The following is a 64,798-nucleotide window of genomic DNA, read 5'->3' on the forward strand; positions in this document are numbered from 1 at the left end:
CAGGCTAAGTGAAGATCTTCTAAATTAGTGAGACGCCATTTCCTCTCCAACTTACGGGTTATCTGCTTTAAGCTACGAGTTTGTGAGTTATACCACGGAGTCAGGCACTTCTGATTTAAAGCTCTCTTTTTAGAGGAGCTACAGCATCCAAAGTTGTCTTCAATGAGGATGTAAAACTATTGACGAGATACTCTATCTCACTTACAGAGTTTAGGTAGCTACTCTGCACTGTGTTGGTATATGGCATTAGAGAACATAAAGAAGGAATCATATCCTTAAACCTAGTTACAGCGCTTTCTGAAAGACTTCTAGTGTAATGAAACTTATTCCCCACTGCTGGGTAGTCCATCAGAGTAAATGTAAATGTTATTAAGAAATGATCAGACAGAAGGGAGTTTTCAGGGAATACTGTTAAGTCTTCTATTTCCATACCATAAGTCAGAACAAGATCTAAGATATGATTAAAGTGGTGGGTGGACTCATTTACTTTTTGAGCAAAGCCAATAGAGTCTAATAATAGATTAAATGCAGTGTTGAGGCTGTCATTCTCAGCATCTGTGTGGATGTTAAAATCGCCCACTATAATTATCTTATCTGAGCTAAGCACTAAGTCAGACAAAAGGTCTGAAAATTCACAGAGAAACTCACAGTAACGACCAGGTGGACGATAGATAATAACAAATAAAACTGGTTTTTGGGACTTCCAATTTGGATGGACAAGACTAAGAGTCAAGCTTTCAAATGAATTAAAGCTCTGTCTGGGTTTTTGATTAATTAATAAGCTGGAATGGAAGATTGCTGCTAATCCTCCGCCTCGGCCCGTGCTATGAGCATTCTGACAGTTAGTGTGACTCGGGGGTGTTGACTCATTTAAACTAACATATTCATCCTGCTGTAACCAGGTTTCTGTAAGGCAGAATAAATCAATATGTTGATCAATTATTATATCATTTACCAACAGGGACTTAGAAGAGAGAGACCTAATGTTTAATAGACCACATTTAACTGTTTTAGTCTGTGGTGCAGTTGAAGGTGCTATATTATTTTTTCTTTTTGAATTTTTATGCTTAAATAGATTTTTGCTGGTTATTGGTAGTCTGGGAGCAGGCACCGTCTCTACGGGGATGGAGTAATGAGGGGATGGCAGGGGGAGAGAAGCTGCAGAGAGGTGTGTAAGACTACAACTCTGCTTCCTGGTCCCAACCCTGGATAGTCACGGTTTGGAGGATTTAAGAAAATTGGCCAGATTTCTAGAAATGAGAGCTGCTCCATCCAAAGTGGGATGGATGCCGTCTCTGCATGAACATATACTCAACAAAAATATAAACGCAACACTTTTGGTTTTGCTCCCATTTTGTATGAGATGAACTCAAAGATCTAAAACTTTTTCCACATACACAATATCACCATTTCCCTCAAATATTGTTCACAAACCAGTCGAAATCTGTGATAGTGGGCACTTCTCCTTTGCTGAGATAATCCATCCCACCTCACAGGTGTGCCATACCAAGATGCTGATTACACACCATGATTAGTGCACAGGTGTGCCTTAGACTGCCCACAATAAAAGGCCACTCTGAAAGGTGCAGTTTTGTTTTACTGGGGGGGGGGGGGGGGGATACCAGTCAGTATCTGGTGTGACCACTATTTGCCTCATGCAGTGCAACACATCTCCTTCGCATCATCCGTGAAGAGAACACCTCTCCAACGTGCCAAACGCCAGTGAATGTGAGCATTTGCCCACTCAAGTCGGTTACGACGACGAACTGGAGTCAGGTCGAGACCCCGATGAGGACGACGAGCATGCAGATGAGCTTCCCTGAGACGGTTTCTGACAGTTTGTGCAGAAATTCTTTGGTTATGCAAACCGATTGTTTCAGCAGCTGTCCGAGTGGCTGGTCTCAGACGATCTTGGAGGTGAACATGCTGGATGTGGAGGTCCTGGGCTGGTGTGGTTACACGTGGTCTGCGGTTGTGAGGCTGGTTGGATGTACTGCCAAATTCTCTGAAACGCCTTTGGAGACGGCTTATGGTAGAGAAATGAACATTCAATACACGAGCAACAGCTCTGGTTGACATTCCTGCTGTCAGCACGCCAATTGCACGCTCCCTTAAATCTTGCGACATCTGTGGCATTGTGCTGTGTGATAAAACTGCACCTTTCAGAGTGGCCTTTTATTGTGGGCAGTCTAAGGCACACCTGTGCACTAATCATGGTGTCTAATCAGCATCTTGATATGGCACACTTGTGAGGTTGGATGGATTATCTCAGCAAAGGAGAAGTGCTCACTATCACAGATTTAGACTGGTTTGTGAACAATATTTGAGAGAAATGGTGATATTGTGTATGTGGAAAAAGTTTTAGATCTTTGAGTTCATCTCATACCAAATGGGAGCAAAACCAAAAGTGTTGCGTTTATATTTTTGTTGAGTGTAGATTACAAAGAATCATTATTGATGATGTTATGAGATATTCTTTTGACAAAAAAACAACACCCCCCCAAAAAACAGTAATTTGCTGTTTTTTTTTTGTAACAACAGAGGATGAAAGCCACAATGCACAACCAAAAAACACCACATTGAGCTTAAACAGTGGATAAATGTGAGAGTTTGCATACATGGAACAGACCTAAAGGTGCTGCAGTGACAGCAGATTCTGTGTAGAATGGACGTTTTATCCTGTGTCAAAGCCAAGTGAGTGATGTGTGGCATTAGCCATTGACTAAACCGGTTTTGTGACGCGCAGAAGCACTTAGCATCTGCAGCTGTGCACATACTGTTATTTACAGAGCTCTGAAATGAGTCTTTTGACATGATTTTCCGGCGGCACATTATATGTCCTTCGCCCTCCTGCATTTCCTGGACTTTGTTAGCTGTATAGGCTCATTGCGGCTGCAGGAAGTTGGAATAAAAACATCACAATGATGGAACCTTCTTTTCAGATATTTTTTCAAATTTGCATATGCGTGTGTGTGTGTGTGTGTGTGTGTGTGTGTGTGTGTGTGCGTGCATGTGTTTTAGCACTTCAGACTGAGCGCTCCAGCTAAAAGCCCATCTTCAGCCTGCTGTGTGGTTGTGGTGGAGCTCTGCAGGCCTTGTTTAGCTCCCTAGTGCAGAACTAATGTGCTTCAGATCAATAGTAGCTCAGAGGCAGGGCTGAGATGGAGCGTGCACGATAGCAGGAGGGAGTGCAGTCGCTGAAGTCTCGCCGTGCCGACAACTCCTCTTTCTCATCAACATAGACTACTGCTTTAAATTCTCCCTGTGAATCAGTTTTAAAAGGTTTTGTATAGGTGTGGTTTAAGTATGTAGAAGCGACGCTGGCAGCGTTCAGTGTGGCATTCTGTCATCCACATCGATTGACTTCTCTCTTCTTTTCTTGTTGCCATATCTGCAAGGCGACTCAGGACTAAACAGTCTTATCTGAACCCGCCTCGTGTTCGGCCTGTCAGAGATGATTGTTTTCCGAGGACATCACAAACAGATGGACAGATTCCGCCGCACGCGGACTCCTTGTCAATTCGAACAGCGGCAGCATGTGCGTTCCCTCTGTGTTATCAGGCGGGAGATTGATTTCTCTGTCCATCTTGTTTGCCCTTCCCTTTGTGTTTCAAAGCGCAATTTAGAGGGGCCTATGACGTATTGACATGCACGCCATGAATTACCCCGCTATAAAAGACATCTTTGACAAAAGAGTCACTTCTGTCCTCCCGTTTGTGACGGCGGGCTGTTGCCGTTCAGGACACGTTCTCATTGTAACGCGGCGTGTTGGTGTGTCGCAGGGACGAGGCCGTTGCTCGGCAGCGAAGCGTCTGACTGCAGCAGGTCACACTAGCAGAGGATGTCAGTGGTGAATAATATGAGGAGAGTCTTTGCCTCGTGGTGAAGCTTTTTGCATTTCAAACACATTTGTCACTGAGGAGCGCAATAAGTGCACAAACACCATCACCCCCCACCGCGCCCGCACACACACACACAGTCTCTCTCTCTCTCTCCTGCCATAAAACGGAGTTACTTCATTACCTCACCAGGGTCTTTGTCGGCCTGAATGCAGCACATCTAATTAAGAAACTCACCTAATTAAAAAAGAGGCAATAATGCTGCAATGGTGATGAAAAATAAGGAGCGTGTCAGTGAGGGACCCATTAATGACCAAATGAAACAATCGTGCAGTGAGAGGAAATAGGTTGATGGTTTTGCCATTTAAAAAAAAAAAAAGAAGAAAATGGAAATTCGCTTATTCTATCCAGTCACTACTGAGGGTTCACACTTACACCGTCCTGATGCAAAATCAACAAGGCTGGGTGCAATATATAATATATACTGCATCCCAGGGACCTGAATTCAGAACATTCAAAAATAAATTTTTTAAATAACCTTGTCTTTGTTTTGTTTGTTTCTCCTCATTGCTGTGAGTCCCTGCTTCTGCACGTCAGGGTCCTGTTTTCTGCAGGATGACGCACAGTCAACATGCTCTGTGTGTGGACATGGATGTGTTAGGGGCACTTAAAGTGGACAGCATGCATGCATCATTCTATCCAGACAGTTTGGATGAATAAGTGGTACTAGTATGTTGCCCGTGGGGATCCATGGGCTCCAGATTGGGTAGTGTTTATAAAATAGGTAGCTGACATTTTTCCAAGGGTGGTAATAAATTATATAAAGTTTCTATTATAAGTTGGAATGGTGTGGGTCCAGAATGTTTTTAGAACCTTAGAACCTCAACTTTTTTTAGAAGTGGAACTCAACCCTTTTATTTCCCGTTAATTACATTTTTTTTTTTTATCAGTTTCATCAGTTACTTTTTCCATGTTTCTCCACAAGTGGTCCTTGACTCTTGGACAACACTTCTGATAATTCTTTTCAATTCCCTATCTATAATGAGTTGGAATGGTGTGAGTCCAGAATGTTTTTAGAACCTTAGACCTTAGACCTCAACAGCTTTTAGAAGAAGGCAACACTTTTATTTCCTATTAATTACATATTTTTTTAACAGCAATTTACTGTCTTAATGTATTTAGAAATGTTTAGGTTCTTGTTATCATATACACATTATTGTTGTTGTTATTGTTATTATCATTATTGTTGTTGTCATTATTATTATTTTATAATTACTTCTATTTTGTTATTTGTTTTTTAAATGGTCCACAATGGAAATTGTACACAGACACCACTTGGCTTTTAATATATAGATGATTTACCGCCCCCTGCTAGAACAGTGTGTGAGTCCAAGATGTAATTATCAACATCCATTGTTCACTGTTGTTAGCTAATATTTATAGTTTCTCCAAAAATATTATCCCTATCAACATTCATGCTTGACCCAAAATACATAAACATAGCAAACAGCAAATGTCAGCTCTCCCCAGTTTGTCCGTGATTGAAGTTATACACGCATGCACACATACATGTATCAGACACCACTTGGCTTTTAATACGTAGATGATTTACCGCCCCCTGCTGGAATGGCATGTCAGCCCAGAATTTAATCATCAATGTCCATTGTTCACTGTTGTTAGCTACTATCCCTAATTTCTCTAAAAATATTAGTCCTATCAACTTTCTGTTTTGGCAGCATTCATCCATGACCCAAAATACTAATTATTATTATTAACTGAGCAAGCGAGGGTAATCATTTGTTTATTATATGGCTGTTGGGAGCTGTGGTTTCATCTTGTTGGTCTTCATTTTGTATGTCCACTTCAAGCTCATTTTTTGTTAATTCCTCCAATTCAAACTGGTCAGTGTAATAAAATTTGCTCAGAGGATGGTCCTCTTCATTGCTCATAATTTCTTTGTTTGCTTTTTGTGTTGTCAGACCAGAAATCAGCCAATCAGAACGCGTGTACTGTCGTAGCCACATAATAAATAAGCAAATGTCAGCTCGCCCCAGTTTTTCCGTGATCAAAGCCATATGCATGCACACACACACGCACACATACACATACACAGGCGACTTGATTTTTAATATATAGATTGAAGCCCCTGTCACACATAGCACGAATGTGCAGGAACCATGTCTGACACAGCAAATATTGCCATAATCCAACACATTTGAGAGGAAAAGAGGCGTGGTCAGCAGTGTCAGTGCATCCAGATTACCTCGTCCACACCTGCATGATGGCATCCAAAGCACATGTAGACAACAGATAGATGACACAGACTGCTGTCAGACGGCCATAAAAGGCGCTGCAGACTGTTCGATGACAAAACTTCTGGATGGCAAACATGGGCCTGGAGACGTGCACGCTGTGTACTCGCTGCTCACGTGCACGCAAGTGTGCAGCGCACGTGTGAGCGTGGCACACATGCACGCCGCGCACACACGTGGGGCTGCAATTATCCCTCAGCCATGTGTCTGTGTGTATGTATAATGCTGCATGAGCCACTAAGCGTGTGTACGGGGCACACGCTTGCATGCGTGATACTGGACAGCTTTGCTGAAAGTGTTGGCAGTGTGCCATGCAGTCCCATGCGTCAGACGGAGCCTTTCTAGTTTCTAGTTTTTGTGTTTTCGCTCACTTCAGGAGCACAATGAAAAATAAAAAAATTTACACTCTGTTTCATGGTGTTAAAGTGCCTGATACAGCTCTCTGCTGCTCAAAGAGTAAATCTACTCTACAAGGGTAGGCTGAAGAGTAATGCATTAACTGCATTATAGTGAGCCTTAGAACTTTTCAGCCTACCCTCGTATGTAGGTTTAGCAATTACTATATCCATCCAATATATATATATATATATATATATATATATATATATATATATTATTTTTTTTTTTTTTTTTTTTTTTTTTTACATTTTAAGCATTATTCATTACCTTTGTATAACATCAAATGTCATGAAATATAATACAAAATAATGACATCTGAAATTTGTATCATATTTAACTTTAAATTAAATTTGCTCAAGTTGTGGCTCTTACTATAGATAAAAAATATATTGCAAATCTTGAAGTTTCAATTTCAATTTTTCAATTTATTTTTATTTATATAGCGCCAAATCACAACAGAGTTGCCTCAAAGCACTTCACACAGGTAAGGTCTAACCTTACCAATCCCCAGAGCAACAGTGGTAAGGAAAAACTCCCTCTGAGGAAGAAACCTCAAGCAGACCAGTCTCAAAGGGGTAACCCTCTGCTTGGGCCATGCTACAAACATAAATTACAGAACAATTCACAGAACAATTCACGGACGAATATACAAGAAATGCAATTGGCGCACAGGACAGGAGGATTGCCAACACAAACACAACAGAATCAGGCATCAGAAAGACAAGAAATACTGTATAATTTGTCAGCATTAAACAAGAAAAACAGAGAAATACTAAGGTGATTGGCCACTAGCCCTAAACTTCACTAAAAGACCCAGAATTTAGGTCAAGTTAAAGCCGCAGCCCGCTCCAATTACTACTAGTAATTGTTACACTTTGAGGAGACGTTGTTTTTTCTTATGATTTGGTGCCATATAAATGAACAGAATTAGTTTGTAAAATTTACCCTTTAGTCAACAGCATGCATGTGCAGGTGGGTTTCTGAATTTCCCAAGTGAGATCAAATTTAAAAAGGTCAATTATTATAATAAAACTGCTGTGAAATCATATCCTTAAAAATGTGACCACATTATTATTAATGCTCTGTAATTACCCTACCTATCTCCCACAGGCCCAAAGCTTCTCCAACCCCATGGTACTATCGCTGAGTAGTAATAATAATGATAAACAGCATGGTTTGTCTGCTGCCACCTGCCACATGTGGCCACTTTACCTTTGTAAACCCGCTGTATTTGTGAAAATCCTATTCCAGCTGCTGGTGTTGTGTGATCAGGAAGCCAAAGGAGGTAGTCAGTGCCTCTAATAGATGCAGCTGGTCATCAGCAGCAGAGCAGCATATCATCAGTGAAGGCCTTGAGGAAAAGTGGCACAGCAGCTTACAAAGGAGCAGCCAGATGAATGCCAACAGGCCACAGTCATTTATCCCCACAATGTATCAGAATGAAAATTATGCTTATTCATTTATTTTACAAAAGTTGAGAGGTCACCGGTGTCAAATACTGCTTATTTTGTTAATTGTTCATTTTTTTTATGTTAATTGTCAAATGTTACAGCTTGCTCCCAGTGTGCTGAATACAAATTGAAGGTCACATAAGATCCTAGTTCAGAAGCACAAATGAAATCCAGAAATGGAGCTGCAATTTCACAAACACTCAAAGAAAACAGCTATTTGTTGCTTATCTCATTTATTCAAAATGGGCAGGTGGTAGCCTGGATATTAGAAAAGCCAGGTGGTGACCAGAGGATATTTGGGATGATTCCCTATCAGACAGACAATTCACAAAGGCATCACTGAGCAAGGTACTTAAAAGTGATAGACCGATTATCGCCTGAGTATCGGTTGGGCCGATAATCGGTCTATCCCATCGGCAGGACCAATTATTGGCCTATAATTGGAAAGTCAGGAATGGCAAGCCAAATATCTGGCAAAATTCATATGCAAACATTCGGTATTTCACCACCGAACCCATATGCACAACCAAGCTAACCCACTGTGCTACATACAACCATTCAACTGAACTTGCACTCACATGGGTCCGAGATTCCGTACTATGTGCAAAATGGTTTGTATTAGTTTTACACGGATTTTAGAACAGTTATGTCACATTTACGTCATTCCACAGGACTTCACTTCAGCGAGCAATGTGTGATCATGTTCCTTCCTTGTGTACAGCGGTGATGGATTAAACAAATATGCTGAGTATCGATCATCAGTTTCATCAGTTACTTTTTGTTTCTTCATAAGTGGTCCTTGGCTTTTGGACAACTCTTCTGATAATTCTTTTCAATCCCCTGTCTATAATGAACTGGAATGGTGTGTGAGTCCAGAATGTTTTTAAAACCTTAGACCTTTTAGAAGAAGAACTCAAACCTTTTATTTCCTGTTAATTACACAATTTTTTAACAACAATTTACTGTCTTAATGTATTTATAAATTATTTAGGTTCTTGTTATTATATAGTTACTATTATTATTATTATTATTATTACTATCAACATTATTTTTATTTTATTATTACTTCTATTTTGTCATTTGATTTTTAAATGGACCACAATGGAAATAAGTGTTTTTACTTGTGTCATCTGTACATTTTTAACATATTTACAATTATATTATGTACTTATGTACATAATATGTATATATGTATGTATAATATGTATGTATATTATGTACTTTGGCTTGCCTCTACTGGTGGTTGGCTCTCACTGCGGTATTGTATCACTTCCTGTTCCGGAGCACAGCGGTGTTTTGCTGTATCTGTTAGCTGTTTAATCTGCGCAGTTAGATTGATCTAGTTACCTAGATTACGATTTGTTTCCCAGTGCAATCTTTACGTGCCTTAACTAAAGCACTCCTTCTGCTGAATCACCTCTAAATTATTTACACATTATTCACTTTGCGTGTTTTTAGGAATCCGCTAGCTTAGCGTAGCTACTAGCTCTTAGCCGATTTAGCATGGCGGCTTCTCCTGTCTCTCCCGCACTTTTCTGCTCTGGGTGTGAAATGTTTAGTTATTCCTCGGCCTCCTTTAGCAGTAACGGTACTTGTAATAAGTGTAGCTTATTCGTAGCTTTGGAGGCCAGGCTGGGCGAATTGGAGACTCGGCTCCGCACCGTGGAAAATTCTACAGCTAGCCAGGCCCCTGTAGTCGGTGCGGACCAAGGTAGCTTAGCAGCCGTTAGTTACCCCCTGGCAGATCCCGAGCAGCCGGGAAAGCAGGCTGACTGGGTGACTGTGAGGAGGAAGCATAGTTCTAAACAGAAGCCCCGTGTACACCACCAACCCGTTCACATCTCTAACCGTTTTTCCCCACTCGACGACACACCCGCCGAGGATCAAACTCTGGTTATTGGCGACTCTGTTTTGCGAAATGTGAAGTTAGCGACACCAGCAACCATAGTCAATTGTCTTCCGGGGGCCAGAGCAGGCGACATTGAAGGAAATTTGAAACTGCTGGCTAAGGCTAAGCGTAAATTTGGTAAGATTGTAATTCACGTCGGCAGTAATGACACCCGGTTACGCCAATCGGAGGTCACTAAAATTAACATTAAATCAGTGTCGGACTCTGTAGTTTTCTCTGGGCCCCTCCCCAATCAGACCGGGAGTGACATGTTTAGCCGCATGTTCTCCTTGAATTGCTGGCTGTCTGAGTGGTGTCCAAAAAATGAGGTGGGCTTCATAGATAATTGGCAAAGCTTCTGGGGAAAACCTGGTCTTGTTAGGAGAGACGGCATCCATCCCACTTTGGATGGAGCAGCTCTCATTTCTAGAAATCTGGCTAATTTTCTTAAATCCTCCAAACCGTGACTATCCAGGGTTGGGACCAGGAAGCAGAGTTGTAGTCTTACACACCTCTCTGCAGCTTCTCTCCCCCTGCCATCCCCTCATTACCCCATCCCCGTAGAGACGGTGCCTGCTCCCAGACTACCAATAACCAGCAAAAATCTATTTAAGCATAAAAATTCAAAAAGAAAAAATAATATAGCACCTTCAACTGCACCACAGACTAAAACAGTTAAATGTGGTCTATTAAACATTAGGTCTCTCTCTTCTAAGTCCCTGTTGGTAAATGATATAATAATTGATCAACATATTGATTTATTCTGCCTTACAGAAACCTGGTTACAGCAGGATGAATATGTTAGTTTAAATGAGTCAACACCCCCGAGTCACACTAACTGTCAGAATGCTCGTAGCACGGGCCGGGGCGGAGGATTAGCAGCAATCTTCCATTCCAGCTTATTAATTAATCAAAAACCCAGACAGAGCTTTAATTCATTTGAAAGCTTGACTATTAGTCTTGTCCATCCAAATCGGAAGTCCCAAAAACCAGTTCTATTTGTTATTATCTATTGTCCACCTGGTCGTTACTGTGAGTTTCTCTGTGAATTTTCAGACCTTTTGTCTGACTTAGTGCTTAGCTCAGATAAGATAATTATAGTGGGCGATTTTAACATCCACACAGATGCTGAGAATGACAGCCTCAACACTGCATTTAATCTATTATTAGACTCTATTGGCTTTGCTCAAAAAGTAAATGAGTCCACCCACCACTTTAATCATATCTTAGATCTTGTTCTGACTTACGGTATGGAAATAGAAGACTTAACAGTATTCCCTGAAAACTCCCTTCTGTCTGATCATTTCTTAATAACATTTACATTTACTCTGATGGACTACCCAGCAGTGGGGAATAAGTTTCATTACACTAGAAGTCTTTCAGAAAGCGCTGTAACTAGGTTTAAGGATATGATTCCTTCTTTATGTTCTCTAATGCCATATACCAACACAGTGCAGAGTAGCTACCTAAACTCTGTAAGTGAGATAGAGTATCTCGTCAATAGTTTACATCCTCATTGAAGACAACTTTGGATGCTGTAGCTCCTCTAAAAAAGAGAGCTTTAAATCAGAAGTGCCTGACTCCGTGGTATAACTCACAAACTCGTAGCTTAAAGCAGATAACCCATAAGTTGGAGAGGAAATGGCGTCTCACTAACTTAGAAGATCTTCACTTAGCCTGGAAAAAGAGTCTGTTGCTCTATAAAAAGCCCTCCGTAAAGCTAGGACATCTTTCTACTCATCACTAATTGAAGAAAATAAGAACAACCCCAGGTTTCTTTTCAGCACTGTAGCCAGGCTGACAAAGAGTCAGAGCTCTATTGAGCTGAGTATTCCATTAACTTTAACTAGTAATGACTTCATGACTTTCTTTGCTAACAAAATTTTAACTATTAGAGAAAAAATTACTCATAACCATCCCAAAGACGTATCGTTATCTTTGGTTGCTTTCAGTGATGCCGGTATTTGGTTAGACTCTTTCTCTCCGATTGTTCTGTCTGAGTTATTTTCATTAGTTACTTCATCCAAACCATCAACATGTCTATTAGACCCCATTCCTACCAGGCTGCTCAAGGAAGCCCTACCATTATTTAATGCTTCGATCTTAAATATGATCAATCTATCTTTGTTAGTTGGCTATGTACCACAGGCTTTTAAGGTGGCAGTAATTAAACCATTACTTAAAAAGCCATCACTTGACCCAGCTATCTTAGCTAATTATAGGCCAATCTCCAACCTTCCTTTTCTCTCAAAAATTCTTGAAAGGGTAGTTGTAAAACAGCTAACTGATCATCTGCAGAGGAATGGTCTATTTGAAGAGTTTCAGTCAGGGTTTAGAATTCATCATAGTACAGAAACAGCATTAGTGAAGGTTACAAATGATGTTCTTATGGCCTCGGACAGTGGACTCATCTCTGTGCTTGTTCTGTTAGACCTCAATGCTGCTTTTGATACTGTTGACCATAAAATTTTATTACAGAGATTAGAGCATGCCATAGGTATTAAAGGCACTGCGCTGCGGTGGTTTGAATCATATTTGTCTAACAGATTACAATTTGTTCATGTAAATGGGGAATCTTCTTCACAGACTAAAGTTAATTATGGAGTTCCACAAGGTTCTGTGCTAGGACCAATTTTATTCACTTTATACATGCTTCCCTTAGGCAGTATTATTAGACGGTATTGCTTAAATTTTCATTGTTACGCAGATGATACCCAGCTTTATCTATCCATGAAGCCAGAGGACACACACCAATTAGCTAAACTGCAGGATTGTCTTACAGACATAAAGACATGGATGACCTCTAATTTCCTGCTTTTAAACTCAGATAAAACTGAAGTTATTGTACTTGGCCCCACAAATCTTAGAAACATGGTGTCTAACCAGATCCTTACTGTGGATGGCATTACCCTGACCTCTAGTAATACTGTGAGAAATCTTGGAGTCATTTTTGATCAGGATATGTCATTCAAAGCGCATATTAAACAAATATGTAGGACTGCTTTTTTGCATTTACGCAATATCTCTAAAATCAGAAAGGTCTTGTCTCAGAGTGATGCTGAAAAACTAATTCATGCATTTATTTCCTCTAGGCTGGACTATTGTAATTCATTATTATCAGGTTGTCCTAAAAGTTCCCTAAAAAGCCTTCAGTTAATTCAAAATGCTGCAGCTAGAGTACTGACGGGGACTAGAAGGAGAGAGCATATCTCACCCATATTGGCCTCTCTTCATTGGCTTCCTGTTAATTCTAGAATAGAATTTAAAATTATTCTTCTTACTTATAAGGTTTTGAATAATCCGGTCCCATCTTATCTTAGGGACCTCGTAGTACCATATCACCCCAATAGAGCGCTTCGCTCTCAGACTGCAGGCTTACTTGTAGTTCCTAGGCTTTGTAAGAGTAGAATGGGAGGCAGAGCCTTCAGCTTTCAGGCTCCTCTCCTGTGGAACCAGCTCCCAATTCAGATCAGGGAGACAGACACCCTCTCTACTTTTAAGATTAGGCTTAAAACTTTCCTTTTTGCTAAAGCTTATAGTTAGGGCTGGATCAGGTGACCCTGAACCATCCCTTAGTTATGCTGCTATAGACGTAGACTGCTGGGGGGTTCCCATGATGCACTGTTTCTTTCTCTTTTTGCTCTGTATGCACCACTCTGCATTTAATCATTAGTGATCGATCTCTGCTCCCCTCCACAGCATGTCTTTTTCCTGGTTTTCTCCCTCAGCCCCAACCAGTCCCAGCAGAAGACTGCCCCTCCCTGAGCCTGGTTCTGCTGGAGGTTTCTTCCTGTTAAAAGGGAGTTTTTCCTTCCCACTGTAGCCAAGTGCTTGCACACAGGGGGTCGTTTTGACCATTGGGGTTTTACATAATTATTGTATGGCCTTGCCTTACAATATAAAGCGCCTTGGGGCAACTGTTTGTTGTGATTTGGCGCTATATAAAAAAATTGATTGATTGATTGATTATATTGAACTTACTAAATAAAATCATGCACGTATGCACTTTTAATATATAGATGATTTACCACTCCCTGCTGGAATGATGTGTGAGTCCAAAATGTAATTACCAACGTCCATTGTTCAGTGTTGTCAGGTACTATCCGTAGCTTCAACAAAAATATTAGTCCCGTCAATGTTCCGTTCTGGCACCGTTCATTCTTGATCCAAAATTCATAAGCAGAATAAAGGGCAAACAGCAGCTCTCCCCAGTTTGTCCGTGATCGAAGTTATATGCACGCACACAAGCAGAGCTTTTTGTCTTTTCTGCTTTCTGCTGCAATCAGGTGCTTTTATTTTTAACACACCCACAAACAGACATGGTGGCCTAAAACATCAAGTGCACTACACTTGTCACTCATGGTAACGACAACATGACACTTAACTAAACTGACTAAACCAATTGAACTATAAAAACACAATAAATGAATATCACTAACAACACTGTTAAACTAGCATGAACCACAATAACATTTAAAACCCCAAAACCCCAAACTCCCATTGTGCATCGCAGCATGGACCATTGTTCACTGTTGTTAGCTAATATATTATTGCTAATTTCACCAAAAATATTAGTCCTATCAACTTTCAGTTTTCGCAGGATTCATCTTTAACCCAAAATAGATAAGCATACCAAATGGCAAATGTGAGCTCTCTCCAGCTTCTCCGTGATTGAGCCATACATGCACACACGCACACACACACATACATATATATATATATATGTATATATATCAGAGTGAGCGTTCACAAATGGTTTATCCCCAGTAGCGGTTTATCCCCAGCGGTTTCAACATTTTTAGTGGGGGATAAAAGGCACTCTTGTGACATGTTTCTATGACAACACACATCTAATGAGGACTAGTTTATGATGTACAGCGATTAAACATACTCATCCACAGCCAGAACCACTGAGTGACAAATCATCAAAATAATCCTCTCATCTCGTTTGCTGAAAAAGTGCTTCAGTGACGCCTCTCTGTAAAGTGGAGACTTTTTAACTTAAAAGCACTCTGAGCGGGTGGTCAGTAAAAGCAGTCCCCTCGAAAATAAAAATAAAATTTAAAGAAGACGCTGGATGTGGAGTTTTTTCTTCTTCTTCTGGAGCGGAAATGCACTTTATTCTCATTTAGGGCAGTTGAAAAAACATGTTTGTGCTCAGAAAGAAAAAGGGCTATATGAACACAGCGCCTAAAATGTTACTGTGCAAAAACAAACAAACAAATACAAACAAATAAGCCTCATATTAACATTCTTCTGACACAGTGTTTACTTTTTTGAACTCAGAGGCATCATACTGTCAAAACATGTATCACGGTCAGAAGGAATCAGTATTCCAGACCTTTTTTTTGGAAAAAGTAGACGTTGTGTGCTCTGAACCAAAAAAAATCAAAAGCACCATCCAGGCTGTTATTAGCAACAAGTCCAAAAGCAGGTATGTGTACACTATGACCATTTTGCATTGTCTTGTTGAAAAATTCATGGACAATTCATGGACAATATATCATTTTGAAGGCAGAATATGTTGCCCAAAAATCTTAGTTTGCTTTTCTGCATCAATGTTGCTGTCAGAGAAGAGCACTAACATGACCCCATAACATTAGAATGGAACAGGTGTGAAGAAAAGGCTGTAGGTATTGGACTCACCTGCCTGCAGTCCACCATCCCAATGGACAATATGTGGAGAATTATGAAGTGAAAAATGCAACAACAACGAGCCCGTACTGTTGCACGCCTTCAGACATGTTTACAGGAAGAATGGCCCAAAATAACACCTGACACACATCATTGATTGTTATCCTCAATGCAAAAATACAGTTGTATGCAAAAGTTTGGGAACCCCTGATAATTTTCATGATTTTTCTTTATAAATCATTGGTTGTCTGGAACAGAAATTTCAGAAGTGAAATGAAGTTTTTTAGTATTTACAGAAAGTGTGCAATAATTATTTAAACAAAATTGGGCAGGTGCATAAATTGGGGTACCCTTGTCATTTTATTGATTTGAATACATTTAGCACTAATTACTGGAACACAAAATTGGTTTGGTAAGCTCACTGACCCTTGACCTCCTTACACAGGCGAAGCCTATCATGAGAAAGGGTATTTAAGGTGGCCATTTGCAAATGTTTCCCCTCTTTGCATCTCTACTTATGAGTGGCAACATGGGAGCCTCTAAATAATTCTCAAATTACATGAAAACAAAGATTGTTCAACATCATGGGGGAGGTGATGGTATAGTTGTTAAGGTGGTGGGCTTGAGTCCAGAAGAACATGGGTTCAAATCCCCGCCTAACTGGAAAATCACTAATCCCTAATCCCCTATTGCTCCCAGTGTGTAGTGAGCGCCTTGACATCGGGGTGAATGTGAGGCATAATTGTAAAGCGCTTTGAGCGTCTGATGCAGATGGAAAAGCACTATATAAATGCAGCCCATTTATCATGATGGTATCATTTACCAACATGGTTTAGGAGAAGGATACAAAAAACTATCTCAAAAATTTCAGCTGTCAGTTTCTACCGTGAGGAACATAGTGAGGAAATGGAAGATCACAGGCACAGTACTAGTTAAGGCCCAAAGTGGCAGGCCAAGAAAAATCTCAGATAAGCTGAAGCAAAGGATGGTGAGAACAGTCATAGTCAACCCACAGACCTGCTCCAAAGACCTACAACATGATCTTGCTGCAGATAGTGTCTCTGTGCATCATTCAACTATACAGCGTACTTTGCACAAAGAGATGCTGTATGATGCTGTAATGCAGAGGAAGCCTTGTCTGCATACATGCCACAAGCAGAGTCACTTGAGGTATGCTAAAGCACAACTAAAATTGAGTTATTTGGACATGGCTGAAAAAGAACACAGCATTCCAAGAAAAACACTTGCTACCTACAGTAAAATTTGGAGGTGGTTCCATCATGCTGTGTGGCTGTGTGGCCAGTGCAGGTACTGGGAATCTTGTTAAAGTTGCGGGTCACATGGAGTCCAGTCAATATCAGCAGATTCTTGAGAACAATGTTCATGAATCAGTGACAAAATTGAAGTTGCGCCGGGGCTGCATCTTTCAACAAGACAACATCCCCAAAGACTGCTCAAAATCTACTAAAGCATTCATGCAGAGGACCAAGTACAACATTCTGGAATGGCCATCTCAGTCCCCAGACCTGAATATTATTGAAAATCTGTAGTGTGAGTTTAACCCTCTGGGGCCGACGCCATTGTGTACGATGGCTAAGACCAAGCTTTACTAAATTATAAATAACTTTTTAATGATGAGATAGAAACTTACTTTTTTGCTGAAAAGTTAACTCTGTGGACTTTTGAGCCAGCCATTGGCCATCTTTATGTAACCGTTCTCAGTCGCGATTCATGCAACTGGGCCGGTTCAGTAAACCCCTCGACTCTGCGTTGTGTGATTTTATTGAAGATCGGGAGGCTCACTTCAGATCGTGGTTTATTCTGAACAAAATGGAAAAATAATCAGACATCACAGCTCGGTGTCTCATTCCGACAGCACAGTTGAGCGTCTCTCTCATACACTGATAATATAAGTAATGAAGTGTATATAAAAATAAAACAAAAGCATATTTGTACCTGAACAAAATGGAAAAATAATCAGACATCACAGCTCGGTGTCTCATTCCGACAGCACACTACAACACAAGTTGGTGTGGGGATAAACAGGTAGTTAATATATGTTACAAAGATGTACACACCTGTAAATGATATGAGCACCGCTAATACATATTTCAGCTCAGTTACAGCTTCATATCATACCAATTGTGAAATAAAACAAAAGAAATGCCTAACGGTGTTGCGCTCTGCAACTCACCTTGAGCGTCTCTCTCATACACTGATAAGGCGGTACCTCTGCCTACCAGGTTTATATAGTCCACAGAGAGAGAGGGCGCTCTTGAGCCATGGAATTAATGAAAACCACACAACAAGCAAGTGGAATGAAACCCCACAGTCTCTGTTACATTCCCCCCTGCTAAATTCCACTTGCTACCCGAAAGAAGAGAGAACGAAGAAAAAAAAACTGAGTTTCAACCAGTATTCAAACATCAGGTACAGTAAACCACCATGTACATAAGAAAGAGGGGGAAAGAAAAAAAAAGAGAAAAAAAAAAGTATTCATTCGACCCCCCCCCCCAAAAAAAACTTCCGTTCTTCACTGCTGAGGTAACAACCTGAAAACTACAGTCACAAACCCAGAAATAACATCTGCTCAGGGCCAGTATGAAATGAGATCGGCCAGACCTCACTAACACACGGGGATCGAAAATATGCCTGTTACATACTTTACAATAATATGACTGAATTCATTCAACCAACAGAGCGTGAAGCAGAAGAGATCTTAAGACTTCTCACTTTATTGACAACCCTCCAAGAAAGAAAGAACAAACCCACCCCTTGAAAGAGAAAAAGAGAGAAGGAAATTTTTTTTATTTTTTTAGGCCCACTGCTCAATATGTGAAGAGACCCCTTTTTTTTTTATAAAACTAACCCTATTCGTTGATGCATTGTTTCGATAAGCCTGGAAACAGGTCTCAATAGCCTCCCTGCTCTCGTTCTAACATGACCATCACCAACCATGTCTCCAACAGACACAATGGGACTCTCATCAACTCTACACAAGTGGTTATCACATCGGTCATCAGTCACAGTGTTGCCTTTCCCAACGACAACAATAACATTTGGCCTTACAGGCACCTCAACAGGGGACGTCTGTACAGATGTGAGAGGCAGGTTAGTCTCCGGTTCGTCGTGAGTCTCTAGTTTGTCAAGAGTCTCCGGTTCAGTCAGGGACACCGAAAATGTGGAGGTTAGTTTGGAGTGAAGATCAACATCAGCTTCCTCCAAATCCACCCCAGCTGAAACCCTGGAAGATAAGACTTCAGACACCCAAACTTTTGTTCTGTACTCCGCCGATTCCTCAGACTCGTCTGAAATTGCCACTCGCTTTTCAGGTAGTTCTTCAGCACTAGGCACTAATGATACATCAAACTCACTTTGGTCAGAAACTTCAGCTAAAGGGAGAAAATTAACTGGCATTATCAGGTTTCGGTGGACAATTTTCTCCTGGCCTGTGATGTGATGTTGGATCTTGAAAGTGTGGCTTTCTGTGTTTTTTCCTATCACAACATATACTGCACTCTCCCAATGGTCTGCAAGTTTCTTTTTGCCTCGCTGCCCCTTGTTGGCGAGTAACACGCGGTCCCCAACCTCGACACTGGCCCCTCGCACATTTTTATTGTAGAGCTCAGTATGGCGGCGCAGCTGCTTTGAAGCGGTGATTTGGGCTATTTCCATGGCCTCTTTTAGGTCTTTCTTCAAGGTCTGCACATAGCGGTCATAGTCCGCAACTTCTTTGTTGTCCAGAACTGAACTGAAGATAGTGTCAACCGGAAGCCTCGGCACTCTGCCAAACATGAGCAAGAAAGGTGCAAAGCCAGTCGTCTCATGGATCGTGCAGTTGTATGCAAAGGTGAGAGACTTAAGTGCATCTAGCCACCTTTGCTTGGCTCTTGGAGGAAGTGCTCGAACCATGTTGCCCAAGGTTCGATTCATCCTCTCACAGGACCCGTTGCCCATAGGATGGTACGGAGTCGTGTGAGACTTCTGAACCCCCGCAACACTGAGCAACTCAGCGATCAAAGCGCTCTCAAAGTTAGCCCCCTGATCAGAATGCAGGTGCTTTGGGAACCCATAGATGCAAAAATAGTTATGCCATAACTGATGTGCAACTGCTTTTGCCGATTGATTAGGGCACAAAAAGGCATGAGCCATTTTAGTGAAATGATCTGTGACAACAAGTACATCCAATGACTTGTTAGCATGATCCTCAGCTGTCTAGAAATCAATGCACACCAGCTCTAGGGGCTCTGATGTTCTAATGTTCTTCAGGGGTGCCCGAGCTTCTGGTTCTGGTGATTTACTGACTAGACACCATCTGCAGTTCCTGACATAATCAGTTACGTCTTTATGCAGACCAAGCCAAAAGAACCTCTGCCGTGCAAGGTACAATGTCCGCTGCTGCCCTTGGTGGCCAGCCTTGTCATGTATACCCTGCAAAACCTTTGGTCGCAAGGAAGATGGGACGACGTACATATAGGTCTTTTGTTTCATGATCGTATTCCTTGCCACACGATACAAAATACCGTTCCTTAAGGTAAGCCTGTCCCAACACTTCAAAAACCTGACAACTCCGGTAGCTTCCTTGCTGCGCTCCCTCCTGGATGGTCTACGACCCCTCTCCAAATAGAACAACACTCTGCTCAGGACACTGTCATTTCGCTGTCTCTCTGCTAGAATCTCGAGAGGGATCACCTCGGAATCAACATGCTCTGGAGTCAGCACAGTCTGAGAGAACTGAGGCAACAAGTAAGCCTGTGGGCACACTTTCCAGTCAGACTGGTGGTGAGCCTGAAAAATGGCCGCCACCTCCCCTGATGACAAAGATCCAGACTGAGCAACCAATGCTGACTGTGAAGTGAGTGGTTGGCATCCAGCTGTGAATCTGTCAGATGGCTGCACAGACTGACGAAAAGCATCCTGCACACCATGTGTACAGACAGCCGTTGCTTCAGCCAGCAAGTCATCATAAGGCACTCTTATCAGCCGATAAGATGCGCACGGGGTCACAAAAGGCTCTCTGCTCAAGGCATCTGCAACTGTATTCTTAGGGCCTGGTATGTACTTTATGTCAAATCGGAAAGGTGCCAGCTTAGCCACCCATCGTTGCTCACATGTATCCATCCTGGCTTTGGACAGTATGTAAGTCAGAGGGTTATTATCTGTCCAAACTGTGAACTGCTGACCCCTTAATCAATGGTGAAATTTGTCACACACTGCCCATTTCAGCGCAAAAAATTCCAACCTATGGGCTGGATACTTGGACTGTGCGTACGTGAGCGACTTACTTGCAAAGGCAACTGGCCTCGCGGTTGAACTTCCCTCTACAGTCTGTGACAAAACAGCGCCAAGACCATTGCAAGAAGCATCCACAGAAAGCAAGAATGGTCTACTGAAATCAGGGTGGGCCAAGGGGTGTTGTGAAAGTGTAGGAACACGGACCCACAACAGGGGGCGCAAATGAACGGACAATGGAGGAGTCAAATAACACTGTTTTTACTGTTGTGAAACAGGCACAACAAACACAACCGATTACAATATTGAGACTGAGTTCAATTACAACGGTGTCGTGTGGGCAGACTTGACGATAGGAGACGTCTGTCCAAGTCGAACCGGAACCAACCCGATTTCCTCTGCCACCGAACCCCGGGAATACTGGAGCCGCCAAGTCCCGAATTCCCAGGTGGCCACTGCCTCCGCTCGTCGGATCCGGTACTGCTGGCAAGGAACAGAAACAGTCAGGTGTGGATGCGGCTGCACCCAGCAACACGGAGGGTGGAGAGTCCACCTCCACCTCTCGTCAACAACAATCAAGAAGTGTAGGAAGGTGAGTACTTATCCAAATGTTGTCCGGTAGTCAGCTGTCCTACAAATAATCAACAAGAATTACAACTATAGTCACTCGTATGTTTGGGCGAAGATTGTTACCTCTTTGATAAGGCGATATCTCGGCAAATGAGGTGGAGATGCCGTCCTGCTGATATACCTCCCTGTTGATTGGAATCAGCTGTCTCCAGTGATGGGTGACAGCTGTCATCCTGGCTGCTCCTGTAAGGCGGCAGCGCCCTCCGGTGCCTGGAGCCCGCACTCCAGGCAGGGCGCCCTCTAGTGGTGGTGGGCCAGCAGTACCTCCTCTTCAGCAGCCCACACAACAAGGGGACCTGCTCCAGCAATGCCTGTTTCAGTTTGTCAAAAGCTTGGCTGCACTCATGAGTCCAGTCAGCTTCAGTCAGCTTCCTTTGCAACTGCTTGCGCTTATGCCCAGCTCCACGAGGGCTCCGAGCACCCGTTGTAAGTCCAAATAACGGCTTTGCAATGGACGAGCAACCCTCGATGAACTGCTGGTAGAACACTACCATGCCAAGAAAGGACCGAATCTTTCTCTGAGATGGAATGTTGGTACCCTGCTCCATGAGGTCCGATAGTGTCAGTGACGTAATGACGGCCACTTTGTCAGGATCAGATCTTATACCATCGGCACTGATGATATGCCCCAAAAATCTTACAGATCTCTGCAAGAAGTGGCATTTCTTTGGATTGTGAGCCTTGAGGCGCCCAAAGACCATCTCTAAACGCTCCAATGCCAGCTCCTCTGTGGGGGCAAACACCAACACGTCATCCAGGTAGCATAGCATGCTGAGAAAGTTCTGGTCACCGAAAATTCTCAGCATCATTCTCATGAAGGTTGCGGGGCTATTACATAGTCCCTGAGGAATTCGATTGTATTCATACAATCCAAACGACGATGTAAAGGCTATATACTTTTTGTCATCCTCGTGGACCTCCACATTGTAATACCCTGAGGTAAGGTCCATTGTGGAGAAGAATGCATTACCCCCGAGGGCTGCCAGGGCATCAGATGGATGGGGGAGAGGGTGAGCATCTTTGACTGTTCGGGCGTTAAGCCAACAAAAATCATTGCATATCCTAATCTCGCCCGACTTTTTCCAAACGAGTACCAACGGTGAGGCAAACTCACTGCTGGATCTCCGGATGATCTCTCTCTCCTCCATTTCATCCAATGCTTGCCTGAGTTTCTCATACTGCGTAGGTGGTACACGTCGGCAGGGAAGTCGGAAAGGCTTTTCATCGACAACTCTGATCCGATGTACCCAGCCTGCAGCCTTACCACAGTCCAGCTTGGCTCTGGAGAAAATGGACTGATATTCTGCAATGAGATTGACCAGCCTCTCCTTGCAGGTAGATGACACCTCGCATGAGTCAATGTTCAGATCAGACAACCCCAGGCTGTCCAAAACCGAATGCCAAAGATCAGTTTGACAGCCTAGTTTTCTCGGTGGAGGCTAATCGGGCAAGCTGGAAACTTCCGTGGTCAGGCTGTCGTTGTCACAGCAGCAACTGGACAGCTGCACGTTCTGCTGCACACCACACTGAGAGCCACCAGCCTCATTAAGGTCACCAAAACGCTCCACTGCCACACAGGAGTACACGTCAGCCATTTTAGCATTACTTCTTAATGTGACAGGCTTCTCAGAAGGGTTAATCACCTTGAGAGGCAACCAGCTGTCATCTCTCAGCAGTGCTACGGTTCTCCCTATGATCACCGATCGAGGTCTCGCTCTTGAGGTTGTTGGCTCCAAGATAACGGTGCTACCAGCAGGCAGTTCGCTTGGTCCCCGTAGCGTACACCAGACCAGGTGTTCGGTCATGGGCTCTAGTGTCACAGCCTTTTTTAACTTAACAGTGCCAATTTTGTCCGGCACACCAGCTGTCTCCTGTCCTTCCACCCGAGCCATCATCCCAGACAGACGGTTATCTGAGGGTCCATCAGGACAAGGTGAGCTGGTGCATGAACCATTAAGGCCTGTCTTCATCTTTGAGTGATGGGCTAGATACCTCAATACATTGCTACCAATGATAAGGCTGTCATGCTGCCCAGAAACCACCAACGTTGGTACGAGAACTTTACAATCATAAAGCTCGACCTCCAGGTCCAACACACCTGATGGAAATGTTTTTGAACCACCACATCCAATCAGGACAACATCAGTGGGCTCAAGCGTGGGAGCCTTCAGTACGCCATGCTGTAACAGCTGAGGTATCACCGCAGAGCTTAGAGTGCAAGCCAAAGAACCACTGTCGAGCATTGCTCTCACTGTCACCTTCCCACCCAAGGTAACATTTTCATAGAACAATTCTTCGTGTGGTACCAGTCTCTGCATGTTTTGGAAAATCGGTCTGCACCCCATTTCTCTCACCTCACCTACACTTTGATAGACAGACTCAGTATCATTGGTTATTGGGGAATCACTCTCAGGCCCAACACTTGTCCCCTCCCCGTGCAGGCCAACTAGTTTCCCTCCTGCCTGACTGTGGAGTCCGCCACACGATTCTTCCTGGCTACAGCCCCGGGACAATTAGCGCGTATGTGGTCAGAGGCAAAACATAAATAACATAGCTGACGGGTTCTGCAATGGTAGTGTGTGGTGTGTTCCGTGTCTCCACAAATGTCACATGGCACAGATGGTCTGCCAATGAATCTGGAATTCTGCCGGGCACCAACTTCGTACCTAGACTGTTGTGGCTGCTGTTGAAGAACCTGTTCTAACATGGCAATAAGACGATCGAGACGATCATGGGAACCCTCTGTCTGCGGTCCACAAGATGGCAGTGTAACCGGCTTCTGAGCTGCAGCAGTGTGGGTGTTCGTCACCTGTTGGCTACTGATAGTCACTTCCTGCAAACTAAGCTTCTTGTCTCTGCTATGTTCAACCAGTCTCTCATGAATTTCTGCTGCAGTCCACTTTTGCATGGGCTTACACTTGAAAATGAGCGCTAACTCAGGGTCAGGACAATGGCGAATAAACATGGCAGTCAAGTCTCGAGACAAATAATCAAATGCCTTTTTCTGCCTCCTCAGACAGTCTTCTGCCATCTCCATGGACCTGTTTAGTCTTAGCCAGTAGTCAAATGGGTGCTCACCTGAACTTGGTAGTGTGGCATAAAAGTCGGCCAAGGGTAACCCTGAAGAGACTGTATCAGAGAAGTGTTGTTTTAGAATCTCAAATATTGGCTCTGGGCCCCCAGTTAAGGAAATAGATGGCTCACTACGTATGCCAACCCTCACAACCTCCCGCGCCCTCCCCACCAACCTACTCAGGACTTCCTCGGCCTGTTCCGCGAGAGGAACCCCCTTCTTATTCAAATAGCCTACCATAAAAGTTTCCCACTCATGAACTGAGAGACTGTCATGTCCGCCCCCCTTAAAACTCACAGGCTCTTTAATGTCAGGCCTGACAATAACATTCATCATTGATGACTCCGATACTGCAGTGCCAGGGGCCCCACTCAGACTATGTCCCACCCCACAGCTTAAGCGTGACTCGATGCATGCTGCAATGCTTTCACCAATAGACAGCCCAATCTTTGTTGCCATACCCGCTAACAGTTGGTCGGACACACCTGCATCATCTAGTATAGGAGTGATCGGGTCACTCTGTGGTGCTCCAGTGGTAGAGTCTTCCAAAGAGAACAAGCCCCCCAAACATGGCTCTGGTGTAGAGGAGTCTGGCCTGTACAACCCCCTTCCTCTACCAAATGCAGGCAATGGTGTAAATGTCACCAACCCTCTCCCTCTACCGACCACCCTCTGACTCTCCATCCCTCCTTTACTTCGCTCCCTTTTTTTTTATAAATATATATATATATATATATATATATATATATATATATATATATATATATATATATATATATTTTTTTTTTTTTTTTTTTTTTTTTTTAGTCACAAATACAACTGAGCAGCACACAATTCAATACACGAAGAGAAATAACCCTAAAGCTATATGGATTCACTTATAGCACACACACACACACAAAAGAAAACACCTCACAAAATAAAAAAAACAAATACCGACATATTTCAAATGTCAGGACACACCGTTCCACAAGGAGAGAAACCAGATACCTGTTCCGAGTCAAACGTGACTAACCACTGTCACCTAGCGGCCAAAGGGTGCACCTGCCCGGTCTGTCCCCGCTGAAAGCGGCTGCAGATCAGTGACGTCACGGCGTGCCTTCCCGTAGCCCGCCAGAGTCCAGGAGGCGGGAACGTCACAGCCCGCCAAACAAAAACCAGACGACACTCCCGCGCCAACTCCTATCAGGAGGTAGACGGAGCACTCTCAGTAGTGAAGCAAACGTCGTCCTCAAGGCCGCCAATGGCGTCCAGGAAGTAGACGGGTCCTCCGACGCGATGAAATTGAAGGCGGGTTCACGGCACCAGTGTAACCGTTCTCAGTCGCGATTCATGCAACTGGGCCGGTTCAGTAAACCCCTTGACTCTGCGTTGTGTGATTTTATTGAAGATCGGGAGGCTCACTTCAGATCGTGGTTTATTCTGAACAAAATGGAAAAATAATCAGACATCACAGCTCGGTGTCTCATTCCGACAGCACACTTGAGCGTCTCTCTCATACACTGATAATATAAGTAATGAAGTGTATATAAAAATAAAACAAAAGCATATTTGTACCTGAACAAAATGGAAAAATAATCAGACATCACAGCTCGGTGTCTCATTCCGACAGCACACTACAACACAAGTTGGTGTGGGGATAAACAGGTAGTTAAATATATGTTACAAAGATGTACACACCTGTAAATGATATGAGCACCGCTAATACATGTTTCAGCTCAGTTACAGCTTCATATCATACCAATTGTGAAATAAAACAAAAGAAATGCCTAACGGTGTTGCGCTCTGCAACTCACCTTGAGCGTCTCTCTCATACACTGATAAGGCGGTACCTCTGCCTACCAGGTTTATATAGTCCACAGAGAGAGAGGGCGCTCTTGAGCCATGGAATTAATGAAAACCACACAACAAGCAAGTGGAATGAAACCCCACAGTCTCTGTTACATTTATACTCTTCATAGAAGCTGTGTGATGACGTGCACAATGTGAGTGTCCAATCGGAATTGGTTCACCGTCAAATGGTTTTCCAAAATCCAGTCGTAGGGCAGATTTACCTCACGTGAAAAGAAAAAGATCGTTTTCAGGAGTGATATGTTACTAATTGGCCCATTTGAATAGCCCCTGGGTGCTCCAATGAGTACATCCAATGTGCCCTGCACCATTACGCACAGCGATCACTGAAAGCAGATGGAGCAGACGGAGAGCCTCTGATGACAATCTCACGTGCTCAAACAAAGAGTGTGTAACTATCAGGATTGCTCCACTAGTTTGCATGTGAATGTTACTTGATAACTCTGTTGCTTTCTCAGCGTAAAGCAGACTGTAAGGAGCCAAAGTGGGTCAAAGTGTGAATGAAAGCTGCTTTAAGCCCCTTTCACACCGGGGCTGCTCCCAGTTGCTCCCTGTTGCATCATGATGATGCAGGAATCTCTGCATCAGGTGCGCGCAGCAGGGGGCAGAGAGGAGGTGAGAACACAGCCTGCAGGTTCTCTGCACAGAGAAATCAGAGTGCACAGTGTGGCTGCAGCCGACTTCTCTTCTAGTTTATATTTGTTCTTGTGCTGAGCTGCAGCTCTGTGCTCTGAGTTTTGTTATAGTTTATCTTTCCTCCTTTGACTGCGAGATGCGCGCACGCGCACGAAGCATCCATGAACAAATGTGGAGATGTCTTGAGTTCTACTTGATGTTGACATGTCCTGTCTCTGACAATCAGTCTGTGAACAGGACCTATGTCCTTTTTTGTCCCTTTTTTAACTGAAATGAGAGAGTTTGAGGACAGAAAGGAACTAACTGCCTGTAGACTTTTTTTTTCTTTTAATTGTTCACATGTGCGCGCATGAACGAATCGTCCATGAGTGGACTGGAGATGTCCAGACATTTTACTGGATGTCTCTGGCAATCAGTATGTGAGCAGGACTTTTATGGATTTTATTTAAACACATTTGTGAGAGAAGAAGCTGCTTCACAGTGCCTCTCTTCACCAGACAGCTCCACACAGAGAGGAGCAGCAGCTGCAATCAGCATTTTTTTTTCCTGTGGTCTTTTTTTAAGCGTGTAGTTTTACTGCATTGTGTACACGGTATAAAAACTATCCTGCATGATTTATACTTCGGGAACAATGAAACACAGCAGGAATCATAAATTGGCATCGGGTAACATTGTCTTGTGAGTGTGTGGCTTCCAGTCACGCCGAGTCCCATCTTGTTGCTGTGACTTGCGCTGAAACCACTTAAATTAAACATGTTTAATTTTTGTTTGCACCCCTCGCGCTGTTGTGGTGCCAAGCTGCATGATCTTGGCACTGAGTTGCTTCCACGTGGCGTCGTCATAACGATGCATGACACAACTGGGAGCAACTGGGAGCAACCCCACTGTGAAAGGGGCTTTAGGAGCAGCACAGAACACTCCAAAACACAGTAGAAGTAGAGGTTTGTGATGTAACCTTTGTGTAATAGCAGACAGAAATTGCTTTGAGATGAAGACAAAAAAAAAACCCAGCATAGTCCATTTTGTATATATTGTTCAAAATGTGCATTTGTGTTTATTGCTTGAACCTTTTTGTTGTACAGTCTTTCACACAAGACCTCAAATTACCTTTATAAAGTGTCAAAACAGTTGTTTATTATAGTTTGCTGTGTGTTTTGAATAAATGTGTGTGGAAAATTATTTTACGCTTTACTTTTCCTTTCTAATTTCTGATTGTAAACCTTTATTACACTTATAAAACACAACAAAATCATATGTATTAGGTTGTCCTGAAAAAAAGAGACATAAAACTTGATTGTGGGATGCAGGGAGAGCTGTTAACAGCAATAATAAAACATTTATGCCAGGCGAGTGAACTGTCCAAAAAATGCTCTCAGACCCCTGAGGGTTAAGCGGGCTGTCCATGCTCAGAAACCAACAAACCTGACTGAACTGGAGTTTTATATAGAAGTTGTTGTTGTTGTTCATTCGGCTGCTCCCGGTTTTGTTCGGGGTTGCCACAGCGGATACAGCCAGATCCGCATCGGTAATTGGCACAAGTTTTATGCCGGATGCCCTTCCTGACGCAACTCCAGTTTTACCCAGAGAAACACACATAGCCGCTGGCATTCCAAAGAGGTCTCCCATCCAAGTACTAACCAGATCCTGCTCTGCTTAGCTTCTGAGATCTGACGGGATCAGACTGACACAGAATGGTCCAAAATAACTTCAACCAGAATCCAGACTCTCATCGGAAGCTATAGGAAGCCTTTAGAGGCTGTTATTTCTGCAAAAGGAGGATCTACTACATATTATGCAGCTGCCTAATTTTGTTTAAAGAATTATTGCATACTTTCTTTAAATCCTGTAAACTTCATTTCACTTCTCAAATGTCACTGTGTTGGTCTGCTATATGATATATTTAACTGAAATTGCTGATCCAAACAACCAAGGATTTATAAAGGCAAATCATGGAAATCATCAGGGGTGCCCAAACTTTAACATACAAGTGTATCTTCTAAGTGTCGTGAGAAGGAACAACATTACACATACTTTTGCGGACCAACTTTTTTTTGAATATGCTGAAGGCCTAAAAATGCAGGAATGATGTATATCAACATGTCTCAAAGAGCGGTCTGCAGTTGACCCCTAGTGGTCCATGACTGTATTAGTAAAATATCATATTTGAAATTAATATCATATTCTAAAAGTGTTTCTCAAATGGTTTAAAAATTGCTCCAAAGTCTCATCAATTGAAGGCTATATGTATTATTTTCATTATTAACTTGGTTGTAAATAAACAATTTGACTTTGAATTTCCTGTTTGGTGATGCTAGTAATATACAGTTGGAGTGGAAAGCAGACTGTTCTGGGATATTTGGGGAGTTAGGTGGTCTGCAAGATATTTTTTTTTTTATTGGTTAAGTGGTCCCTGGTCTCAAAAAGGTTTCCGATGTATATTAAACAATGAAAGGAAGTTGGCCACAAAAAAACATGAAATATCTTTCATTCAAACTGGTTTTCAATGAAACATAACTCAAAGTAAGGATCACAGCTTTTTTTGTTTGTTTGTTGGTTTTTTCATTCACCCCACGTTTTTCTGATTTGGGGTCGCATAAACAGTGTGGTACTGTGTGGAAAAATCTTCGGCAAGTTCTGAATGAGCCACCAAGACACTTTGAAGGAGTTACGAGTATCGTGTTCTGTGGCTGTGACGAGAGAAACTGTGCACAGTGCAACATTTGTCTCTTTTATGACCAGTCACAGTTTCATGATGGAGTAGAAGAGAAAAAGATTTTCATCCAATATAACAGGTCAAAATCTGAGTTTGATTGTCCCATGTGCCTTTTGGCAAACTGTCGCTGAATTTAAAGTCTTGTTTTTAAGAAAATCCCTTTGTGTGCCCCTCCACCATGAAGTTTTATAACTGATGACTTGGAAGTGTTTATGAAGAAATCCTCTGACTTGTCAAAAGAAAGCAGTCAAAGTGATGATATGTGTTATGTGCAGACGCAGGTTGAGGAGCGGACCAACGTCTGACCGAACCCAGCGCTAAATAACCAGAAAGCGGTTCCACAAACAAAACGATTTTATTTCCCCTCCGGTGCAATAATTAGTGTACAACATAAATATTTAGTTTGTCTGGCGGAGTGAAGGACGGCGCGCTCTCCAGCGCCTAAATGGATCGAAGCCTCGGCGCTTCTGGACCCAGACTCACCGCCGAACACCCCCCAGGTGGATACGACAAACTGACTCTGTGAAGGATGGAAAAGGTGAGGTAAGTCAACAGAGCTACAGCAAATATCTTTCAGAGGCACACACTATCAGCAACACATTCAGGTCTGAATTTAAGCTTTATGTAAATGAGCAGCTTCTCACAACAGGTGGAGGATCATCAGTCCGTACGCCACGGCAGTGAGAAGCAAACTGCACAATTCTCATCAATGTTCAAATATACTGTGTAATAAAATGCCAAATTACTATTAACGATCATTCAGACAATAATCACCTCTGATGTGTGCTGACAGCATGTGTCCCTCACCCGTCCTCCTTCACAGGCACGATGTGTCAAACCCTGGCGCGGTCCTCAGCGTCTCACAAATGAACGTCACAAGGTCGAGTTCCCGGCAATTCTGCTTGAATCACTCATGGCTTAAATGCAGAACGCCGTCTCATTATCTGCGTCAGCTGAAAGTCTTTAAGTTTACACGTGAGCATCATCCACAGGTGCTGCGAGTCATTAGGCCTGCACGTGAACATCCTCCACAAGTGCAGCTAATAATGCTGATGAGGGTGAAGGACTCTTCTGCCAGCACCTTCTCCACAGACAAAAAACAGTTTGCATACCACCTGGAGAGCAAAGAAAAGAAAACAACACAAAAATATCCAGCCAAACCCCCCAACACACAACAGATATGTATGCACAATATTCTTTAGTTTGCCTTTTTTATTCATGGCCTCTGAAAATGGAGGGACTGTGCACAAATGGTAGTAATTCTTAATGGATTGTTCAATATCTTTGTAAAATGCTTTGAATTTAAAGCTGAAACTCTACACTACAAGCACATCTTAGTGGTTTCTTTTCAGTTGCGCCACGCATAGACGCAACTTCACAATTATTGTCTCAGGATCCAAATACCTATGAACCTAATGGCACCCCTTTTTGCTGCATTCTGTGTGCAATATAAATACCAGCAGTCCGCCTTGTGAATGCATGTAAATACCTTCATGAATGCTAATAGCACATTTACAATACAAAGCAGTGAAAGCGCGCGAGGCAGCTTGAACAGGATGCATTTGCTGCATAACAGATGGTTACATGAGGTTGTAAATTTCCATGCAAGGCCAGAAACTCTGGCACAATGTGACCCAGCCAGAGAGGACAATGGAGAGATCAGAGAATGGAGTCAAGGATGCTTCCCATGCAGCGTGGCTCCAGCTGCGATTGGTGGACTGCTTGAAGTTATTAATTGATGTCCATCACTGCGAGGAAGGAGAGGATTCACGAGACTGAGAGGTGGAGAAGTGATGGTCAGTCATGTTCAGTGACACCATCACACAGAGGTCATATACTACTGACCTCATGCAAGAACACTGTGAGATGTTTTAATGGGTTTAGACACTGGATGGAACAATGTCTCAGTTTTACAGCACATAATTATTTTACGCATTCATTTACAGTTTTAAAATAAATGCAGTAATGAATTTTAAATGATTTTAATATAGGCTATGTTTTTAAATAAAAAAAAAAAACAGTAACTTGATTACAGCAATGACAGAAACAGTACTGTTTTTAAATATGTATTTGTTAATAAAACTAAATAACTAGTGCAGTGCCAATTCCAGTAATGTAAAAGTACCATTACTGGTGCGTTCGGCTTTTTTGGCCATTGGGGAAAAGTGAAAACAGAAAAAAAAAAGTGGCTAGATTTGTCGCTGGTCACTTTTGAGAAAATAAGTCATCAATGTCATGATCCGGCCCTTCAGGGTCTGTTGGTACAGCTCTGGACCTTTGCCCTGTTCCATGCCCTGAGCCTTCTTTGCTTTTATTCATGTCACGTCAAGTTTTAATGGTCATACTTTGGTTCTAATTGGTTTTGTTTCATTTACACTCTCTTTTGCTTGCCACATATATAGTTTTGCTTATTGTTTGTTTTCATTCTTTGTCCCTTTAGTTGCTTTAGTCTTAGTTTTGTTCTGTTCATCACATTTATTGTATTATGCCTCAGTCACAGCTTTTGGTTGTTATTCATCCTTTAGTGGTTCTTACCTGATTTAGAGAAGCTTGAATCTTCGACTGGACTGAGTTGCTTGACACGAGGATGTTTCGCTTCAAATCGCAGAAGCTTCCTCAGCTAAAATTCTTGCTCTGGTATTCTGACTTCTGTCTTGACTCTTGTAGAGAAGAATAAAGATTATCTGATTAAGTTCTGTTTGTTATTTATTGCACTATTCTATAATCTCTGGTTTTGTTTGCTTGTCATCATTTATATTCTAGTTAGTCATTTACTGGTTTGCCGGGTTGTTATCACTTATTGTATATCACCTTTTATTCTGTAGTCTTCATCAGTTCCGTTCTGGTTCTGTCCAGCCTGTGCTTGTTTTCAGCACTTAATCATTAGTGTATCATTTATCTGTTTATTCTGATCATATGTTGTGTTATCTGTTGTTCTATGTTTAACACCAGTGAGTTCTAGTTAGTCTTTGCTTTTTATTTTCTCATGGTGTAGCACTCCGTCTTTCTCTGTAATCATTAGTTGCTTTTCCCTTATACTTTAGCCACTTGGTGAGTTCTGTCTTAGTTAAGTTACTGCTTTTTAGTTTCTGGGGTATTCAGTTCTTTTTGTCTCTGTTTGGTTGTAGGTGGGGTCACTTGCACTCAGTTGTTTGTCTGTCACACCCACCTGTCTGTCTTGTCTTGTCTGACCACGCCCCTTCTAAAATCTTCCTTCACACATGCACCTTGTTCCCCCAGTTAGCCTGCCAGCACTTAAGCCCTCACAGTCCCTCACTTCTCTGCCAGGTTGTTGAACTTGCTTCTCATCCTCGCGTTCTTATTTCAGTCCCGTTAGTCTCGTTTTTTGACCTTGCTTGTTTTTTGCCGACCTCCGCCACACCATGATCCTGATCCCTGCCTGCTTGCTGACCTACTTTTGCTGCTTCTCGTCGAACTGTACTGCCGCCCCACTGACTGCCACACTGTGTACCGTACCACTGCCTGTTACCTTGATAAAGCCTTTTTTACCTTTACTCCTGTGCCTGCGAGTCTGCATTGTGTGTCCTACTGCCTTCTGTGCCACGCCACACCCCACCATGACAGTCAAGTGGGTTGGGAAAGTCGCCACATTTGACAAGAAGTAGGACAGAGATGAGATGGAGGGCACCATCTTGGAAGTACTAATATTACAATGTCAAAATAAAGGTTTAATGTGAAAATAAAAGTTTTGAAAATGAATCCCTAAAATTTTCTTCATGAAGGAAGGAACATCATCGTGCCATGTGCAAGCCATATCAGAAAGCTGAGGTCGATCTGACAAACAGTCAGAGAGATATGTGAGTCACACACCACTTCAGAGCACAGGCTGTCTTCCAATAGTCTCTACCCATCAGGTATTACATCACTAAATGCTGCTAGATAATGTACCACGTGCAATAAATCATCACCATGTGCAAGATGTGCAATATGTTCTGAATGTGCGATATTTTCTTCCAAATGTTCAACTGGATGATTGTATGACCATATGATTGATGATAGTTTAGGTTTTCATTCCTTTTTTTTTTTTTTTTTTTTTTGGCATAGTGTATTTTTATAGACCCTTTATCTACCTATTTACATTTTTAAATACTTGTACTGTAAAGAAGGCATTGTAATTTCTTTGTACAATGTCACATTGTTACAATATTATATTTTCTGATTCTGATTCCAATTCACCGGCTGCAAGCTTCTATGACTGCAATCTTTGGCTGCTTACATCACAAGTGGCATAACATTTCAAAGACTGCTTGTAAAGCAGCTGATGTGTGCAGCTGATGTGTGCAGCCTCCTTGTCCCGGAAAATGAAGGATAAAACAGGTGTATCCATCTCAACTAATGCTATGAGTCATTGAGCAATTAAAAAAAAAAAGACAAAACATATGGAAAATTTTTAAAAAGACAAAAGGCCCCTTTTGGGCTCCATATATATACAATTGTAAATAAGTAACATTTAGAAGTAAAGTATTAAATAAGTACTGAAAAATTATTCAAAAACTACAGGCTACACCCACTACAATAGCTGATTGTGTGCAGCTGTCAAGGTTGCGAGGCAACAAGGAGTAAGGGGAGGGAAGGTTAAAGATACAATAAAAAAAAAATACAATTCATTTCAATTTATTTATATAGCGCCAAATCACATCAGTCGCCCCAAAGCACTTCTGAAGGGTAAGGTCTCGCTATGCCAACCCCCCTGAGCAAGCATGTAGGAATCAGTGGCAAAGAAAAACTCCCTTGGGCATAACCTGAGGAAGAAACCTGAAGCAGACCAGACTCAGAGGGGTGACCAACTGCTTAAGCCATATTAACAATAACAAAGATCAAATAAACAAAGTACAACAAAGAATATTCAAATTTGCAAAACAAGAGCAGAAAGGTTATAGTCCTTAGGTTACAGTCAAGTTATAGTCCTACAGCTGTCATCCAAAGTTCCTTTCAGACACGGGCTTTTATATAACGGCTCAATAGATCCTCGTCACTTGATTGGTGGTTTGTATGTCACATGACATGGATTATTCGTACCATTTTCCATTGCGTTCCATTTACCATGCAATTTTAGTGCTATTTAGCGTGCTATTTTCGTACTATGCGATTCGTGTTATTGCACGTTGTGACCACTGTGTGTGCACACTAGCGGCTACAGCACTTAGCACCTTATTGACACTGCTCATTCTTTTAACACAAAAGAAAAAACAAATCCACATAAGCCATCTGGAGGCATTTGAAATATTCGATTGGACGTCTTTAGCTACGTAGAGCCACTGTTGGATGAGGAGTTCAACAAATTTCTGTCACACATTTTCGCTGGACTGAGAAAAGCAGACGTCAGGAAGTCAGTGCACGACCTCAGCTATGGACTGTGACAGACGCACCTCAGAGAAAACTGAATCAACCGTAACAAACTACTCTTGAAACAAAATACTCTGTCGTCTTGATGTCTCATTTCTGAACAGTTTGATCAGCCTCTGCTGTGTCTGAAGGGTTGCAACCTGAAGAGTTTCATGGGACACAGCCCTTAGAAGGGTGTGGACCCTGAATTGGGACACAGCATTGTGTACACTGCCTCATTTAGACAGCACTGTTATAGCCATACCAAATCTGTGGCTGATGTTGAGACTCTGATTCATGCATTTGTCTCTTCTAGACTGGACTACTGCAATGTTCTATTTTCTGGTTTACCACAGTCCAACATTAGGGGTCTCAGTTGGTTCAAAATGCTGCAGCCAGACTTTTGACATGAAGCAGAAGGTTTGACCACATTACACCCATTTTGGCATCTCTTCACTGGCTTCCTGTCCCAGTGAGATCAGATTTTAAGGTTCTGCTACTAGTCTAAATTGAAATTGAAAATTGAAATTGGGTAAAATCTCTGACATTCCTACAAAATAGGAGAATACCTTGGACAACACTGCGTGACATAACCCCTTTTTCTTCTATAGAGACCTGGAAGAACCAATATGAAGCCCATATCTGGGTATTGTCATCAGAACTTATTCTGCTATGCCAAACATGAATGGATTCAGAGGTAGAGCATGGATCACTTTCAAAAGAAGCCCAAACACACCCCAATTATTGAGTCTGAACCAGCTAAGCTAACAGGCTAACCTCAGTTCAGATGTTTATGAAATCATATTTTGGTTACTGCGCAGTGGTTCTCATCAAGGTTTAAATGTTGTGGCCATTAAAAGATATGAGCTGCCTATTTTGTCAGTAATCCTCCATCAACATGTCCTAACGGATCAAGCTACCACTAGCTGCTAAAAGTGCTTATGCTGTTAGCATACAACATTAAATCATTTCACTTAGCGTGGACATTTCACAACACAGCAAGCCACATTATTCCAGGTGTTTGTAATAAAATGCTCAAAATGATAGACGCGGCTCTCCACAACAGCTAGTGGACGCATCAATTACATTTCTTTGTCTTAAAGGTTAGATAGTGAAATGTTAGGAATCATCAGCAGGCATATCAGTATCTTACATTTTTTATTCCCTAATACTGGTTTTGTATTGCCCCCAAAAATCCATATCATTCAGGCTTTAGTTTGTTTTTGTTTGTAGGTGGGGGCCTAACCAACCCTCTCTCACAAACATGGCAGGCTTATCAGCCTCTGAAGGATAAAATACCCCACTGTTTTCCTCCAGAAGAATGTCTACGGCCTTGGTGTACATTTGGCTGCCCGTTATCACAAAACGTACATGAATATATTGGTTTGTGCTCCTGTCACGAAAGCGGCACATTTTCCTGACAGGTGCACAAATTCATCTCGTGATGGGAGCATGAAACAGATGGGAGCGTGAGGGTTATACAGCTAAACCTCGTTAACTCATGTATGTGTAACTTGCATTTTGGTTTGACTCACGGTCGATTTAAAGACCCCGAAAATTTGTTTTTGGTCAACATCATTAACTCACGGTTTCAGATAACTCGCGGTTCAATTTTGTGAACCCCCCAGCTTGCGTGACTCATGCAAGCTGGCTGCCAGCCTCCTCTTCCTTGCCCTAACTCGTTAACTCACGGTGAGTTAACGAGTTAGGACAAGGAAGAGGGTTAGGTTATAGTTAGGGTTAGTGTGACCGTAGGACCCTTGTGGCCGGGACGGCGGTGGGATCGAACCCCAAGACAGCTCGCACTAAAGACTGTTCCTCTACCAGGTCAGCCAAAGGGAAATTCCTCGTTAGCCAAACTAGCGGGAACGTCTTTTCAATCAAGACCCGGCACCTTCATCCTGCTACATATCTCCCCACCATTTTTAACTTTGTCCTGAAGTCACAGGTGCATTTAAGTATGTTCTGTGACCACCCACATCCTGTCGCCAACAACAATTGTGACCGTAAGACCCTTGTGGCCGGGATGGCAGGGATCGAACCCCAGACGGCTCGCACTGAAGACTGTTCCTCTACCAGGTCAGCCAAAGGAGAATTCCCTGTTAGCCAAGTTAGCGGGAATGTCTTTTCAATCAGGACCTTCATCCCGCTACATTAGAAATGGTAAAATTAAAAATAAAAATAAAAAACGTGTTGCAAAAATTTGACTCATTTCATGACGGGACCATGAAAAAAAGCGTGAGACTGGGCCGGACCTACGCCAGTTTGTGTCCAGGGTCGTGATGATCCTTCAGTGCACCATGTGACCTGCTTCCTCAGACAGCGGACCCGTACTGCTTTCTCCCACGATAAACAGAATATTACAGTGTTTGAGCTTGTGAAGAGCGTGTGGACAATGTAGCCTTAATGGGTTTGTGAGTGCCGTTTTAATTTCCCATGTGGAGGCCCGGAGAGGATGTCCTCCTGACACTGGTGTGTGTCGGACAGCCCTTCTAGAGCTCAGCGAAGAAAAACGGCCTTATTAGCCCAGTTCATTAAAATCATTAATAGTCATGAAATGAGAGGCAGCGGAGTCCAAAAGGATCAGCGCTCCATCCATATTAATTACGTGACCGCAAATCTGAAGTGAGGGGAAACCAAAGGCTGGAGCTCCAAAGTGCAGGCACACACACGTTTTAGCAAACTGCCCACTGTGGCGTAACCTCCTCGCACCCCCCAGTTGTCACCACCCCCCTCCCGTTACTAGTGCTGATTAAATTCTGTTTTAATTAAAACTGATCACATTAAGAAGCTGATGTGGTTAATTAACTGGACTCTGGTGGAAGTGCCTTGCTACATGTTTGGCGGCTGCATTGTTAAACGCTTCCCATCGAGGGGGAAGGGCATGTGGTGAGGCTGGAGGGGCCCCCGCACTGCCGCCGTCGTTCTCCTTAAATCCACTGAAACATGCATCTGTTTTAATCAGACATATCGTCCATTTTTCAGCCTTCAAAGTTTACTTCATTAAACTAATGATCCCATTTGTTCCCTGTTCATTTTCTCTTCCTGCAGGAATTTCACTGTCTTGAAAAGGCTTGACAAATTGGGATTTTGTAACATCTAGTGGCAGCTGTGTGAAATTACAACTATAAAAAATGATCTAAATATTAATGCTAAATATTACATGTTTATTAGCTACAGCTGTGCTATGCTTGAGCAATTTAATGTTTTACAACTTATTCCAGAAATTTTCATGTGTTAAATTCCGCAGTATCGACACTCAGGTCCACTAGTATTTGGACAGTGACACTAATTGTGATTTTGCCTCTGTATTCTGCTGCGACGGCGTTGAAATGACAACATTAAGATGTGATCGCAATCACATCTTAATTTTTAAGCTTTTATTGAAAGTGTTCAACAAATATAATGCATTAATGGTTAAGTAAATACAGCCTTTATTATCTGCAGTCCCTCCATTTTCAGAGCTCATAAGTACTTGGACAAACAAAATATATCGCTTACTGTTAACACAAGCAACCTCCGTTCTGGTGGACATACAGACCCTCTGCTGACTGCAGCCTTGAAATATGAAATTCATGCTTTGATTTAGATGCACATTTCTGAATTGTCCTTTAGATGTCACTATCCACCAGGTGGCACTTTATGCCTTCTTTTTCCAGCCAAATTACAGACAAGTGCTTGAAAAATGGATGTTTCAAAGATTTTAAAGGTTTTGAAAGAATGTTTCGAGTTGACCATCAGTGAAAAGCATGCTCTATTGGCCTGAGGCCAGAAGGCTGACTTGGCCAGTGAATAATATTCCTTTTTTGCCTTGAGAAGCGCTCAAGTTGCTTATCATTTTGGCACATTTGGCTGAATTTGAGCTCTGTACATCTCAGAATTCACTGTTCTGCTCCCATCAGCAATAAACACCAGCGACGCAGCTCCATTAGCTCCACACATGGCCACGTTTTTTCAAAGAATTTAGTTTCAGAACTAGGCAGGTGTTTTGCGATGTTTTCTGGCAAATCTGGTCTTCATGCTCTTGAGTGTTACTGGTGGTTTGCACTCTTTCATGAAGGTGCTTCTTGGTTGTTGACTTTGACAATCATACATCTACTTCCTCCACAGTGTTTTTGATTTGACAAGATATGATGGAGGTTTTTCCTTCACCAAGGACTAAATTTTGACTTCATCTGATTCAGGTGATTTTTGTGGTCTTCTAGGCTTTTTGGTGTTGCTTAAGTCACCAGTGCATTCCTTCTTTTCAAGAATGTTTAAGTTTTACTTTATTTATCCTTAAAAAGGAAATTTAGAGTCCAAAACACATGCACAACAGAGCACCACCAGACGCACATGACAACTGTCCACACAATGCAAGACAGCCAACAATAATAACACTCCTTCCCTCAAAACCAATGGCAAAAGCCCATGGACAATACACAACTAAAACTGTCATGAACATAGACAGAAATAAAATAAATAAATAATACAATAATTAAAAAATCTTGTAAAAAAAATAATAAATTAAAAGATGAATGTACCAGACTGTTAATTTGGGTCCTCCTAAAGTTTCTGCTATCTGATAGTAAGTAAGTAAAGTTTATTTGTACAGCACCTTTCAAGATAAAGTCACAAAGTGCTGTACAGAAATTTAAGAACACAGAAATAAAAATACAGAAAATAAAAACAGCAATAACATAAAACTAGTTAAAAGCAAGTCTGTACAAATAAATCTTGAGCTTCTCCTTAAAAGTTAGGTTAGGTTGACAGGTTTATTTATCTCTTTCAGCCTTCTTCACTTGCATCTACTGTACATCTCTTTTGACTTCAGCTTGAGCAACCCCATGAAAAGCAAACAAATCCAAATTCAAAATTTGCAATCAACAAACATTTTATCTGTTTAATGTGAGATGGAATAACAAGGAAACTCATCAGCATCAAATGTCCAGTAAAATATGTCCTCTGAAAAAGGAGGGATTATGTATAAAAACTGCTGCAGTGTCTGAATGGTTAACACAGTATTTTTGATAAACCCCTTGAATTAAAACTAAAGTCGGCACTACAAGAACATCTTGACATCTTTTCTTCCTCAAATCATCAGAGGGAGTTTTTCGTTACCACTGTCGCCTGTGTGAAGCACACTGAGGCAACTTTTTTGTGATTTTGTGCTAAATAAATTAAATAAATTGAATTGAAATTATCTGACTGTTTCATTTCAACTCCATTTAAAGATGCAAATAAAATGCAACCGTGTGAGGGTATATATCATATTTTTCTGGACAATAAACAGCACAGACGTATTAGTCGTATGTGTCCAAAAATGTATCATGAAGAGGAAAAAAACATGGACCAGACTAAAAGTCACATATTTTTTAAATGTGGTTCTACTGCTTCGTGCAATAAGAATCAAAATTAATGTAATCATCACATTGTTTATTTATAATACAAACATCACGTTAGTGAGCAGAAGCTAATGAGACAATAGCATTATTGTACAAGGCACAAAATGTGACTAAACTGCTTCTTGCCTCCATTGAGAAGGAGATCATAGCTGAGGTAAAGTGGAATGAAATGTTTCAAAACTACTGTATTATTTTATGAACCTAGTGTATAAAATAATTCAAAAATATTGTAAAAGATACAGAATTACCTTAGCTCAGCTGACTCAATGTTGCTGTTCTTGTTGCATAGTCCAAGAACGTGTTGCGCAGAGTACTATAACATTTACATTCCCTGTTTTATTCCAGAGCATGAGCTTTCAATTTGAGAGCATAATTTTTTTAATATAATTTACTCTTTCTCAAAGACAAACAATATATTCTCATTCAGAGCTTCTTCTGCTGCTGCTGCTGTGTGAGACACAGTATTGCATTCAGTATCCAGGAGCAGCATGTCACGTATGGAGATGGTGCCATCCTGTGGACATCGATGATACTACAGACTGTTTTTCATATATAAGTCCCTTCAGAATATAAGTGAGAGGACCTTACAAACTAGTTAAAAAAGAAAAACAGTACAGAAAATAATGCAACTACAGTTTTAGTTCCAAGTCTTTAAGTCTAAATGACTTTTTGTTTTTAGACACCCAGTGATCTATAGTGTATCCAGAGAGTATGCACAGGGCTGGACGTTTTCAACATTATTTTATGTTACAGCCTTATTTCAAAATGTATGAAATAATTTTTTACTCTCAGAATTCTACACACAATGTAAAAAATTATTTATATATATATAATGGGATGTTGTGAGTAGAATTTTCAGAATAATTTTGAGGGAAGAAATAAATTTACTCCATTTTGGAATAAGGCTGTAACATAAAGTGAAGCACTGTGAAAACTTTCCAGATTCACTGTACATTTGTTTGCTGAAAAGGTTTGCACTATAACCATATTTAATTCTTCCACATAATCATGCTCCATTCTTTATGCCTGCACCCTAAATTTTTCCCACTGATCCTTGTCCAGCCACGTCTCTCTCTTTCTATCTTTTCTTCCTGTTTCTACAGCACAATTTCTTTTTCCCTTCCCTTCTTTTCATCACTGTATCACTGAGGTCCGACTGCATGCTCATGGTAGCAGTTAGAAGTTATGGTTTGTGGCTGGTGAGTTGACAGCGCTACAGCAGAGGGCGAGATAAGGCAGTGACCTCTGTGACCAGACACGATGAGATGAATACATTTACCCTGGCTGATGGGAGGCACGGCCGAGGTGTGGAGGGGGGACTGGTGCATGTCGTTCCTGGGTGCACAGACCCTCTGAACAAAGTCTGCTGCATCTACACTCAACAAAAATATAAATGCAACACTTTTGGTTTTGCTCCCATTTTGTATGAGATGAACTCAAAGATCTAAAACTTTTTCCACATACACAATATCACCATTTCCCTCAAATATTGTTCACAAACCAGTCTAAATCTGTGATAGTGAGCACTTCTCCTTTGCTGAGATAATCCATCCCACCTCACAGGTGTGCCATATCAAGATGCTGATTAGACACCATGATTAGTGCACAGGTGTGCCTTAGACTGCCCACAATAAAAGGCCACTCTGAAAGGTGCAGTTTTGTTTTATTGGGGGGGGATACCAGTCAGTATCTGGTGTGACCACCATTTGCCTCATGCAGTGCAACACATCTCCTTCGCATCATCTGTGAAGAGAACACCTCTCCAACGTGCCAAACGGCAGCGAATGTGAGCATTTGCCCACTCAAATCGGTTACGACGACGAACTGGAGTCAGGTCGAGACCCCGATGAGGACGACGAGCATGCAGATGAGCTTCCCTGAGACGGTTTCTGACAGTTTGTGCAGAAATTCTTTGGTTATGCAAACTGATTGTTCCAGCAGCTGTCTGAGTGGCTGGTCTCAGACGATCTTGGAGGTGAACATGCTGGATGTGGAGGTCCTGGGCTGGTGTGGTTACACGTGGTCTGCGGTTGTGAGGCTGGTTGGATGTACTGCCAAATTCTCTGAAACACCTTTGGAGACGGCTTATGGTAGAGAAATGAACATTCAATACACGAGCAACAGCTCTGGTTGACATTCCTGCTGTCAGCATGCCAATTGCACGCTCCCTTAAATCTTGCGACATCTGTGGCATCGTGCTGTGTGATAAAACTGCACCTTTCAGAGTGGCCTTTTATTGTGGGCAGTCTAAGGCACACCTGTGCACTAATCATGGTGTCTAATCAGCATCTTGATATGGCACACCTGTGAGGTGGGATGGATTATCTCAGCAAAGGAGAAGTGCTCACTATCACAGATTTAGACTGGTTTATGAACAATATTTGAGGGAAATGGTGATATTGTGTATGTGGAAAAAGTTTTAGATCTTTGAGTTCATCTCATACAAAATGGGAGCAAAACCAAAAGTGTTGCGTTTATATTTTTGTTGAGTATACATTCCCCTCAACTTGAATTTCATAAACTGTATGCTTTTCTATTAACCTGCAGGGTAGCAGTGCGCATTTCTGCTTGTGCATAAAATAACCTATATACAGGTGAGTAGATGTTCAACAGACCTGGTAGGAAGACTCCTGTGGTGTTGGTTAACCTTTGGAGTAGACTGGTAAAAAAAAATGTTTTCCAGTATATCTCCTCAAGCAATAGGACTAAAGAGGTGACCCAAAGTTTTTATATAAGCTTTGGGTCAAAACATACTGACATATGATTAGCTGATCCATATGGATCAGCTAATCATATGTCAGTATGTTTAGTAAAGGTTAAAAAGTGTTATAAGATTAAAAATGATGGTCATTGATAGTATCAACCAGCAGAGCACCGGAGGAAACTGTTGGCTACTGGCCAAATTACTGTTGGGTGTTGGAGGATCAAAATACAGAATGCATGTCTGGAAGCTTTGGAAGAAAAGGAAGGGTAGAAGCATAGAGGTGGGAGCCGGAAGTTTGGATGCTGGCAGTAAGTCTGGCAAAGAAAGAGAGCTGGTTGATCTAATGGAGAGGACAAAGGGAGACATATTGATCATATTTTCAGGTACAACAAAAATGTCAGTGTTGTGGATATTAAAACCACAAAGGTTAATATGCAACTAAATTCAGTTTATCATATCACAACACAGGCCACCTTAAAATGCTATACACAAGTAAGACCAGGGGTCATCTAGATCATCTTCCCTGCATGTATACAACCCCTGGCAAAAATTATGGAATCACCGGCCTCGGAGGATGTTCATTCAGTTGTTTAATTTTGTAGAAAAAAAAGCAGATCACAGACATGACACAAAACTAAAGTCATTTCATATGGCAACTTTCTGGCTTTAAGAAACACTATAAGAAATCAAGAAAAAAAGATTGTGGCAGTCAGTAACGGTTACTTTTTAGACCAAGCAGAGGAAAAAAATATGGAATCACTCAATTCTGAGGAAAAAATTATGGAATCACCCTGTAAATTTTCATCCCCAAAACTAACACCTGCATCATATCAGATCTGCTCGTTAGTCTGCATCTAAAAAGGAGTGATCACACCTTGGAGAGCTGTTGCACCAAGTGGACTGACATGAATCATGGCTCCAACACGAGAGATGTCAATTGAAACAAAGGAGAGGATTATCAAACTCTTAAAAGAGGGTAAATCATCACGCAATGTTGCAAAAGATGTTGGTTGTTCACAGTCAGCTGTGTCTAAACTCTGGACCAAATACAAACAACATGGGAAGGTTGTTAAAGGCAAACATACTGGTAGACCAAGGAAGACATCAAAGCGTCAAGACAGAAAACTTAAAGCAATATGTCTCAAAAATCGAAAAATGCACAACAAAACAAATGAGGAACGAATGGGAGGAAACTGGAGTCAACGTCTGTGACCGAACTGTAAGAAACCGCCTAATGGAAATGGGATTTACATACAGAAAAGCTAAACAAAAGCCATCATTAACACCTAAACAGAAACAAACAAGGTTACAATGGGCTAAGGAAAAGCAATTGTGGACTGTGGATGACTGGATCAAAGTCATATTCAGTGATGAATCTCGAATCTGCATTGGGCAAGGTGATGATGCTGGAACTTTTGTTTGGTGCCGTTCCAATGAGATTTATAAAGATGACTGCCTGAAGAGAACATGTAAATTTCCACAGTCATTGATGATATGGGGCTGCATGTCAGGTAAAGGCACTGGGGAGATGGCTGTCATTACATCATCAATAAATGCACAAGTTTACGTTGATATTTTGGACAATTGAAAGGATGTTTGGGGATGGGGGCATCTTGCCATAGAGCAAAAAACTGTGAAAACATTCCTTGCAAAAAGACACATAGGGTCAATGTCAACGAGCAGATCTGATATGATGCAGGTGTTAGTTTGGGGGATGAAAATTTACAGGGTGATTCCATAATTTATTCCTCAGAATTGAGTGATTCCATATTTTTTTCCTCTGCTTGGTCTAAAAAAGTAACCGTTACTGACTGTCACAATCTTTTTTTCCTGATTTCTTATAGTGTTTCTTAAAGCCAGAAAGTTGCCATTTGAAATGACTTTAGTTTTGTGTCATGTCTGTGATCTGCTTTTTTTCTACAAAATTAAACAACTGAATGAACATCATCCGAGGCCTGTGATTCCATAATTTTTGCCAGGGGTTGTACCTGCTATAACCACAGCTGATTAGTAAAGTCTGGAGCACAGTAAATTTTGCTGAGTAAAATATATTCTGCTGGGATAACATTTGGTCCCAGTCTAAACAGAGTAAAATACATTCTTATAGAGTGACATCAGCTCTGCCATTTTGTCAAATCAAGTGTTTCTACTCCAACAAGAGTTGATTTTACACTGTGATAGAGATGATTTAGTACTGTGATAGAGTATATTTAACTCTGTTTGGACTGGGACCAAATGTTATCCCAGTAGAGTAAATTTTACTCTGCAAAACGTACTGTGTGTTTTCCAGCTCTTGACTGCTTGAGTACACTTGACTTAGTTAATTAGCAAGGGTAGTTGTAAAACAAGCAGGGCAGGTAATCTCCAGGAGCAGGGGTGGTATTCTCAAACCTAAAACCATGTTATGTGTCGACGCGGGTTGAGGAGCGGACCTGCGTCTGACGGAACCCAGCGCTAAAACAACCAGAAAGCGGTTCCAATAACAAAACAATTTATTTTCCCCCCTTTGGTGCATAACAAAGTGTACAAACAAAAACTGCGTCGGTCTGGCGGAGTGAAGGACGGCACGCTCTCCAGCGCCCAAAAGGATCGAAGCCCGGCGCTTCTGGACCCACGTTCACCACCAAACACCCCCCAGGTGGACACGACAAACCGACTCTCTGCGAAGGATAGAAAAGGTGAGGTAAGTCAGCAGCTACAACTAATATCCTTCAAAAGGCACACACTATCAGCAACACATTCAGGTCCGAATTCAAGCTTTATGTAAATGAGCAGCTTCTCACAACAGGTGGAGGATCATCAGTCCGCATGCCACGGCAGTGAGAAGCGAGCTGCACAACTCTCATCAAAGTTCAAATATACTGCGTAACAAAATACCAAGTTACTGTTAACAATTATTCAGATAATCAATCACCTCTGATGTGTGCTGACAGCATGTGTCCCTCACCCTTCCTCCTTCACAGGCACGATGTGTCAAACCCAGGCGCGGTCCTCAGCGTCTCACAAACGAACATCACAAGGTCGAGTTCCCGGCAATTCTGCTTGAATCACACATGACTTAAATGCAGAACACCATCTCATTATCTGCTTCAGCTGAAAGTCTTTAAGGTTGCACGTGAGCACCATCCACAGGTGCTGCACATCATGTTGATGAGGGTGAAGGACTCTTCTGCCAGCACCTTCTCCACAGACAATAAATCAGTTTGCATACCACCTGGAGAGCAAAGAAAAGAAAAGAACACCAAAATGTCCAGCCAAACCCCCAACACACAACAAACCAGGCACATTAGCAAAACCTCCTCAGCATTTTTTGATTACAGGAATAAACTTTAAACAGATCAGACTCAGTGGGGTGAACATCTGCTATGACTATTCAAGTAATTAATTTATTTTTGGATTCTCCAGTTTTACTTGGGGTCAACAACAACACATCTATATGGATCCACATGTTTGACACATGTTTTACCCTAGATGCTCCTCCTAAAGCAACTCCAGATTATACGAGGTCTGTTAGAAAAGTATTGGACCTTTTTATTTTTTTGCAATAACCTTATGGATTTGAATCACATGTGATTGCATCAGCCAAGCTTGAACTTTCGTGTGCATGCGTGAGTTTTTTCATGCCTGTCGGTTGCGTCATTCACCTGTGAGCAGGCTTTGAGTGAGCACTGGTCCCCCTTCCCCTCGTCGGATTTTCATTGTGAGGAAAATGTCTGAACAGCTGGAGCAGCGCTGCATCAAATTTTTCCAGAAACTGTGAGAGACAGCCAGGTGGACACCATTCTGAAATTTCAGATGGCTTTCAGGGACGATTTTATGGGTATCACACAGATTAAGGAGTGTTACAGCCGGTTTAAAGACGCCGCACAATGGCGGAGGGCGCGCCGCGCTCTGAGCGACGATCGACAGGCTGAAACAACTGGATCATTTCCAAACTGAACGCTGTGTTGATCCGGGACGTCGTCTGACTACCAGAGAAATGGCAGAAAAGGTGGACATCAGCACTTTTCCGGCACATTTCACTGTTAAAGGAGATTTTGTCATGAAAACAGGAGCGGAGGAATTCGCCACGGAGCCACTAATGGTGCGGGACAAAAGCACCTCCGTGTTGGTCTCACAGGACATGTTGTGACATGCCCAGCTCTTCGACAATTTCTCGGATACTCACTCGACTGAAAAGCCACCCAAAGCCATCTGAATCTTCCAAATGGTGGAAGAGCTGGGCATGTACCATGAGACTTCCAACATGGAGGTGCTTTTTGTTCTGCGCCATTAGCGGCTCCATCCTGACGCGCGAATTCCGCCGCACATCTTTCATTACAAAATCTCCTGTAACAGTGTAATGTACCGAAAAAGTGCTATGTCCACCTCTCTTGCCATTTCTGTTGTAGTCAGACGACGTGCCGGATCAACACAGCCTTCACTTTGGAAATGATCTGGTCGTTTCAGCCTGTCGATGGCCGGTCGAAGCGCGGCGCGCCTTCAGCCGCTGTGCGCCGTCTTTAATCCAGTTGTAATGCTCCTTAATCTGTGTGATGCCCAGAGTATCCTCACCGAAAGCCATCTGAAGTTTCAGAATGGTTTCCACCTGGCTGTCTCTCACAGTTTCTGGAAAAATTTTGATGCAGCAAAGCGGCAGTCGCTCGGCCATTTTCCTGACAATGAAAATCTGACGAGAGGGGTGGACCAGTGCTCACACAAAGCCTGCTCACAGGCGAATGACGCAACCGACAGGCGTGAAAAAACTCACGCATGCGCACGAAGGTTCAAGCTTGGTGATGCAATCACACGTGATTCAAATCCATAAGATTATTGCAAAAAATAAAAAGGTCTGATACTTTTCTAACAGACCTCGTAGATGGAAAATGCATTCTCGTCTTTTATACTTACTCTGACAGTGTTTTTGCATTTATTTATTTTACACCATCTGCTTTTTTCCCAACACTGACAGTTTTTTCCACCAATGTTGTTTGTTCAGTTTCATTTCTCTGTCACCATTTAGTTGTAAAGGAGAGGGTTTGAGGAGGAGGACTGCAAGGAAAGATTTCCAGATAATCTGCATATAAGTCACATAATGTGAGAGACATGAATCTTCCTGTTCACAGAAATGGAGTAAAAAGGTCAAATGCCATTATCAGTATTGCTATTAGGTATTTTCCCCACAGTTTTTGTATTCTTTCAGTTTCTACTGCACGTGTATTGATTGTTAAGGATTTTGTATATATGTTATCACTGTTAAACATTTGTACATTTGTCTTCTTTCTCATGAGAACGGTGTTGTGCTGTTTTGCACTTCACCCTGAGAATGTACGTGTTATTCAACCTTGTTTTAGCTTTGTCTTCTTTCTCATGAGAACGGTGTTGTGCTGTTTTGCACCTGTCTTAATGCAATCCTGAGAATTCAATTTTGTTTTAGCACTCTGGGGTCAATCTGAGCTGGGAATGAAGGGCTGGATGTACTTATTATTATAATATAACTTTGTTTTCGCAGCCTCTAACGACTGGGAGTAAGAGAACGTTTTGACTATTGTGATGTGGTGTTTAGTGTGAAGGAGTGTGAAAGACAGGACACTTCAGGCAGATGCAGAACAGCTGATACCTGCAACAGACGAACGAGATGTGCTGACCTGAAAGTGTTCTTCCTTACAGCTGCACTTATTGACGTATGCGTTTATGTTATGGGAAGAAACTTGTCTTGCGTCATCACCCCCACCCTTAGGACAAGTTTCTTGTTTATGTGATGAGGGCGTCTCTTAATAAAAAGAGCGGAAAAGCAGGCCAGACTTTAGTGTAGCCTTGGTGTACAGCCTGGCCGCACTCCGCGCGTAAAATTTGACTTTCTGTCTCACTGGTGTTTCTTGACTCTGTTTGTCTTGTTAAAGGTTTTAAAAATGTTTGGAGGAGAAAATACCCAACATTGATGAATACTGATGAATACACAGTTTACTCTATTTAATTTTAAAAAGATTTAAACAATTATTCCCTCATATTTTACTGATACATTAACAGACAAACAAACAAACATATATTTTCTGATGCTTATCTGGGTCTGAATTGTGGTGTCAGTAGACCAAGCTGCTCATCCTACACTTCCCTGTCCTTGCTCAAGTTCTTTAACATTTCCTCAGGGATCATGTGAGAAGGCAAATAAAAAAATACTTTTCATTTCAAGACTTGTGGTACATGACAAACTCATTCACTCATAATCAACCGCTTACTCCAATTAAGGGTCATGTGGGACTGGAGCCTATCCCAGCTGACGGCGTGAGGCAGGGTTCACCCTGGACAGGACACCAGGTTGTCGCAGGGCCACAGACAAATGAACACATTCCCACCTACGGACAGTTTAAAGTTTCCAATCCACCTAACCTGCATGTCTTTGGAGGTGGGAGGAATCCAGAACACCCAAAGAGAACCCACGTAAAACATGGGGAGAACATGCATACTCCACACAGACAGGCCACAGATGGGAATCGAACCCATGATCTTTGTTGCTATGAAGCAACAGTGATAACCACTAAGCCACCATGCTGTCCCACATGACAAACTGTGTCAGAAAAATAAAAGCATCAATATATTTTGGAAAAGTATATTTTCTCCTTTGAAACTTTGTTGCACTGAGGCAAGGTGGTGGCCAAGTGGTTTCAGTGTGGAAAGTTCCCAGTTCAAACCCCACCCCTGCCACATTTCTCCATGTAATGTGGAGTTACATCAGGAAGAGCATCCGGTTTAAAACTTATGCCAATTCAACACCTTGAATTTGCTGTGGTGACCCCGAGTGCAAAACAAGGGAGCAGCTGAAGGGTTTTACTTTTTATATTTTGTTCACACACTGATCACAATATTATTAAAACACACACACACACACACACACACACACACACACACACACACACACACACACACACACACACACACACACACACACACACACACACACACACACAGCTAATATATTTTTTACCACATTACGTTCATATTGACTGATGCCACCCAAATGTTTTAGCCCAAAATGAAACATTTTCACTGCTAATACAATTCACATGTATATTCAACATTTTTATAAATGTGGTTAAGAACAGCAGAGCTAAGGTGCTGTGGGACTTCAAGCTACAGACAACAGGTGATGGCCAACCAATCAGACACAGTGGTGATTGAGAAGCAGAAAAGGGCAGCTGTGGTGGATCCAAATGATAACATCAGAAAGAAAGAGCATGAGCAGATCAAGATGTATCAGGGCCCGAAAATATGTGGAAGGTAAAGAGCACAGTCAACCCAGCGGTAAATGGAGCTGTGATGCCAAAACTGGGAGAAAGGCTCCAGAAGATTCCAGGTGCAACATCTGAGGTTTCTGTGAAGAAAAGTGCAGTCCTAGTAACAACTATGAGACTGTGCAGGATCCTCAAACTCCCAGGCCTCTGGTAGATGACTTCAGGAAGACACTCCACAATAGGGAGGAAGAAAAAGCAACAATCACTCAAGATTAAAGCATTGGCTGCTTAAGCCTCAGCCACAACCCATCTTAGGAGTTTTTAATCCTGCAATCACCTAGTTCCTGTAGGTCCTACATCTCGCATAAGATTTATTTATTATTTTTGTAGTCTTACTACGATGGTACAGACATTGTAAGGCCTGTGTACAAGTGGCAAGATGATTGTGCATTTGTCTTGAGATAAAGGGTGGACCTGATGCTACCTGTTGTACAGACATTGTACTGTGATCTTGAGATTGTAGTAAGACTGTTGTAGGATCCGCCCAATTGCCTTTTATGTCTTACATTTACTGTAGCTATCTCAAGTTGCCTGTACTTACATAGTACAAAGACCATACATGTCTTACAACCTTTGTACTGCCATCCTGCAATAAGACTGACATATTGTCGACGGTATATATAGGAAGAACGTCAGATAAAAACATCAACACAAGCCTAGTTGTCGACATCTTCATCATCGGTTGGTGATCTCAACACAAGCCTAGTTGTCATCATCTTCTTCATCGGCAACTACAGTTGCTGACAATGGATCAAGCAGCCAACCCTTTATACCTGGATCATTCTCACACGATGCTCTTATGCCTCTTACAATCATTGTAGGAGGATCATACTAGCAGTGCAGTTATTGTACAATGATCCTTCTAGTAGTACAATTATTGTACAATCTTACAAATCCTAAGAATAACACTGAGGATTTATTTTTAGGGTTTAATTGTACATACGTCTTACAATGGTCTTACAACTCTTAAAATGGTCCTACAATGATTGTACCATCATCTTGCAATAAATTTCATCTTTACAGCTCTTAGAAAATGTTGAGCATGATCAACAGTGGCCCTAAGATGATAAGACGACTCTAGGACCACTCCAGGAACAAAATTATCCTGGGATGATTGTACAATCATTGTAGGATTTGGCAAAAAAAATGGTCTTAGACCAGTCTCAGAAGCTCTTAGGATGGGTTGTGACTAAAGCTTTAGCAACCATTTGGCTAATAAGCAGTGTAATAAACACACACACACACACACACACACACACACACACACACACACACACACACACACACACACACACACACACACACACACACACACAATGTCCAGAGACTGAGCAGACATTAACTCCTAGCGTCACAGTATAGATAATAGTATTGATCAGTCAAGATCAAAGCTCAGTGAGAAAGATGCAGCACCCAAGCAGTTCCTCTTTCATGGACAGCTGACCATGACGGTGAAAATGTGAAGATACTGTCACACAGAGACTGTGACCAGGACGGATGGAGCTGAGTGTGTTGAAAATGTTGTGTATTAATATACTCAAACCCAAGTCCTCTCATTTTGACCAAACATCAACCCTGCTGTGTCACTGTTTGATACATGGGGAAACACTAACCATGACCTTAACCATAAGCACAATATAGATGACACGATTCAATTCCATGATGACACGGAAATGAAGCAGACAGTGTGGCGCTGTCAGAGAGAAAAAAAAAGTGTCTCAGTGGGGTCCTGATCTCATCACATCATGATGGAAGAGGACACTGACCAAGAGTAAAAATGTGATGAGTTGGGAGTGAGAATGTGTCTTAATAATTCTTCATAAACTGACTGGCAAAACAAAAGGTGCAAAAAAAAAAACTGTCACTGCATTTTGTCAGCAAAGTGGGCAAATGTCCACCTACAGGACGGGTTTCTGCTCATCTTACTCATCACCCCGTAAAAAAGAAGATTTAAGTTGATTCTGACCACTTCTACAGGTGCCCCATTGTTACCCATGTATTTCCTTTTTTTGCAGTTTGAGAAAAATGCTATTTTTGTCATACGGCACCGTTGTGAAAGGTGAGCAGAGCACCGAGTGGCCGGATTGCTATCGATGATGTAAAAAGTGAACTTGTCCTTTTAAAAGACGAGTTTCCCTTTTCTTGTTATATGTGTGTGTGTGTGTGTGTGTGTGTGTGTGTGTGTGTGTGTGTGTGTGTGTGTGTGTGTGTGTGTGTGTGTGTGTGTGTGTGTGTGTGTGTGTGTGTTTTCACCAAAAGCATCATTTATCCACCAGCCCAGAGGCAGAAACAACCTGCCGCCAGTGTTGATGATTCCTCCTGCAGTACCTGTGTGGATTGGGGTCAGAGGTCAGCAGTCACAGGCAATCAGGAGTAAATGGAGCCTGTGTAACAGAAGACAAAGAGCTAAGCGTTTCAGAACAAAGCCAAGGCTGCCGTGTGTATCCGTGTGTGTGTATCCGTGTGTGTGTGTGTGTGTGTGTGTTAATGCCTCCACTGCCTTCTCTCACTCAGCGTAAATCCTTGTTTTGAACCATCTCAGTGGGAGGAGATAAAATGTCATATTTTCTGAATTAATACAAAGGCAGGGGGGCGATCAATGTTGTTGGGGCATTTCTTTACGTACAGCCATTCAAACATATTATAATTTTATTGGTATTTTCAGTGACATCATTGTCACTGATCTCTCATTGGCTGAAAGTGGCCAACAGCCAATCAGCAGAAAGCTAACAAGGACAATAATTACTGCAGTACATGTGTTGTTGTACTAATGGGAGCATGTAAAACTCTCTGTGAGTAACTGGACTGTGCGGTGTCCAGCTTCTTTTTCTTACACTGTTCGTCCACTCAGTCTCACTGCACTTCTCAAGGAGCTTTTAATAACATTTATATTGCAGGATCAGAACTCCATTTAATGTACACATCATTTTCTTTTTGGAAATTATATTGAGCCACAAGCAAATAGTGCACTTGCCTCCGAAATGAGAAGTGCCCTGTTTCAAGGCCACCCATGCCTAATTCTTCATGTACATCTGTATAAGTTTGCAAAAGTAAAAGCAACCTGAATAAAACTTGTCAAATCAAATTGTGTGACCCTGAGCAAAAATAGGAGCAACCAAAAGAAATTGCTGTATTTACATTTATTGGATTTTCCAAAATTAATGCAACCACAAAATCAATAAAACAAAAACTCAAACATTCAGTTTAGATAAGCTGACCTAATTAAACCCTACGTACCGGCCCGGGCTTTGCGTTCTCAGGGTGCAGGACTACTTTGTGTCCCTGGGGTGAATAAAAAGTCTGCAGGTCATAGAGCTCTCTTATCATGCCCCTGTTCTGTGGAATGATCTCCCTGCATCAATAAAACAGTTAGATTCTGTAGAGACTTTCAAGTCCAGACTTAAGACGCACTTATTTTCCCTTTTGTATGGCTAGCATACTGGCATAGTATAGTTCTATGCTTTTTATTCTTTTAATTCATTTTATTAATAAACGGAGCATGCTGCAGCCCCAACTTTATCTCAATTCTGGGTCGTTTAGTGAAGCTTAGGGCTAGTGGCCAGCGATCACCTTAGTATTTCTTGTTTTCTTGTTGCTTAATGCTGACAAGTTATGCAGTATTTCTTGTCTTTCTGATTCCTGATTGTATTTTCTCTCTGTTTAAGGTGCAGCTCCATCCAGAGATGGGTGTGGTGTCTGTTCCGGAAACCCTCCTGTCCTGTGCACCGGCAACATTTCCTGTATATTCATTTTTTTTTTTTTTTTTTTTTTTTATATAGCGCCAAATCACAACAAACAGTTGCCCCAAGGTGCTTTATATTGTAAGGCAAGGCCATACAATAATTATGTAAAACCCCAACGGTCAAAACGACCCCCTGTGAGCAAGCACTTGGCTACAGTGGGAAGGAAAAACTCCCTTTTAACAGGAAGAAACCTCCAGCAGAACCAGGCTCAGGGAGGGGCAGTCTTCTGCTGGGACTGGTTGGGGCTGAGGGAGAGAACCAGGAAAAAGACATGCTGTGGAGGGGAGCAGAGATCGATCACTAATGATTAAATGCAGAGTGGTGCATACAGAGCAAAAAGAGAAAGAAACAGTGCATCATGGGAACCCCCCAGCAGTCTACGTCTATAGCAGCATAACTAAGGGATGGTTCAGGGTCACCTGATCCAGCCCTAACTATAAGCTTTAGCAAAAAGGAAAGTTTTAAGCCTAATCTTAAAAGTAGAGAGGGTGTCTGTCTCCCTGATCTGAATTGGGAGCTGGTTCCACAGGAGAGGAGCCTGAAAGCTGAAGGCTCTGCCTCCCATTCTACTCTTACAAACCCTAGGAATTTTGTGAATTGTTCTGTAATTTATGTTTGTATCATGGCCCAAGCAGAGGGTCACCCCTTTGATTCTGGTCTGCTTGAGGTTTCTTCCTCAGAGGGAGTTTTTCCTTACCACTGTCGCCTGTGTTCTTGCTCTGGGGGTTGGTAAGGTTAGACCTTACTTGTGTGAAGCGCCTTGAGGCAACCTTGCTGTGATTTCCACAGCATGTCTTTTTCCTGGTTCTCTCCCTCAGCCCCAACCAGTCCCAGCAGAAGACTGCCCCTCCCTGAGCCTGGTTCTGCTGGAGGTTTCTTCCTGTTAAAAGGGAGTTTTTCCTTCCCACTGTCGCCAAGTGCTTGCTCACAGGGAGTCGTTTTGACCGTTGGGGTTTTTCTGTAATTATTGTATGGCTTTTGCCTTACAATATAAAGCACCTTGGGGCAACTGTTTGTTGTGATTTGGCGCTATATAAATAAAATTGATTTGATTTGATTTGGAACTATATAAATGAAAATAAACTGAAAATAGATTGACAAATTTACACCCTTCCCCTCCAACAAAAAATGGAATGCATATGGGCGTGAGTTCTGGATTTGCTCAGGCGAGGTCAGTTTTGGCAAGAATTAATCTTTGGGTTCAAAGTCATTGCAGTTAAATTTAATTTTTACTTTTTAATATTTTTATTATTATTATTTGTACCAATCTTGGCACACATATGGAGGCATGGTGAGAAATTGCCTTGCAAGGTAAAATTTGCTAAAGGTCAGTTACTGGGACCAAGGTCATGTCGGCCTGTTTATTTCTCCTCAGGTTTCTCCTCCCAAAGGTTGATCTCAAAATTGCTCAATCAATTTGATGAACTGATTTTGGAAAAGGTTAAACATATTGATCGTCAGCCTAATTTTGACCAAATGTGGCACAGTACTTTGGTGGATTCCATAAGTGACCTGACAAAGTCAGCCAGAGGTCAATCACTTGGGTGAAGGTCAAAGTCGATGGGGTCAAGTATCAGATTACTTCCTGTCTTTGTGACCACTAACTATTTTTAATTTTCTTGGTTTCTTTCAGTGTAATGATTACTACTTCTTTTGCATTCATCTCTGAAAATATTGCAAATTCTGAACTTCTGAGCTGATGTAAAACTACCAAAGTGTCAGAGTTGCCTCTATATATGAGTTGCCTATATATATATATATATATATATATATATATATATATATATATATATATATATATATATATAATTGAACATCTCTGGAGAGATCTGAAAATGGCTGTGCATCACCACGCCCACTTAGATAGGTGCACCAAGCTTGTGGCATCATATTTAAGAAGACTTGAGGCTGTAATTACTGCCAAAGGTGCATCAACAAAGTATTGAGCAAAGGGTGTGAGTACTTTTGTGCATGTGATTTCTTGTTTTTGTTTTTATAAATTTGAAAAAAATTCAATAAGCTTTTTCCATGTTTTCACTATAAACTGTATAAGTGTTGTATGTATTTTTTACTACCTTTTTTTGTGCAGCACTTTGTGGCTTCATCTGTCTGTGTGTGCTATATAAATAAAATGTACTTACTTTCATTATGGGGTGTTGTGAGGAGAATTTTGCTTGTGGATAAGAAACACTCCATTGCTCTTTGTAAAAAGTTCTGTTCAAACTTTATTTTTCTTCAACTGAAAAGCATGAAAGCACATCATGTGAAAAGTGTCTGAAAGCACTTATTTTGCTCCCTGATTAAAAATGCACACGAAACCACACCCCACGATTGGCATGTACAAATTTAGAATTTGTGTTTGTGGAAAAACTAAGATTCCATAAAAGTGTTAATCTTCCCCTTTTAGGGAATGTCAAAAAGGTGGTAACATTGTCAGCGCAGGAAAAAGAAAACACTCCTGGAGATATGTCGTGTTTGAGATAAGTGATTCACTCCAAAAAAGAGCAGATTGTGGAACTTCAGATTTGAAACCTGTTTCATAAAAGGACTGTACTGCCATCTGCTGGGCATTCAGGCTCATTACAGAGGTATTGGATGTTGAAATGATGCTCTATCTATCTATACACTTTTTATCCTTTACAACTCAAGAAAACAAACAATATTTTTTAGAAATAATATTTAAAGTGTATACCTCTACCAAGGCCTTTCTTGTATCTTGTTACAAAAAAAAAGTTTCACCTCATAATGTTACAGCAACACCTCATTTTGAGACAAGAACAAACTTTTTCACCAAGTGTTGTAAAATGCTTGGTTTGATTTAGACAACAAGTTATTCCATTTAAATTTGGGGGTTGTTGTGCAAAACAGTACAGATCCAGAAAAATAAACATACCACAACTTTGAGACAGATTATATGAAAACAGGATCTTCATAAAACTTGGTGAAAAATGGACCAACAAAAATTTCAATGGATCTATATGAAGGGACATAAGGATGCTATTAATTACTATTACCAATCCAAAATAGACATGTTTCTAATGAAAAAAAATTGCACTTGTTGAAAACTGAGCCTATGCTGGATCTCCACTTAGGACTATAAAAGTTATTTGACTGCTGCTCACCCCCTCTCCCTTTCACAGGCATCTCACACGTGCTCAAGGAAAACGGATTGGATGCAAGGTTGACGGTCCAATTTAGCACACTGATTAGACGAATGGCTTCAAAGTAAGATTAAATCCTCTTCGTTCATAAGAAAGAGTCACTGAAAAGAATCAGCTTGTTCATGAACAATACAGCACAAGTGGCGGTATGTGGCCTGTAAATGCATCGTTAGCAATTGTAAGAAGACTGTATTCTATTTTGGGGGGAAAAATATAATTCCATGCTCAGATTTTTTTTAATATTTAATATAAAACACTTTAGTAATAATATTATAACAGCATTAAAAAAGTGAAGGTTAAAAAAAATTATTCCCTTAGTTGGAGCACCCCATCTGAATTGATTGAATTGATGTCACCCCTAGTGTTTGCAAGACTGACAATACAACCTGCTCTACCATCACCAATGGGCCTCAGGACTTATAGGATTTATTTCTTCATATTCAGTTACTTGGAAATATTCATGGACCCTGTAGATCCTCATCTACTGTTCTGGGTTGCTGCTTGTGTGCCTTAATATTATAATTATTATTCAGTGCTTCCTCAATATTGAGGACCCTCGCAGCTGCAAAAGGCAAAGGAAACACCCACCTTTCACCTGACTGCAGCAAATGGATGATTAGGTAGGTAGGTAGGTAAAACTTTATTAATCCCTTGGGCAAGGTCTCTCAGGGAAATTAAGGTTCCACTTGCAGCACAACACCAGTAAGAACAATAACAGATTTGATTACTTTCACAGGTCATGTTTTGGTTTCAGTTTTCTGTTCTGGCCAAGTCTTATGATTCTTCTCCATGCTATTTTGTAATTTTTGACATTTTCTGTGTTTCATTTTGATTAGTTTACTGTCACAAGTGATGATTACCATGTTGCGTGTTGCTTGCAGTGATGCCGGTAACGCGTTACTTAGTAACGCGTTACTCTAATCTGACCACTTTTTTTAGTAACGAGTAATCTAACACGTTAATCTTTCCAAATCAGTAGATTAAAGTTACTTCTCCAAGTCACTGTGCGTTACTATAATGTTTGCATTGTGGGTCGATAGCAGCATTAAACTTGGTCCGTGGGCAGGGGGTCGGGGTTCGACTGAACTGCCCACTTTAAGCAAGCTGTGCGCTTTTCATCCGTGGTTTTCTGCAGCATCTACGACTCGTCCTCACCTCTTAAAGCACAGTGACAACAGCACACCTGCACTGAGCTTAACAAAGACATTTTTATGCTTTTTTTTTCCTCCTTTATTTAGAATTCTGAGCTGAGCCGCTCCGTATCTGCTCACTAAAAACAGCTGATCCTCTGCGACGCGTCAACAACTAACACTATTTTCCACTCAAATGCACCTAAACTCTCTTTCTGAGGACCACATGATGTGAAAACGCAATAAAAACTTTCTTACCTGTAAATCTGGACCTGTTTTCTGCATAAATAAATGTTATCCATTCTTTGTGCTCAAACGCCAAAGCAGGGGCAAATCCAGATGGAATGGGGGCGTGGGGCAAGGATGTGCCCCCCTCACAACACCCCTAGATTAAAGGTCCAGTTTTGAAGCCTTTTTTTACTACAACTACTAATACTACTTATAATAATAATAATAATTTTGACAAGTAAAATGTTTAGAGAGAATTTAATAGTTACATTTATAAACAATGTAGTTTAGAAATTGCAAGTTTTACTGTTACAGTGCTGTCAACAGTTAAATATGAGGTCAAGAAAGAGGTCTTTATTTTACTTTTTATAAAACAAGTATTTATTTTCATTGAAGTCAAGAAAAGGTGACTGTAAAGTGAGTTTTGGCAAAACAGGTATCATTGTCATGTTGACATGGGTTGTTGTCGGCAGCTGGGAAAAGTAACTAAAAAAGTAACTAGTAATCTAACTTAGTTACTTTTACAATTGAGTAATCAGTAAAGTAACTAAGTTACTTTTTCAAGGAGCAATCAGTAATCAGTAATTGGATTACTTTTTCAAAGTAACTGTGGCAACACTGGTTGCATGTCCCCACACTTCTGGATTTAATTATTTGGCGTTCTTTGTAACCACTGTTAGAATGTCTCCTAGTCACCAGATTGTATTAGGTTCCACCCTGCTCTCTAGCATTTCTTGTTACTGTGTGATATTGCAGACCTTTTGCTGACATTCCGGATCCCTGTTCTTTGCCTGCTGTTGTGGACTTTGTTGGGATGAGATTTTTGGGTTACTGAACTCTGCTTGGTTTTTGAATTATTTTTCTGCTTCCCCTTTCAGATACACTGTAGCTGTTTGGACTGATTACCGTGTGCTTGACCATAGCCTGTATCTGATCACTCTTCCTACCTCCCCTACCTCCCATTTTTGATTATTTATTGTTAACAATACTGTAAACTTTTTTTTTCTTACCTTCTGTAGTGGGTCTCTAGATTGGGGTCTTTGCCTAGATCCATTACCCTTCCTTTCCAGAGGTGAGAATAGACCAGTTGTCTGATTGGGTAGATGCCATCCAGAACACAGGGCAGTTCTGTTGTGTGTTAAATGCGATGGTGTGATGGCGTCCCAGACCCCTGATATTTAAAATTACTGGTGTATTCTACAATTGTTTTACATATGTTTTCACAGTAGATCATTTCAAACATTCCATGTTTTTTTTTTATGAAAAGGTGCCTGATGTGAAATTGATGCCATTATTGTATGAATGTTTCAGGTCAGAAATGTGGCTGTTGAATTTGTTTTGAGTTGACTAAAAAGCTCTTTTATTGAAATAATTGTTCTTTGAGTGCAAGCAATAACAAAATGTGTGGACATCAGTTTAATTTATTTTATTACAATTTATGTATTTAATGCTTTTACAGTATCCATGCAACACTGACAAGTCAACAAAAATGTGATTCATTTCCTCATGGTCCCAGATTTGCATCAGCACAAAGCTAATTTTAAACAGTCACAATGGAGCTGCTTTTCCTTTAATTTTAGTGGTGGTGGTGGGGGGGGTGCTGGTAGACAGATGCGGGAGAGAAGGAAAAAGTCAGTGTGAGGACACACGACACACAAGGATCAGCCTGCTTTGCGATAACAAAATCTGATTGCTGTAAAGAGACACCATCCAGGTCTGTAGGTTTTTATTGTTTGTGTGAGACAGATGTGAGCAGACAGAGGAGACGTTCAGCACCAAGGACAGAGACAGAGACAGAGACAGAGACAGGCTGCTCCTTCCTACGCAGTTAGAAATCCGAACCCTGCTGCTGTCAGCTCAGCACAGTGTCAGACTGCCTGTGATCAGTGTTAGTGTTTGAAAAACTGTAATCCATAATCACATATCGGCTGTAACAGTTTCATTTCTTGGTGTGTGGCAGCGTGAACGTGACATTCTCCTACAGCATGACACTTCAACATCACTGCTCTGTTCAGCATTTTTTAAAAGGAAACTCTGAACTTTTCTGTCTTTTTAGTCAGAATCACTCTTTACTTTTATTGTGGCTCTTTTTTCCTGTTAGTTACAGTCAGGACCATAAGTAATTGGACAGTGACAGTTTTATACAATTTTGCCTCTGAACACCATCAATCATTCATCACCCTGTCAGCGAGTTTCTGACAAGGTGAAGAGTGTGAAGTTGGAAATTGAAGGGGTGATGATGAATATCATCAGTGCATATGCCCCACAGGTAGGTTGTGAGATGAAGGAGAAAGAAGATTTCTGGAGTGTGTTAGATGAGGTGGTTGAGAGTGTGCCCAAGCATGAAAGAGTGGTGATAGGAGCAGACTTCAATGGGCATTTTGGTGAAGGGAACAGAGGTGATGAGGAAGTAATGGGTAGATATGGTATCAAGGATAGGAATGGGGAAGGACAGATGGTAGTTGATTTTGCAAAAAGGATGGAAATGGCTGTGGTGAATACCTACTTTAAGAAAAGGGAGGAGCACAGGGTAACATATAAGAGTGGAGGAAGGTGCACACAGGTGGACTACATTCTTTATAGGAGATGCAAGCTAAAAGAAATCACACACTGTAAGGTGGTAGCAGGAGAGAGTGTCACTAGACAGCATAGGATGGTTGTTTGTAGGATGACTTTAGAGGTAAAGAAGAAGAAGAGAGTGAGAGCTCAACAAAGGATCACATGGTGGAAGCTGAAGGAGGAACCCTTAGCGAGCAGGTGAGAGAAGCACTAGTTGGAGGGGAAGCAATTTTGGACAACTGGAAAAGTACTGCAGATGTGGTGAGGGAGACAGTACTGGGTATGACATCTGGACAGTGTAAGGAAGACAAGGAGACTTGGTGGTGGAATGGAGAGGTCCAGGAAAGCATAAGGAGAAAGAGGTTGGCGAAAAAGTTTTGGGATAGTTGGAGAGATGAAGAAAGTAGACAGGAGTACAAGGAGATGTGGCATAAGGTGAAAAGAGAAGTGGCAAATGCAAAGGAAAAGACATATTGTGAGCTGTACAAGAAGTTGAACAGTAAGGAAGGAGAAAAGAACTTGTACCGATTGGCCAGACAAAGGGACAGAGCTGGAAAGGATGTGCAGCAGGTTAGGGTGGTAAAAGATGCAGAGATGGTAATGTGCTGACAAGTGAGGAGTATGTGCTGAGAAGGTGGAGGAAATATTTTGACGAGCTGATGAATAAAGAAAATGAGCAAGAGAAAAGGCTGGATGATGTGGTAAGAGTAAATCAGGAAGTAAAAGAGATTAGTAAGGAAGAAGTGAGGGCTGCTATGAAGAGGCTGAAGGGTGGAAAGGCAGTTGGTCTAGATGACATTCCAGTGGAGGCATGGAAATGTCTAGAAAAAGCTTATGATAAGGTGCCAAGAGAAGAGTGGTGGTATTGTATGAGGAAGTCTGGAGTGGCAGAGAAGTATGTTAGGGTAGTGCAGGACATGTACAAGAATAGTGTGACAGCGGTGAGATGCACAGTTGGAATGACAGACTCATTCAAGGTGGAGGTGGGATTACACCAAGGATCAGCTCTGAGTCCTTTCTTGTTTGCAGTGGTGATGGACAGGTTGACGGATGAGATCAGACAGGAGTCCCCATGGACTATGATGTTTGCAGATGACATTGTGATCTGTAGTGAGAGTAGAGAGCAAGTTGAGTCTAGTCTGGAGAAGTGGAGATATGCTTTGGAGAGAAGGGGAATGAAAGTCAGTAGAAGCAAGACTGAGTACATGTGTGTGAATGAGAGGGAGCCCAGTGGAATAGTGCAGTTACAAGGAGTAGAAGTGGTGAAAGTAGATGAGTTTAAATATTTGGGGTCAACTGTTCAAAGTATGAGTGTGGTCGAGAAGAAGAGAGTGCAGGCAGGGTGGAGTGGGTGGAGAAAGGTGGCAGGAGTGATTTGTGACCGAAGAATGTCAGCGAGAGTGAAGGGGAAAGTTTACAAAACAGTAGTGAGACAAGCTATGTTGTACAATTTAGAGACGGTGGCACTAACAAAAAGACAGGAGGCACAGCTGGAGGTGGCAGAGCTGAAGATGTTGAGATTCTCTTTCGGAGTGACGAGAATGGACAAGATTAGCAATGAACGTATCAGAGGGACATCTCAGGTGGGACGGTTTGGAGACAAAGTCAGAGAGGCGAGATTGAGATGGTTTGGACATGTGCAGAGGAGGGACCCAGGGTATATAGGGAGAAGGATGCTGAGGATGGAGCCACCAGGCAGTAGGAGAAGAGGGAGGACAAAGAGGAGGTTTATGGATGTATTGAAGGAGGACATGCAGGTGGTTGGTGTGACAGAGGAAGCTACAGAGGAAAGGGTGAGATGGAAATGATTGATCTGCAGTGAAGACCCATAACAGGAACAGCCGAAAGACATAGAAGAAGAACACCATCAATCACCACAGTGGAGATGAAATAATAATAATAATAAAAAAAAATCAACATGTGCTTGAAGTGCAGAATTTATCTTTAATTAAAGGGGGTTTAACAAGTATTTTACGAGGGTAGGCTGAAAAGTTCTAAGGCTGACTTGCAGTTGTCGAATTGAACAAATTCAGGGTTATTTTTCTACATAGTCTCCCTGTAACTCCACACACTTCTTCCAGCGGTGCTTGAGTGCTTCGATTGCCTTGGCATAGAAGCTTTCATCTTGAGAGTCAAAATAGTCCTCAACGGCAGCCATCACCTCATCATTGCTCCGATAGTGCTTCCTAGCCAAGTTTTTTTCTGGTTTGGGAACAGATGAAAGTCCGAGGGTGCCAAGTCAGGGGAGTATGGAGGGTGATCTACCAGTTCGTATCCACACTCGTGGATAGTGGCCATGGCCACTGTTGACTTGTCAGCTGGGGCATTGTCTTGATGGAACAGCACCCCTTTTGTCAGCTTTCCTGGTCGCTTCTTTTTGATAGCCTCGTGTAACTGTCTCAGTAGGTTAGAATAGTACTGTCCATTTATGGTTTGTCCCTTTTCAAGACAGGCCATGAACACAGTGCCCTTGGCATCCCAGAAAACTGAAACCATGTTCCCTGCAGACGAAACGACCTTGGCCTTCTTTGGAGGTGGTGACCTTGGGTGTTTCCACTGCATTGATTCTTTTTTGTCTCTGGTTCAAAGTGGTGAACCCAACACTCATACTGGGTAAGAAAACGTTCCATGTAATTGGCTGGATCCTCTTCAAATTGCGTCGTTTGCCTTCGACATGACTAGCCTGGTGCGTTTCTGATCAGGCGTCAGAAGACGTGGCACCCACCGAGCTGACACCTTTGACATTCCAAGTTCTTCACGCAGAATGTGTTCAATTCTCTCACGGGATATTCCCACAGCATCTGCTAGCTGATTAATCGTCGATCGTCTGTCATCCATCACCATTTCATGAACAAGGTCAATGTTTTTCTGGGTTGTGGCTGTTGTAGGCCGCCCAGACCTTGGGTCGTCTTCAAGGCTCTCTCTGCCCCTCTTAAGTTCAGCTGCCCACTTCTGCACTGTAGATATGGAGGGAGCTTCATCCCTTTATGTAGCAACCATATCTGCATGAATGTCCTTGGGCTTTAACCCCTTCTTATGCAGGTACTTAATCACACCGCAATGCCAGATTTTGTCCATTTTTGCCATTTCCCTCTACCACGAACTTTCAAACTTGGCTATGAACCACAAACTACCTCACAACCTGGAAGAAAAAAACACAGTTAGTCATACAAACAAAATATGAGGATTATTATTGATACAAATCATCACATTTACAGCCAGACTTCTTTCAACAAGTCAAGAGATGGACACATTAACATTCCCAAGTCACTGAATAAATCTTGTTGTGTCCAGGGTGTACCCGGTCTGCCTCACACCCTCTGACTGCTGGGATAGGCTCCAGCCCCCCATGATCCTTAATTGGAGTAAGTGGCTATAGAAAATAGATGGATGATGATGATGATGATAGATGTTTTTTTAAGCAGTGTGTTTATTAATTTTTTTCCAACGTGAAAAGTACAGACTATCCTGTCACATTATACAACATTTCAAAATAATAATAATAAAAAAGTATTTTCTTTTATTAAAAAAAACACATTCTTGTGCTTATTGCATGGAACCTGAACAAAACATGCAAAAATGCAACAACAACAAAAACATAAACAAAATGAGGA

General features: G+C 41.8%; 1 protein-coding gene and 1 long non-coding RNA gene across 2 annotated transcripts in view; one reads left to right on the top strand and one right to left on the bottom strand.

Moving 5' to 3' along the window:
- Positions 1–4,600: 4,600 nt before the first annotated feature.
- LOC117503258 lies at positions 4,601–8,990 on the bottom strand. The gene is made up of 3 exons (XR_004558531.1): positions 8,899–8,990; positions 4,927–4,941; positions 4,601–4,712 (listed from the first exon to the last, which is right to left on the bottom strand). It is a non-coding gene; the product is annotated as an uncharacterized LOC117503258 (long non-coding RNA).
- Positions 8,991–60,307: 51,317 nt separating this feature from the next.
- The window catches only part of LOC117500747 (immunoglobulin superfamily containing leucine-rich repeat protein 2-like), a 16,659-nt gene continuing 12,168 nt past the window's right edge, over positions 60,308–64,798 (top strand). Inside the window, exon 1 of the mRNA XM_034159520.1 lies at positions 60,308–60,339. The gene's annotated coding sequence lies outside the window, so the exon portion shown is untranslated. The remainder of the gene's footprint in view (positions 60,340–64,798) is intronic.

Source organism: Thalassophryne amazonica, chromosome 2, assembly GCF_902500255.1.
Source record: "Thalassophryne amazonica chromosome 2, fThaAma1.1, whole genome shotgun sequence".
Taxonomy (NCBI): domain Eukaryota; kingdom Metazoa; phylum Chordata; class Actinopteri; order Batrachoidiformes; family Batrachoididae; genus Thalassophryne; species Thalassophryne amazonica.